The 71,931-nt window shown below is 39.4% G+C and overlaps 4 protein-coding genes and 1 long non-coding RNA gene across 18 annotated transcripts; 2 read left to right on the top strand and 3 right to left on the bottom strand.

Moving 5' to 3' along the window:
* Window positions 1-13,215: 13,215 nt before the first annotated feature.
* On the bottom strand, window positions 13,216-23,380 carry LOC103711161 (receptor-like serine/threonine-protein kinase ALE2). 14 transcript variants are annotated; one of them, XM_039125333.1, is made up of 25 exons: window positions 23,256-23,380; window positions 23,024-23,149; window positions 22,296-22,423; window positions 22,060-22,188; window positions 21,817-21,945; window positions 21,537-21,665; window positions 21,309-21,437; window positions 21,080-21,205; window positions 20,796-21,005; window positions 20,650-20,721; window positions 20,336-20,473; window positions 20,110-20,235; window positions 19,828-20,034; window positions 19,682-19,753; window positions 19,368-19,505; window positions 19,151-19,267; window positions 18,858-19,067; window positions 18,712-18,783; window positions 18,596-18,631; window positions 18,327-18,434; window positions 17,818-18,192; window positions 16,330-16,602; window positions 15,177-15,572; window positions 14,579-14,822; window positions 13,216-14,481 (listed from the first exon to the last, which is right to left on the bottom strand). In XM_039125333.1, the coding sequence occupies exons 4-25, from the start codon at window positions 22,127-22,129 to the stop codon at window positions 13,851-13,853; spliced, it is 4,008 nt and encodes a 1,335-aa protein (XP_038981261.1). In that variant the 5' UTR covers window positions 22,130-22,188; window positions 22,296-22,423; window positions 23,024-23,149; window positions 23,256-23,380; the 3' UTR covers window positions 13,216-13,850. The 14 variants fall into 14 exon arrangements, with proteins under 14 accessions (XP_038981261.1, XP_038981259.1, XP_038981260.1 ...); XM_039125331.1 differs by having other exon boundaries at window positions 15,177-15,566; window positions 21,537-21,704; XM_039125332.1 differs by having other exon boundaries at window positions 14,579-14,816; window positions 21,537-21,704.
* An 8,613-nt stretch (window positions 23,381-31,993) lies between these two features.
* On the top strand, window positions 31,994-38,691 carry LOC103711163 (zinc finger CCCH domain-containing protein 59). Its single transcript, XM_008797211.4, has 10 exons — window positions 31,994-32,139; window positions 32,247-32,520; window positions 32,715-32,844; window positions 32,965-33,084; window positions 33,628-33,745; window positions 34,960-35,390; window positions 35,658-35,958; window positions 36,734-36,830; window positions 37,712-37,857; window positions 38,041-38,691. Exons 1-10 carry the CDS (start codon window positions 32,056-32,058, stop codon window positions 38,167-38,169), a joined length of 1,830 nt encoding a protein of 609 aa, XP_008795433.1. The 5' UTR covers window positions 31,994-32,055; the 3' UTR covers window positions 38,170-38,691.
* A 4,839-nt stretch (window positions 38,692-43,530) lies between these two features.
* Window positions 43,531-46,469, bottom strand: LOC120110425. The gene is made up of 3 exons (XR_005511365.1): window positions 46,255-46,469; window positions 45,919-46,041; window positions 43,531-43,656 (listed from the first exon to the last, which is right to left on the bottom strand). It is a non-coding gene; the product is annotated as an uncharacterized LOC120110425 (long non-coding RNA).
* Window positions 46,470-49,517: 3,048 nt separating this feature from the next.
* On the top strand, window positions 49,518-50,656 carry LOC103699785 (type III polyketide synthase B). The gene has a single exon (XM_026801925.2). The coding sequence runs from the start codon at window positions 49,533-49,535 to the stop codon at window positions 50,496-50,498; it is 966 nt and encodes a 321-aa protein (XP_026657726.1). The 5' UTR covers window positions 49,518-49,532; the 3' UTR covers window positions 50,499-50,656.
* Window positions 50,657-51,181: 525 nt separating this feature from the next.
* Window positions 51,182-55,286, bottom strand: LOC103699284 (dolichol-phosphate mannose synthase subunit 3-like). Its single transcript, XM_008781321.4, has 4 exons — window positions 55,019-55,286; window positions 53,513-53,647; window positions 53,298-53,405; window positions 51,182-51,636 (listed from the first exon to the last, which is right to left on the bottom strand). Exons 2-4 carry the CDS (start codon window positions 53,612-53,614, stop codon window positions 51,577-51,579), a joined length of 270 nt encoding a protein of 89 aa, XP_008779543.1. The 5' UTR covers window positions 53,615-53,647; window positions 55,019-55,286; the 3' UTR covers window positions 51,182-51,576.
* Between the last annotated feature and the right edge of the window lie 16,645 nt (window positions 55,287-71,931).

Genomic DNA, 71,931 nt, shown 5'->3' on the forward strand with positions numbered 1-71,931 from the left:
TATTACAACTTTCAATTCCAACAATGTCAGCAACTATCTCCTTTGGAAGTCTCTCTTTGAACCAATTTTGTGGGGACACAAACTTATGCCCTTCATTGATGGCTCATTTTCACCTCCTTCTCCGATGCATCCAACCTATACTTCATGCTATGAACGTGATCAAATAGATGATGCTCTCTTGCATTAGCGCTACATTATCTGAATCAGCACTTTCTTATATACACTACAACAAAAATCCTAATTGCCGATGCTAGATAGAAGCATCGATAACTTTTTTTTCTATGATAAAGAATGCCAACGCTTTTAAAAAGCATCAGAAAAAATAGGTTCCGCTGACGTTTTATGTAGCATCGCCGTAAGCCACCCATTACCGACGCTTATAAGCGTCGGTGTAAGCCAAAAATCCGACGATGTTTATTAGCATCATCAAACTCCATTCCTCCCCAAACAAAACCCAACCCCCTCCATCAGCCCCAAATCCCTAACCCACGCCGACCGACCCCCTCCTTGGCCCTTTCCCCGATCTCGGCCCTTCTCCTCCGCCGACCGACACCAAATCGCTCTCTTCCGCCGCATCTCCTTGAATTCTCCTCCTCCTCCTCTCCGTTGGCCTCCTCTCCGTGACCAACTTCCTCCTCCTATTCTCCTCCTCCTCCTCCTAAACTTCTTACTCTGCACTCACACGACGTTTGAATTTTGGAGCCAGCAAGGACAAGGACAAGGCTAGGTTCGGGATCTTCTTCTCTTGCTTCAATCTTTAAATTCTGAATTTTTTGAATTTTCTTTTGTTTTTATAATCAAATTGTTTAGAAATTTTGTTCTAGTTTCTTTTGTTTTATGATTTTATAATCGGATCTTTAAATTCATTTTTATCAGTAATTTTTATCTGATTATGCAATCAAATGTTGTTTGTTTTCTCGCATATGCAATCGGAACTCTGCCCTTTATAAAGCACTGATATGATTTGTTAAGATCAAGCGCTACCATTACACCAAAATCCGCAGATGTTAGTAAAGGCGCAACTTTATTTTCTTAAACTAGCGCAGGGGCCCATTGCACTACGAGTCGACTCCGACAAAGTCTCGCCCGACTCTGAACTCCGACAGGGCATCGCCAGTGGGTTCAGGAATTCCCTAGTGGTATAACCCAGCCTACTCCTTCAGCGCATCCACGTTGGCAGGCGGCAAGACTGACTCGGCCCTTCATGCCTCCGCCAACGTTGACTCGGCCCTTCATGCCTCCGCCAACAATCCCCCCCCCCCAACGTGATGCCTGGGTTTCGAACTCGAGACCTATGGCTTTGATACTAATTATTAGGATCAAGTGCTACCATTACACCAAAACCCGCAGATGTTAGTGAAGGCGCAACTTTATTTCCTTAAACTAGCGCGGGGCCCATAGCGCCACGAGTCAACTCCGACCAAATCTCGCCCGACTCCGGACTCCGGACTCCGACAGGACCTCGCTAGTGGGTTCAGGGAACCCCTAGTGGTATAACCCACCCTACTCCTCCAGCACATGTACGTTGGCAGGCGGCAGGACTGACTCGGCCCTTCAGGCTTCCACCAACATTGACTCGGCCCCTCAGGCCTCCGCCAACATGATTATTGTTCTAGTAATACGAAATATGAGTTTTATCAATGAAATCGTGAGTATTGTTAACTGGCATTGTTTGTTGAGAAAGATCCATGCATTTCTCTCTTTCCAACAAGCCCAAATCATGGCCAAAAACAGCATATATAGGAATAATAAGCTGGAAAGCTTTAGGGAAGTTTCTGAATCTCCAATCCATATAGGATAATTAATCCTTTTCCAAAGAGTAGAGAAAAAAGGGGAAGTAGAAAATAAATGATCTACTGATTCCTAAGCATGCTGGAGGCCAACAGTCTTCTGAATCTTCTTTTCAAGAATGTTTCTGGTTTTAAATTTCTTCTTCCAACATAATCGGAGAAAACATTTGAATTTTAGAAGTACATTTAGGCTCCAGACGGACAAAGCAAATTGGCATGCATCTCAGGAATTTTTTTTTTTTTTTGGTCAAACAGGAGATCAAAGATCACCCAAGATTTATTAAAAAATGAAGATCTCACGAATTTCACTTACGGAAAGATGCAAGTCTAGAACGAAAACATATTTATGAGAGGTCTAAATAATCTTATTTTTGAAGTAAAATCATTAGTACTACCATGTGCTCACATTATCAGAACTCCTTTCTTCATGAACACCCCTAATCATAAATGTAGAGGGCCTCATACGGTCTACTGTGACAGGTCTATACCATGCACATGTCCAATTTAAGAAGCTTAAGCTGATAGAATAAGGTAGATTTATTTATATATTTTATATTTTCTTATACTCCCCCTCACATGTTGGCCAGATTTTTTTTTAATGGATGAGCCCAATATGTGAAATTTTTAATAATGGGGTTAAAGAATGCGGAGACAGGGTTCAAACTCAGGACCTCTACTCTGATATCATATTAAATTACCACTTTTTCTAAAAACTTAAGCTTATAGGATAAGATAGATTTATTTATATAGTTTATATTTTCTTACATGAAGGAAATCTGGTGTGTTAGATTTCTTTTTTCCCCATGTTAATCTAGTTTTCGTTAGGCTTTGAATGTTGTTTGGGTTGGAATTGCTTTTAGCTTGTCGACAGTTTGTAACTTTTTCATGTTATGCACATTTATGTTGTCATTTTTCTCTTTATTTAAACATTAGAGCCAGCATTTTCACTGTTGTTCAATTGGTCATGCTGGATTACCATTTTTGCATTTTTGATTGAAGTACCTGAAATCGTAGAGTGTGTTCTGGCAGCCATTTTGTTTGTCAATGGTCAAGGCCATTTTCTCCCTTCTTTGAACAGATGCTAACTAATAAGTTTAATGTAATCTTCAAGTACATTTCGCTTATACATCATGTAGATCTCCTTCTCATGAATATATGTCTTCGTATAATATGAACAGTTGTGGAACAAAATAAAAAAAAAATGAACGTTGTCTCCTGCATGATGGCTTGAGGATCAATATACAAAATAGCCAATTTCTTGCATGTAAAATATTCCAAGTACTATTGGTTTCTTTTGGGTCAATCTCACGCATTGTGAGATGCAGGTGCCATTCGATAAGGAATAAGAAAAATAATTCGGACTTGCGTAAGGAACTTAGTAGTTTAAGATGACCGCCAACCTTGGATTTAAAATATTAATATTGCGATTGGATATTTAGTTGGCTGTTCTTCAGACAAGCATAACTTCAAAAACACCTTCTTGGACCATATGTAGTTGACACTTTAATATTTAGATAGTAATAATATATTCTAATGTTTAAGCCCTAAGATACCCTGTGTAATCCCTTTTATGCCATCCATCTTCATATCCTAACTTTGTTTATCTTTTTTAGATAAGTTGCAGTTCAAGCAGTATTGTAATAGAATGGACAAAAGTTGGATAAATAAGCTAAGATCCAGTGCCGAATATTTGAATGTAATTCAGAATTTCATTAAATTTGCTTTTGAAAAATCTAATATGAATGGGAAGATTTTATGTCCATGTCGAATATGTGTAAATTCTTCTTCTTGTGCTCCAAAAACTGTTGAAGAACATTTGGCGTGGAATAGTTTTACAAGAGGTTATACTGAATAGGTATTTCATGAGAGTTCATATTGTCATCTCCATATAACCAACCCTTATATATAGAAGACACCATTAGGTAACAAAATGCTCCGAGGAAAACGATTCAGAAATGTGGAGTTCCACCAGTCTCAGGTGGGATTTTCTTCTACTCAGTCCCTGCGGTCCCAATAGCCCCAGCAGCACGAGTCCGAGTCTTAGAGCCTTCTGCTGATTACCCAGATGAGGAGATTATGGATGACTTGCAGATCTAGGATAATTTGATTTAAAGTTCATATATTAAGTTCTGTTACAATCTAATTATTTTAATTAATTTGTCTCTAATGCTTTAATGGATATTTTATCATATTTTTATCAAATGGACAGGGGAGAGTGAGGACAACACGGGAATCCTCTCGAGCAAGGGATGTGTGGCAGCTTCGTGAGGATGAGAAGATCGTCATCCGATGCAATGAACTAGGGCATCCCATCAAGAAAGCTAGAAGCATTTTATCAAGTTTTCTAGAATCAGTTACGCGTAGGAGTCAGTTGTGTCCGCTCAACTATTCGAAGTGGAATGATATGCTTCCTTCATATAAAGTTGAGTTTCTTAATGTTGTACAAGTAAAGAATTGAATTTAATATTGCTAATTTGATACCTACTGTATGTTAATTTGCTTAACATTCTTTACTTTGGTGTAGAAAAAGTTTGTGCTCCCTTCAGAGAGCCATAATTGGGTGCTAAAGTTCCTCAACCGCAAATGAAAAGAATATAAGTCGAAGTTGAAGGCCGACTGGAAGCATGATGGTATGATAGAGGAGGAGGTTGCTCGTGTTTGTCCTCCTGATATATACCCTCATCAGTGGAGGGAGCTTGTTTACTACTGATTTTTCGAGAGAGGATAGATTGTTTATACTCTCTCAATACCTTATATAATATTTAATATATTTAATATATTACATTATTTACTTTTTTTATAGACATATTCCGACATTGGTCGAGCTGCACGAGCATCTCAAACAGTTCCTCATACTTCAGGCTCGAAGAGTTATGCGAGGCGTAGAGCTGAATTCGTAAGTTTCTTTGAAACTCTTTCAAACTCTTGTATCATATAGTATGTATCATGATATATAGCTTGTCACTATACTTTTTGTTGTAGATAGAAGAGCATGGGAAGGAACCTGATGAGGTGAAGTTCTATAAGATGACTCACACGCACCAAGATGGCAACTTTGTCCGGAAGAAGTTGAGAGATATAGTTGTATGTATTCATTAATGATTTGTGGAATGATTTTTTATTGGTTTCAATTTTTCAAAAATTAATGTGACTTTTTTGAGAGATATAGGACAGGGCTACATCTCTTATTTTAGAGCGTATCGGAGAATTATCTTCAATCGGCAACACCAGTCGTATCAAAGCTCAGGTGTTTATTGAATTGATGGGCTCGGAGCATTATGGTCGAGTGAGGGGTTATGGCGTTAGAGTTACCCCCACTCAATTGTCTGCAGCTAATAGATATACTTAAGATGCCAAACAGAGTAGTAGCACTGCATAAATTAATATTTTGAAGGCAGAGATACAAGAAAAAAGCAGAGCCATCAGATAGAGATACAATCTTTGATAGCTCAGCTTGATCAAATTATATCTTTGTTGCATCAGTTTGTCCCTTCTCAGGTAAATAACTACATCTACTTAAACATTTTACATAAGTATCATGTTTTTTTTAATGAGCTTAATGATTTTCATATTCTTAATTTCTAAAATTTTTTTTTATAGGTTCCTGATACTTCATCTGTGTGTAGAGATGATGATGCCATCGACCCCTGATAGCTTTTATTTAGGAGTTTTATATGTATATTTTTTATATTTTTTGAAGTACATTACAAACGTAAATTGACAATATGAATGTAATTTGATAATATGAATATTTTAAAAATATGTTTGATTGTGACATGTGTATATCGCTTTTGTTATGTATGTGTTTGGATTTGTATACAAAGTTTTTAAAAAAATTTAAAATTTTTTTAAAAAAAATTACCCTAACAATGCTTTAAAGCATTGTTAAAATCACGATTACGATCCAATTAGCGACATTTTAAAGCGTCGCTACATTGTAATTAACGACGCTTTAAGCTGTTGCTAAATCGCCACAATTAGTGAGGCTTTAAGGCATCGCTACGTTGTCGCTAATTGGCGACGCAATAAAGCATTGCTAATTGCCGACGCTAATGTTCGTCGCTAATTTTCGATGCTTAAAGGCGTCACTAATTTCTGATGCTTAAAAATGTCGCTAATTTTCGATGCTTAAAAGCGTTGCTAATTTTCGATGCTTTTTAAAAGCGTCGGAAATTATTTTTTCACTCTTACATAGCGACGCTTTGCCGATGCTTTAGAAAGCGTAGGAAAGCTTTTTACCAATGCTTATAAGCGTCAGTAAAGATCTTAAAAAGCATTGTTAATGCCCCTTTTTCTTGTAGTAATAGTTGGCGTCACCTCAGCTAAGCAAGCTTGGGATGCTTTCTCTTGTCGCTTTGCCTCCTTTGGTCCTTCTCATATCATGACTATGAAACAACAGCTTCATCACATTAAAAAGGGATCATTCTCTATGCAAGATTATCTCCAGCAATTCAAAGTTCTTTCCGATAAGTTAGCTGCATGTGGATCACCAGTAAGTGATGATGATTTGCTCATGATCTACATCCTAGATGGACTTCCTCCTTCTTATCGCACATTCTCTTCTTCAATTCGAGTTTGTGCTCGCATCTATCCTCTTTCTCTTGAAGAATTCCAAACCTTATTAATTTGTGAGGAAATTAATCTTGTAGAAGAGGTCTCCATGCTACTGTATTTATTTCCTCAAGACCTACCAAAACATTCAATCTAGGTCATGGTTCTACTCACCATGGGAATAATCGGCATCATAACATTGGCCAATGTCCTAATCATTCTTCAAGTGATGGCATCCTCCCCTCTCCTAATGAGCCTTCTCATTTCTTTTGCTCACATAGTTGTTCTTCACAATCTACTCTCCCAACCTATCAAATCTGCAATAAGGTTGGGCATATTGTCATCAATTGCTATCATCATATAAACTATGCATATCAAGATCGCCATCCTTCAAAGAAACTTGCAGCTATGGTGATCGCTCGCTCGTTCACTAACGATAATACTTGGTATTCTGACACTAGTGCTACTCTCCATATCACTGCCGACCTCGACAAGTTATATGTCTCATCAAAATATAGTAGTTCTGACAGTGTCCAAGTTGGCAACGGACAAGTTTTGTCTATCTCTCATATTGGTTCATCTTCTATCACTAGCTATAAAACTAAATTTTACTTATCTAATGTTCTTCATTGTCTAAAAGCCTCAACAAATCTCTTACTGTAAACCATTTATCTCAGGACAATGACTGTTATTTCTTATTTGATGAATCTGGCTTTGTTGTCAAGAACAAGGATACAGGAGTGATATTGTACTGCAGGATGACTGAGAATGGACTTTATCCTTTCCATTTCCTAGCAAAAGATGCACATGATCACTCACCAACAGCCTATGTGAGTCGTCACATCTCCACAGATCTCTGCCATCGTCATCTCGGCTATCCATCTCATGATATTCATCCTATGTTTTATCCTCTCTTTCAATTTCAAATAAACTTGCCGTTACAAATCAGTTTTTTCTGATATTTTTGTCTCATTTAAATCACAAGCTGAAAACTTGTTTAATACTAAAATTAAAAATTTTCATTTCGATGGGGGTGGTGAATTCAAAAGCAATACTCTTAAATATTTTTTGTCTTTACATGGCATAATGCACCAATTTTTTTGCCCCCATACTCCAGAACAAAATTGTGTTATCAAAAGAAAACATCGTCACATTGTTAAAACCGGACTTATACTTGCTCATGCATCTCTTCCTCCAAAAGTTTGGTTAGAAGGATTTTCTACTACAATATATTTAATAAATTGAATGCCTATTGTTTCTCATCACAAAATTTCACCATATGAAAAACTTTTTCAAACATATCCAGACTATTCCCATTTACGAGCTTTCAATTGCTTATATTTTTCTTGTCTTCGACCATACAAGTCCAATAAACTAAAATATCGATCCACTAAGTGTTGTTTCTTAGAATATAGCATTGTTCACAAAGGGTATAGAAAAATATATATATCACGTTTTGTCACCTTTGATGAACATATCTTTCTCTATTTCAACCATATCACATCTCAATCAGCCTCTCATAATCCTACTTCTGCTCTTGACTCGCTTTCAATGTGGTTACCTCAGCTTCCTACTCCTACCGACACTACTACTCATAACTATACATTCTCAAATTATTTTACAGGTACAGTATGTCAATCTTAGGATTCTTTCATGGCAACAACATTCAATTCAACCACTACACCACATGACAACACAAGCATCCCAATTGAACCCTTTCTACCACCTCAACATAAGATCACCTCTCACCTTCCCTCCTCCGAATCTCCACCACTACCACTACCACCAGCCCCCATCACCAAACTTTTCTCCCATACCAACCAACCACCCAGCCCACTACAACGCACCCATCCCATGACCACTTAATCTTAATCGGGTATATCCAAGTGCAAAATACTATACTATACTCGCCACCCTCTCCTAACTGCTCTTACTATATTCTATTCTATTCTATTCTATTGAACCAACATGTTATATACAAGCCTCAAAAAGTCCAAAGTAGAGACATGATATGGATCTCAAATTTACATCTCTTTAGAATCAACAAACTTGGACTCTTCTTCCTTTTCGGCTTAACATGAACGTTGTTGGTTGCAAGTAGGTGATTCAAATTAAACGCAACCCAAATAGATCCATCAACAAATACAAAGCTCACTTGGTTGCCAAGGGCTTTCACCAACAACCTAGAGTTGATTTTTTTGAGACATTTAGTCCCATTGTTAAGCATGCTATAATTAGAATTATTCTCACAATAGCTTTGACTCATAATTGGCCACTCCATCAACTGGACATAGAATGTGCCTTTTTACATGGTAACTTTCAAGATATGGTATTTATGTCTCAACCTCCTGGTTATATTGATCCATCAAAATCCACTCATGTTTGTCATATATGCAAATCAATTTATGGACTCCGGCAAGCTCCTCATGCTTGGTATGAAAATTTTGGCTCAAAATTTTTGGAGTTGGAATTTGTTATTTCGCAATCAAATCCTTCAATATTTATATATCATCATGGTAGCATTACATTATATCTTCTCCTTTATATTGATGATATCATTCTCACTGACAATAATAACATTTCTCTTCGCAAGCTCATTATTGAACTTACTAATTCATTTAAGATGAAGGATATGGGCTCCTTGTCATATTCTTAGCATTCAAGTGGATCGGTCAACTGATGGAATTTTTCTACATCAATCCAAATACATCTTAGACTTGTTACAACACACCAACATGCTTGAATGCAAACCATGTTCAAGTCCTTGCTCTATTGAAAAGCTGGGCTACATGTGTGAGGACCCGTGCAGGCGTGTATTTAGTCCCATATCAGTTATTCGCTGGATGGATCTTGAGTACATATACAGGATCAAGGAACCTAAATAATACTTTCCGACTAACCTTTTTGGGTGAGGTACTAGGTTATTACAAATGGTATTAGAGCGAACCTATGTGGACTAGGAGACACTGCAGCACGGATCCATTGGGGCTGACCACGGACCGATCGTAGTGTTTATGATTAGATTTGAATAGATTTGAACCCTTAGCCAGACGAGGACGTCAGGACTTGAATGAGGGGAGTATGTGAGGATCTGTGCGGGCATGTGTTTAGTCCCACATCGGTTATTCGCTGGGTAGATCTTGGACACTTATACATGATCAAGAAATCCAAATAATATCTTCTGGTTAGTCATTTTTGGTGAGATCCTAAGTTGTTACAATATGGATAGCCCTCCTCTTGATGGTTCTTCATTTTATCGGAGTATTGTTAAAGCCCTCCAATATGTAACCTTAACATGACCAGATATTACTTTCTCAATCAATCAGGTTTGTCAGTTTTTACAACATCCAACAGAGGCTCATATGGTAGCAGTCAAACGCATTCTTCGATTTCTCAAAGGCACCATCACTTTGGGGATTTAACTATGACCAGGCTTATTAAATTTCGTTGCTTACTTGGATGCAGATTGGGCTAGCAGCCATATTGATAGACACTCTACAAGTAGTTTTTGTATTTTTCTCGGACCTAACCCTATTTCTTGGATTACTAAAAAGCAAACAACAGTTACTCGATCATCTACTAAAGCGAAGTATCGACACCTTGCCCAAACTGTTGCTGAACTACAATGGTTATACTCTCTCATTGTGAATTGCATATTCCTCTCCACTCTGTTCCTTTAATATGGTGTGACAACATTTCTGCCACCTCTCTCACCTTCAATCCAGTTTTCCATGCAAGAACTAAACACATCAAGATCGACTATCATTGTGTTCGAGAATTGGTGGTTGTAAGCTTTTGAATGTCAAATTCATCTCTTTTGTAGACCAAGTTGCCAACATCTTCACTAAAAGTCTTCATTCCAACCGTGTTCGGTTTTTACAGTCCAAGCTTCACATTCAACTGAATGCTCAGCTTGAGGGAGGATAATAACATACCTTAAATTTTCTCCATTCAAATTTAATTTTTGAATTCAAATTATTGTTGCAATCTTCTTATTATTTCTCTTTTATTTTCTCTCTATTCAATTTTGAATTTGAATTGCTGCGGTAATTTTTTTCCTAATTTTTTTTCTATAATCATTCTTGTATATCCTATATATATTCAATACAAACTCAAAGAAATTCCAACAAATCAAGTGGGATTTTAGCCATGTTTCTTTCATCCATGGCTGAATTCATTTTATTAACATAACATCTTTTAGCGAGTCCAGCTGCACTTTAGTCTCCTGTTTGACTTGTTGCTTATGGGGAAAAAAAATAAAAAACGTTGGAGTGTGGTTTCTCATACAAAATAGAGTGGTGGTTGTGTGGCCTCAATCTTTGGACCAGTGACGTAGCCAGTTACTATCAGGAAAGACTCTATGTTCCTCCACCATCACGCTCTTCCCTTGAATTCGAAAGCGAACGGAAATTGAATAGGATCATCAATTCGTCAGCTCTCATGGGAAACCTCTCTCTCTCTTTTAAGACTCTTCTGCCTCTTTTCTGTCGCAACGTACAATGCGTTAATAATATTGCACAGCCTCTGTTTGGCGAGGCAGGTGGCTGGCAGAAACATAACGAGCAATGACTGGCTGGGATTGAATAAGAATTTACAGTCCAGGTAAGGTCAGTAAGTTCAGATTGAACCATCCAATACGGGTGTAACATTATATACTCTATCCATCAAGTATATAATCTCAGGATTCCTCCAATATTGAGCATCGATACTGAGGTATCAGCATAGAGTCCGATACCATGATTACAAACTTATACAAACTTTAATCCAGATGTTTGTCATAGAAATAAATATATTCTAGATGATAGTTAAAACTTCCGTTAGAACTACTGCTTTTACTAGTGTTTTGAGGGAACTTTGTAGCTACTAGTATTAATGCGTGAAGTCGTTAGTGCCGATGTAGACTTCCAGCTGGGTAATAGAAGGCACCTCTTTGATTGCATTCCACCAAACTGTTAACTGCACCATGAACGAGTCCTCCCTCTGAAAGAAACCCTCGGGTGCATCTTTTCATATCCAACTCTTTATGAATGAAATATAAGGACACTATGAAGTTTAGAATGTTGTGAACGGCTACATTTTACACCACCCTATGCCGAAGTTTTTTTTCGTATAAAGCCATTTATCTTGAGTTGAGACAGCCTCTTGTGCATCATTTCATTGGCCTAATAATATTTCAGAATTTGGATTTCTTTATGCTTGTGCAGACTCCATTTCAAAAGAACATAGTTTAAATATCACTTTTTACTGCGCTCAGACAATTTTCTTCTGTTTGCTCATCTTTTATCTGTTTTCTTCAATCTCTATAAGAATTTATTGCATATTTACCCCTTTTTTGTAAGGATAGTTTAGAATTCAATTGCAATAAAGAATGCAATCAAGGTCCTACGTACTGCTTCCAAGTGTAGCATGCTCCCTTGAAGTAGCTGTCCCTACCATTAACAAGGTAAAAATAGGTTGGTCTTGCCTAATTGCAGACTGTGTACCTAACGAGTTGGGACAACATACAAGTATCCCCGTAGATATTTGTATCAGTAAGTGTGTATTAAAATCACACCAATGGAAGTCATTTGCCTGGCCCCGTGTATCACGATTGCACACTGGGTTGGGGTAAACCCATGCCCATGCGAACTGGGGCTTGCCATAGGAGCAAGTGGAGGTCCTGGTTAGGGTCTTGGATAACATCTCCAAATATTTGTATTTGGTAATTATATCATGGGTAGATTTATCTGCCTTGGTCTTTCAAAATAAATAAATAACTAGGTGCAACAAAAACATGAACAAAAGAAAGGAATACTGTCCTAAAACTTGATTTAGGGTGCAAATACAAGACATCATTTATGAGAGAAGATATCATTTCATAAAAACATTTGTTCAGAAAGAATACATATTCGAGTGCAGTATTTTTCGAAGACATTAAGGATCCTTCAAAAGGAATCAATTTGCTCTCAAAAAACAGCACAGCAATTTTTCTTTCTCCCTCATCACATTGTTTCCTTTGATTTTAAACAACATCTAGCGACACCTGAGTCTTAATGTTCCACGATGCTACAGAAAAACACTAATATATGTTTTTATCATTTTAAAATTAAAATCTGCCAAACACTTCATAAAAGATTAAAATGAAAACAAAAAAACACAAGAAGTTTGTTGTTCAAGTCAAAATCATGAGGCAATACCCACAAATCAAGAAACAAAAGCACAAGAGAAAATGATGCAGGTTTGCATGAAGTATGAACCATGACTTGATACAAAAACCCTTCAAATGTTTTAGACAACTTAACGCTAGCTTTGCCTAATGGACCCAGAGGTGCAGCCAGCCAAATCCAACGACTCGCATTAATATAATTCATTATTATCTCTTTGGTTTTTATTAGTTAGTTAAACATCTTATTCCACGTACGCAGCCTCTTGCAAATTGCTCTCTGCAGCAAATCTGTGCTTAATGTTGAACCAATCATCAAGCAATCAATGACCTATGGGCAAGCAGTTGAGCAAACGCATGACATCCATGTGGGAGCGTTTTAATCATTTAAAACAGTTATAAGTATTCTACAAAAATTGTGGTTGTGTCCCTCCAAGCTTTTGCACAACAAGAAGACCAATATAAGCATCGGAGATAATGGAGTTTTGGTCAGGCAGAGAGCCAAAAAGCTTGTCTAGAGCAACCCCAGCCAGAAGACTCAGGTCTGATCATGGAGGACAGGCTTACATGATAGCAGTCTTACACTCTGCAGAAACAAAAAAGGGGTAGAAAAAGAAAAGGTTTCTTGTGGGGATCATGGTTTAATACAAGCAGCCTCCATGTTGGCGAGTCTAATAATCAAATACTTTGTAGCCAATCAGTCTCTGCAACTAAAGAAAAAGATGAGAACGATTCACAGGAGCAGCAGCAGAGAGCATGGCATTAAGATTATTGGAAATCTGAACAGCATTATCGAGCAGAAATCCAAGGTTACAAGGATTGTATAGCAAGAATAAGAAATTACACATGGCAATAATGACAATTGAATGGATTAATCTGAAGAGAGCTAAACTTACAGAAGAGTCAAAAACAGTTCTTTGATTGGAGTAGCGGTTTCATTTCAATTCCAACTATGGAAGGATTCTCGTTAACCAAAAATTCAGAACTCCTATCAGGAGAAGCAAAACTGCAAAAATAATGTCATAGGCATTGGACAATCATTGGAATAACCAATGAAGCTTCTTTGAGAATAGCAACTTCATTAGTCAGAATTTCATTTATGCCCAAAAGAACAACCCTTCTTGCTTCAATCATGTTTTATTTCAAGAGGATGAGCTGCAAAATATCCCAATCTTCCATCCCCACTAAGAACTTTTTCAATTTCTTAGGGATTCCTGCTTCACTTTTGCTGTATAAGAGCCTTCTGAACCTTCTTGGACTCCTTGAACCTCACTTGCCTTACAGCATGGTGAGCTGCCATGCTGATTATGTTGATTGACAACGGATCTCTTCAGCAGATGAAAGGGGACCAAGTATTCCTGCAGCCACTAATCACCATTCTCCAAACCTGTGCCAACTTTCCTACGCTCGCTTGCACTTCCTGATGACAAGCCTCTCGCTCTATGCCAAGATTGCCAGCTTCTACTTGTTCTAAGAGGGCCCGACCTTGAATACCTCCGGAAAGATCCAGAAACATCCCTTGTAAACCTCGCTGAAGTACTGAATATATCGGATGCTGATATCACCCTCTCCAGCTCCAGATCCAACACTGTACTGATCCTTTCTTCTGTATCCTGTGTAGATATCTCCTCCTGGCTGAAGCTTCCTGATCCTCTATATTCATTGCCCTCATTGCAGACCAATTTTAAGGCTTGAACTACCTCGCCCATAAATGGACGCTGATCTACTTCAGGCTGAACGCACATTGAAGCAATGGCTGCTACCTTTGCGACTCTATCAAATGGAATGGTGCCAAGAGATGGATCTACGATAGTCTCCAATCCATCCTTACTAGTAAGAAGTGGACGAGCCCATGTCACTAAATTTTCTTGCCCTGGAGGTCGCAGCATGTCCACTGGCTTCCTTCCTGTTAGGAGCTCGAGGAGGACAACACCATAGCTGTAAACATCGCTCTTGACAAGGAGATGCCCCGTCATTGCATATTCTGGAGCTACATAACTTTAAAAAAAAAAAAAAGAGCACATTTTTTTATCATTTACAGCATCACATTGAGTTATAAGCAAAAAGATAATAATTATAGTTTAGAGTTATATACCCGAAAGTTCCCATGACGCGTGTTGAAATGTGCCCATTTCCCTCATCTAGAGCTGTTCTGGCCAGGCCAAAATCAGACACTTTGGGAGTGAGGTCGTCTTCCAACAAGATGTTGCTGGCTTTGAAATCACGATGTATGACACGAGGGCTTGAATCTTCATGCAGATATGCTAGACCTCGAGCAGCACCAAGCGCAATCTTCAGCCTGGCATTCCAATCAAGTGGAGCACTTTGCTTGTCTGCTCCTGTGTAGAAAACACAGTTCAAATCATTTCTTAAAAGCAGCTTGAAATTAATACAAGGAACATAATTAAAACAGCATGATGCAACTAATGTATAAATTTTCATCAACCTAAGCCTGAACTAGTAAACTCTGTACCGGCAAAAAGGCCGAAGATTAAGCCACAAAGCAAACTTTATGATGTTTAAACAACTCAAGAGACTGAGTAACTGGAAGCATTTAGACAGTGACGTAGTCAACAATGGAGTTGCTGGTCGAAATAAATGTGCATTATGGATGGTATTTCATGAATTGACTGAATTGTTAAGCAAAAATATGCAGAGCCAAGTAACGTTCAGGGACTAGTACCAGTACTTACCATAAAGATGAGATTCCACGCTACCATTTGGAACAAGTTCATAGACCAGACAGCGGATATGCTCCTCTGTGCATATACCAATCAACTTTACCAAGTTTCTGTGATGCAAGCGGCTCAGCATCTCAACCTCGGCCAAGAATTCTCGGCTACCCTGCTGATCATCTCTCTTGAGCACCTTGATGGCCACTCTTCTTGTATCTTCAAGAGTACCTTCATACACGCGTCCGAAACCACCTTCACCAATAATTCTTGAATCATTAAATTTGCTTGTAGCTCTTTCCATCTCAGCTAGGCTGAATGTTTTTGCTGATCCTGCACATGTTGCAATGCTAGAGTTGAAGGATGCTGAGGCAGAACCGGGCCTACTTCCAGGTCTTGTAGGTACACCCCCTGCAACTTTTTTGACACATCAAAAAGGAGATATTACACTATAAAAATTACACATTGGGGGGAAAAATCTTCTAATTCCTCAAAAAGGAGTTCTTAAAGGATCAAACCAAGGTTCACAATATCAGTTTCAGTACCCGTACTGGCACCATATTGGTATAGTGTTGGATGGGTTGGTTTGGTGGTCCTCTAGGTACACCACCCATATAGAGTACCATTTTGGTACAGGTATGGTACAGTTTGCCCCATACGGGATGGTAGACACTGGTATGGTGAACCTTAAAACAAGCAAAACAAGAGTTCCTCCCCCTACTTCAAATGTGAGCTATGCAAACTTCTCTCATATTATCAAACAACACATGAAAGGCTAAGTTTTATTGTTTGAAAGAAGAAAAAAAAGTGCACCTACAGATTTGTCCTTTCCAACGGCAACCATGGTCTATACTAGATGCTAAAAATGAATTTATGCTTTTCACATTAATCAAAGGTGCTTTTAGAAACTCCTTTTATTAACATGAGCGAGACCATTTTTCTGAATCTGGGGATACACCAGGAGCCGTATAAATATTCCATGTTGAACTTTTTATTCTATTATTACCAGTTATCAAGTTGCTAAAGTTTGTACATACAAAATAAACTGGATTAGTAAGTGGAACATAATAATGACTAGAACAATGTTATTTAGATTTGAAGATGTGTCAGTTTATTATGGTCCTTCCTAATAAATTCTGAAAAAATCACAATCAGACAAATATAATAGGAATACCTGATGCCTTTGAAAATGGAGGTAGTGACATCTGTGGGGTTATTATTGGCAAATGAGAAAGTTCTCTATGTTTCAACAAGAAAACCCATGCCGCTCCAGCACATAATACCAATGCTATAACAGCTGAAAGAACTATGATAGCTATCACAGTGCCATTTTGTTTTTGCTTTTGCTTTCTGACATCAGCTGCAAGAGGATGTATCGTCCTATTATTGTCATTACCATAAGCCCCATTATCACTTCCAGGTGCCATAGGTGGTGATGGAGGAAGCCCTGCATATATAATATTTTTAAAAAAAATCAAGACAAATCGAGCAAGACAGGAGTCAAAGTGTGCACTACCAGAAACAAACTTTCAACAGAATATCAATATGATTTCTCTCCATGCATCATGTAAGTAATGGATGCTTTGAACTCTTAAACTTCCATTTAACTGGCCATGTCCATGACATTTCATTAGCCAAAACATCATATCAATGAGAGATCCTAAACCTCCATGCTTTTCCAATTCATCAACAAAACAGCATGTTACCTTTTCTGTATTCTAAATAAAAGGGTACCATAGCAAGGGATCCACACCTAATCACAGTACGGATCAGCAATATATCTGTTCAAGACTTCTTCTATCAAATGCAAACTCCGAAATGCCTCAGTTTGTGAGGCTCTAGGTCAAGGTTTGCCATCTCAATACTGGACCATGCCGGTACAATGTTGGTATACTTGGTATATAGGGGTTGGTTCAGCGTACTAGACTAGTTGGTTCAGCGTACTAGACTAGTTGGTTCAGCGTACACGCCGGTATGAGGCCATACGTGCCGGTATGAGGACATATGGCGTATCAATAAAACAAACCTTGCTCCAGGTCATTCTTCTTAACATCTCTCACTCTCAATACTGTAACTGATCCCATCATAAATAAAAAAAACTCCACCTAGTTTAGTTCATGTTTTGAGAGAGAGAAGCAAACCTTTTCAATGGTGGGAGTTTATTTTTCAAAATAACATTAATAAATTCGGGAATCATAACCATCCATACTACCTCTGACATCCATCACACATGCCACACTCCAAAGTGCCTCATTGTCTGAAAGACACCAATTCATGAGGCTCCACCACCCCATAGCTATTACTATATCAGACATATAAACCTTGTGTAGTTCGATTCTTGCCCTTACAAGAGAAGCGTGCCTTGCAAAACTAGGAGTTTATATATCGAAATATATGATAATAACATATGCTTAATCATGCCTCTTACATGCATCACACATGCCAAGGATGTTATAAGAATAACACATTCTTAGATCCTATCTTTTTTTAAGATGCTAACAGTCAGTATTTTGGGCCAGTTAGTGGATGGTTCAAATCACCCATCAAAAACAATAATGGAAGAAATAAGGGGCTACTCCATCTTACACTATGCACTTTGCATGGGCAACATAAAAAATGCATTGACTAACATGAGGAATATCACTGAAACAATTATTCTAACCTGGATAGATAACATATAATACATCATAATCCCCAAAAAATGAGGGGTTTATGAAAACCTGCTTGTCCCAGAACTTCTCATAGACTGAAAATGCTGTAGTGCTATCGAATTTGCCTCCGAGAGGCACCAGGTCAATGAGCACAATAGTTTTGTCATATTCCTCAGTCGTAGCATTTGCTCCCATGATGCGGACCTGACTTTGTTTCATGAAAACCCCAGATGCAATTTCTTGGGCAAGCTCAGAGACTAAAGGGAAGAATGTGAATAGTGCAATGCTTAGACGAAGTCCAACTCTTATCGGCATCACACAAGCACATGATGATCCTGGAGGGCTACTTGTAAAAGGCTCTGGGCAAGATAACGGGGTTGTACAGTCTGCAGACAAACCAAATAAATAGTGATTGTAATTGTATATTCAGCTAGACTTGGAGAATCTTAGAACAATGCAATGGGAATATCACAGAATTTGACAACAACATATTGATAAAATAATGATACTCCATACCTACCTTGATTAGGTGGTGGAGGTGGTAATGAATGGAAAGGTTGAAGTTGTGATGCCCTTGGCTTTCCAGAGGCAGACGCAGAAGGAGAAAGTACAGGAGATTGAATAGGCCCTGTAGGAATGAGCACAATCAAAAACCAATGACGACTAGTATTATGAAAAAGGAGAAACATGTGTCAGAACAAGAGTGACAATTAAAAGCACTTAAATACACGTTTATTTTGGGTAGATGGGAACATTAGTGATGGGGAAGGCGTAGGGTTCCTTCATTACCTGCTGAATGAAAAGGAACTTGGGAAACTGAAGGGCCTGAAGAAAAAGAAAGCGGGTCAAGAGTTAAAGAAATAATATACCTGTATAATCTATATGTTATTTAATAAGGTTCCAACCTTGAAGATAAGGTGGTGGAGCATGATGCTCTCGACTATGCTTTGGGAGTACTGTTGGAGAATGTGAAGGAGCTGGAGAAAACACCTGCCTCTTATTAAAACTCAATGAGGGGTCAATGTAACATTTTCAGGTATATTATTCCAACCTGGATTACGGGATTGTGGAGAAGGAGCAGATGCAGGGCTTCCAGTTCTTTGCCTAGCCGTTGGCTGGTGAAATGAAACTACAGGTGCTGGTGCAGGGCTGTGAAATATTCTTTGTACTGGAGGTTGGGGATGTGAAGCGAAAGGAGAATGTACTGGATATGAGGGTCTACCAGACTCATGTGGAGCAGGGCTTATAACAGGAAAAGAGCCTGTAGAATAGATTAGACATTGGATTAGTATTTCTAATTTCTCATTCAAGCATTCGAACATTTTTCATGGAGGATATAAGTACCTTTTGTGTGCGAATAATTTTTGGGGGATAAAGGACTGGATATATCTTTTGGTGGTGCAGGAACTGGCATGCTATATCTCCCATAGTTGGCAGGAGGTGTGGCGGGTGCTGGAGAAACTGCACATCATATGTTGCCATAAATGCACGATAAGCACATAAAGATCAGTCACGGAATTAGTATGTTTATCATTTCAACATTCTTCACTAAGAAGAGTACTTTTTGGATGTGCATGCTTTATAGGGGATGAATGTCTAGGCGGTGGAGGTGGTAATGAATGGAAAGGTTGAAGCTGTGGTGCTCGTGGCTTTCCTGAGGCAGATGTCGAAGGAGAAAGTACAGGAGATTGAACAGGCCCTGTAGGAATGAGCATGATCAAAAACCAATAACAAGTAGTATTATAAGGAAGGAGAAACATGTATTAGAATAAGAGTAGCAATTAGATGCACTTTAGTGGAAATTTATTTTGAGTAGATGGTAACATTATTGATGGGGAAGGTGTAAGTCTATATGTTATTTAGTAAGGTTACAACCTTGAATATAGGGTAGTGGAGCATGATGCTCTCGATTATGCTTTGGGAGTACTGCTGGAGGATTTGAAGAAGCTGGAAAAAACACCTGCCTGTTATTAAAACTCAATGAGGGGTCAATATAATATTTTCAAGTATATTATTCCTACCTGGATTACGGGATTGTGGAGGAGCAGATGAAGGGCTTCCGGTTCTTTGCCTACCTATCGGCTGGCGAAATGAAACTACAGGTGCTGGTGCAGGGCTGCGAAATATTCTTTGTATTGGAGGTTGGGGATGTGAAGCGAAAGGAGAATGTACTGAATATGAGGGTCTACCAGCCTCATGTGGAGCAGGGCTTATAACAGGAAAAGAGCCTGTAGAAAAGAATAGACATTGGATTAGTGTTTATAATTTCCCATTCAAACATTTTTCATGGAGAATATAAGTACCTTTTGTGTGCGAATAATTTTTGGGGATTAAAGGACTGGATATATCTTTTGGTGGTGCAGGAACTGGCATGCCATATCTCCCATAGTTGGCAGGAGGTGTCGCGGGTGCTGGAGAAACAGCAGGCTCTGCACATCATATGTTGCCATAAATGCACTATAAGCACATAAAGATCAGTCACGGAATTGGTATGTTTATCATTTCAACATTTGTCACTAAGAAGAATACTTTTTGGATGTGCATGGTTTTTAGGGGATGAATGTCTAGGCGGTGGAGGTGGTAATGAATGGAAAGGTTGAAGTTGTGGTGCCCGTGGCTTTCCTGAGGTAGATGCCAAAGGAGAAAGTACAGGAGATTGGACAGGCCCTGTAGGAATGAGCATGATCAAAAACCAATAACAAGTAGTATTATAAGAAAGGAGAAACATGTATTAGAATAAGAGTAGCAATCAGATGCACTTAAGTATAAATTTATTTTGAGTAGATGGGTACATTATTGACAGGAAAGGTGTTAGTCTATATGTTATTTAATAAGGTTACAACCTTGGATATAGGGTAGTGGAGCATGATGCTCTCTATTATGCTTTGGGAGTACTGCTGGAGGATTTGAAGAAGCTGGAAAAAACACCTGTCTCTTATTAAAACTCAATGAGGGATCAATATAACATTTTCAGGTATATTATTCCAACCTGGATTACGGGATTGTGGAGAAGGAGCAGATGCAGGGCTTCCGGTTCTTTGCCTAGTTGTCAGCTGGCGAAATGAAACTACAGGTGCTGGTGCAGTGCTGTGAAATATTCTTTGCACTGGAGGTTGGGGATGTGAAGCGAAAGGAGAATCTATTGAATATGAGGGTCTACCAGCCTCATGTGGAGCAGGGCTTATAACAGGAAAAGAGCCTGTAGAAAAGATTAGACATTGGATTAGTATTTATAACTTCTCATTCAAACATTTTCATGGAGGATATAAGTACCATTTTTGTGCGAATAATTTTGGGGGGATAAAGGGCTGGATATATCTTTTGGCGGTACAGGAACTGGCATGCCATATCTCCCATAGTTAGCAGGAGGTGTGGTGGGTGCTGGAGAAACAGCAGGCCCTGCACATCATATGTTGCCATAAATGCACTATCAGCGTGTAAAGATCAATCACAGAATCAGTATGTTTATCATTTCAACATTCTTCACTAAGGAGAAAAGTACTTTTTGGATGTGAATAGTTTACAGGGGACAAATGTCTAGAAAATTCCTTTGGAGGTGCAGCAACCGGCATGCCATGCCCATTCTGAGGGGTTCCAGGAGAAGTAATTGATGTAGGAGAAATAGTAGACACTGAACATCATAGAATGTGCACGATCAATACATAAAAGATCCATCATGACAGTGGTCCTCTTCTTCTGACATCTTGTTTTTCACTGAGAAGAAGAATACCTTTGGGGAGTGAATGATTTACAGGGGACAAATGGCTGGATGATTCTGTTGACGGTGCAGCAACTGGCCTGTCATACCTATTCCCACGGTTGGCTGGAGAAGTGATTGATGTTGGAGAAATAGTAGGCCCTGCACGAGAAGTGATTGATGTTGGAGAAATAGTAGGCCCTGCACATCATATTTTGCCATAAGTGCAAAATGAATCTAAAGAACATCAGTCATGGACTTTGTCTGTTTCACTCTCATTCCAATATCTTTCACTAAAGGGAAGAATGAATACCTTTTGGATGTGAATAATTTACGGGAGATAAATGGCTGGATGATTCTGTTGGAGTTGCAGCAACTGGCATGCCATGCCTGTTCTCATGGTTGGCCGGAGAAGTGATTGAAGTCGGAGAAATGGCAGGCCCTGTACATCATAAATCGCCACAAATGCGCAATGAATGTAAGGAAGATAAGTCATGGGCCTAGTCTGTTTAATTTTCTCATTCCAATATGTTTCACTAAAAAGAAGAAGGAATACCTTTTGGATGTGAATAGTTTACAGGGTATAAATTGCTGGATGAATCTGTTGGAGGTACAGCAACCGGCATGCGATACCTATTTCCATGATTAGCAGGAGAAGTGATTGATGTTGGAGAAACAGCAGGCACTGGACATCATATATTGCCGCAAATGAATATAGAGAAGATCAGTCATGGATTTAGTCTGTTTAGCTATCTCATTCCAGTATCTTTCGCTAAAAAGAAGAATGGATACCTTTTGTATGTGAATAAGTTAGAGGGGATAAATGCCTAGTTGATTCCTTTGGGGTGTAGCAACTGGCATGCTGTATCCATGCCCATGGATGGTAGGAAAAGTAATTGATGTTGGAGAAACAGCAGGTCCTACACAAAATATATTGCCACAAATGCATGATCAACTTCAAAAAGACCAGACTTGGAATTAGTCACTTATATTTCAGATCCAGTATTTTTCTGCTAAGGAGAAAAATACCTTCAGGGAATGGATATGGCACATCATTTGCTGGTGTCAAATGATTGGATAATTCCTTTGGTGGTGCAGCAGTAGGTGTGCCATATCCATTCCCATGAATGACAGGAAAAGAAATTGATTTGGGAGGAACATCTTGCCCTGCACATCATTCGTCACCATAAATGCATGATCAACTAAACTTAAAAGAACTATAAGCCACGTAACAGTCCAAGTTAACATGATACATTAAGCAAGAAATCCTGAAGGACCACTGAGATGCCAACAGAACATAGGTCATCTGGCTGGCTGGTTGGCTGGGAGGAGGAGGAGGAAGAAGAGAGTGTAAAACAGCTAAAATGCTTACACTTGAAATTTGTAGTAGGAGGATAGTAGGTGATTCAAGTGGAAATTTTCTTGGAGATAGTGAAACTTGTGCAGTAACATATATATCAGATTCATAAAAAATTGTCATTCATTGGCAACCAAGTGAATGTGTTATTAATTAGCCTTACCTTGTGTATGTGGTACTGGAACTGGAGAATTACTATTGGTTGCTTTTTCATGAACCCCAGCCTCAGGCACTCCCATTCCAGCATGTGATAGTGGAGGGCTCATATAGGATGGAGAAGGATCATGATCTGTAGAATGTAATTAAAAATCTGAATTCACTAATTCCGAGAACATTGTGGGAATAATTTATTGATGGAAATTTACCTTCCCAAACCGAAAAAGTTGGTGATATACCTTGTATAGATGGAGATATTATTACTGGTCCGTGTTTCGTAGTTACATGTTCAGGTGGAGCACTAGGCTGCATGAATGGTATCACTGCTGGGGTGGAAGGTGGTAAAACCTCAGGCGAAGGTGGCAAAACCTCAGGCTTAGGTGGCATTATCACTGGGGGATGCAAGACAGCTCCTAGTATATAAGATTAACAGTTTAGCAAATTGTTTCAAGGAGAAACTCAATACATGATGAGTACAACAAGGCTACCTTCAGGGACCATTATTTGACTATGTGCATATTCACTTTGTGATTTTGGAAGATATGCAGGAGTAGGTCCTTTCTCTTTGACATGTACAAGTGCAGGCGATATGTCTGAAGGGAATAGATGAAACCCAGCATGAGAACAAAAGCACTTATATCCAATGTTATTATGTGGGAACTCAAATCAACTCAATCATAAATTTTAACCTGTACTTGGTGGTTCAAGCTGTGAAGGAATGGATGGAGCCAGCATGCTTGAGAGCTGAAGCTTCGTGTCCATGTCATTGGGTGGAGGCCCAGATGTTGCTGATAGCAGTGTTCTGTGAGCCCATGGATGTACATGTGATGGTTTTGGTAGTTGCTGTACAAAATTTGAAATTGGACCTATAAAAGAAGTGTTAGTGTAAGCTCATAGCCATGCCGTGAAGGTAGACTAAAGTGTACTTCTAAACAATACAAATCAGACATATAGAGCCAACCATTTCCCATAATGTCACATGAAGTTGTTGTTAGAGCACTCACAGGGGAAACAGATCATATGCTACTCAAATATGCATGTCATTGTAATTCTGAACAATGTTCGGAATACAATAAATGGTTAATCCACATTAGATGCAACTGCTACTAATTTAAGAAAAATTTGGTATTCATCTATATGATAAATTTTAAGTATCCAAAGATAGGATCACTGACCAGAACCACTTTAGATTTCTTTTATTTTTCTTCACCCTGGTTTTTGTTTTCTTTTTCTTTGTTTTTGGTGGGGGGACAGGTGGGAGCTTCAGTAGCTCTAATTATTGAAGCAGCAACTTAGCGAAGATGAAAGATAAACATATGCAGACTAAGAGCTTTCGTTTCCATATTAAATCAAAAGACCAAGAATTTCTAAAATATAGCTCCTAGTTCTCCATAGTCTTTTTTCTCTATCTTTATCTTTCATCTTTTTTTAAAATTTATTTTCGATATGTGGTTTCACTTATTTATCTCATCATCTCATCACCTCGAAATGTGCATTTAGCATAACAGTAAGTAAGTTGGTGTGATTTAAAATATCAACTTAATTTTAGCATATTCATGCTGTAGTCATAAATTTCAATGAATAATAACTAAAAGTGATGCTATCCACTCTAGGAAGGAAAATAATAAATAAAAAGGTCTCATAGTATCAAAGAAATTAAAGGTCTATGCTTTGAAGTTTTAAATTCCATCGCTTGCTGCTTGCTTCTATTTGCCCTCACATAGGCATCTCTCTCTAAGGGATATATGTGTATTAAAGGATGCAGAGATATGAAAGCATTAGAAAAGTCACATACACAGCCAATTGAAAAAGGCCACTATTAGCACGATGTTAGCTTCTTCTCCAGATACAGACATATCTCCATAAAAACTTGTTGTCTATTGTCAGAATTAACAACTAAAAAGAAATCCTTGATAAAGCAGAGCATAACACAAACTGCAGGACATTCTGTTAAAATAACTGACATTATATAGCAAAATTTGCAGCATGTTCTCAATACATCTAGTCATTAAAGTTCTGCATTAAGCCTATTAATTAAAGTGACAGAAAATTGAAAGACAGCGAAGATATTTTGCTTCCAATTTAAAGTGTAATGAGATAACTGTGTGATGTGGTGAGGAATGCTAGATCTACTAGATCTACATTTTCTTGTGAAGTTGGAAGCCTAGACAAGGTGTGTACGCAACTAATTCACTTTGTAAGGGGACCTTGCATAATAGCTCATATAACTTGCCAACACTTGGTGCATGCAACATATAGTAATGGGCTATATGTTTTTTAACATCCCATGTAGAATATATTTATCTGCACAACCACGTAGATATAGTGAACCAGGTAATCCAATTGACTGTGGAACAATGATTTCATTTCTTTTCATATAGTCTGGAGATTAACCGTTGCATAGCATATAAGAGCATTCTTCTTTTAATGGTAATAGAGGAGTTGGATTTATCTAGTGAAACCAAGAACATTAATCATATCCATGAAGAAAGGGTTGGTATGTAAATGAAACATTCGTAAGATCTTTGCTGGTCAAAGACCTCATACAACATCTTATCTGTCATAAAGATCGTTTCTCTACCCATTTGACCTTTGCAACTCCTCTGCTGCCTTCCCCAAACACCATGACAAACGATCAACCAAGTCATATATTTTTTCTGGATATATCAGATTATAACTTTCGATGATAAAAGCATCATCTAAGCATAGTTTTCTTGATGGAAAGGATGGGCCATCTAGAGCAAGTCTGGATAAAGTGAATGCAGTTCAATGAGGTTTAGGATTAAATCTAGAAAATTTGAAACAGTTTCTTCCAAAAACAAAGCTTGCAGATGAATTGTCTTAAAATCGTGTAGATGTCTTGACAATTTTAATAACATGTTCTCTAAGAGTCTAAGAACTATCTAAAGAAAAATGTTTTCTGCTCTTTCAAACTATATGAGAAACTCAAATCACATAACTACCTCCTTTCTTTGCCTATATAAATTCGAATAAAAAATCATCAAGAAAAGTTCCCTTAGCTCTAACCTGAGTTTTACAATCCATCACTTCCTCAACTCCAAATTAGAAAGGGAGGTAGCAGCAAGAAAAAGAAGAGTGAAAAACCCTCACAATTAAGTTATATCACATTCGCGCAATGTTTTTTTTCCCAAAAAGAAAAACATGACCCTGTCCAGTATTTCATCTAGAGTGAGCAAAGAAAGATATTATCACATATGCCATTCTTGATATTAAGAATTTCACTTTGTTTACCAAAAACAATTTTAGTATCATTTTTTTATGGTCAGAGAAGGAGCTTTCACGCAAAAGAACAAAATGGAGCTTGCAAACACCAAGAAGAACAAAATCTAAAATGGTAATAAGAGACCATTTGCCACGAAGTTTTTCACTTGAAATGGTTAATGATCAACCTATTCTAACTCAGGTACCTATCTTACCTTCCTCGAAGAATCAATGCTGGAAAAAAAAAACAACAAAAAGTGACCTATATAGGGAATATTTTTGCACCATACCACATGAAAAACGTCATGGAATATAAGAAATGTATGAAAGTATAGAAGAAAGATCAGATGGCAAAAGCATCATTAAGCATACTTCTCTTGATGGAAAAAATGGGCCCTTTAGAGCAAGTCTGGATACTAGGTGAATGCAATTCAATGAAATTTAGGATTAAATCTAGAAAATTTGAACCATTTTCTTCTGAAAACAAAGCTTTCAGAATAATTGTCTCAAATTTCTGTAGATGTCTTGATGACTTTAATAACATGTTCTCTTCGAATAAAAGAACATTCTAAAGCAAATAGTTTTTTGTTGCTTCTTCTAATTTTTTTTTGCCCGCATAGATTCGAATCAAAAATCATCAAGAAACTCTCTCTAAGCCGTAACCTGAACTTTACAAAACATCTGTCCCTTTCCCGGATTCAAATGAGAAAGGGAGATGGCAGCAAGACAAAAGAAGGAGGAAATCCTCCCAAGTTTTGCTTGTTTTCATAAATAATATCACAGGTAAAGCATTCAAAACATATAATTTTCAAACACTTCTGCTATGAATTGTTTTACCTATCGATCCATGGATGACCAGAAGAACAACCACGACGCAGAGAACCCATGGGCGAGGAGTCTTTCGCCATCGCCCCATCCTACCGCTTCCCTCTCACTCATAACACAAACCCTAGATCGAATCGCTCAACAAAAGCTCCTCGTACCCACCTCTACGCCTTCCTCCACTCCAAAAAACCCATATCAGATGAAACACAGAACCCGGAGAACCTAGAAAAGGACAGAGCCGAAGTACCCACCAGGAGTAAGATATGGGCAACGCCAAAGACGACAGATTTAAGCAAAACCATGTCGGAAAGTAGCGATCTTGATATAAAAGAACAGCACGAGACAGCAGAGAAAACGATCAAACGTTTTTCAGAGGAAATCCCCATGCCAAGAAAGGATGGCTTCCGTTGCCATGATGAACAAAAACCTAAAAAGATATCTCTTTAGAGAGAGAGAGAGAGAGAGATGCGCAGAGGACAGTATGGTATAGCTCCACCGCCAGTCTTTGGTGAATTGGAGGAAAAGGTTCTGAAGAGGAATAAAGAAAAACAAGCGCAAGGCCTTTAGACTTTGGCTGAGGGTTCCAAGCTGGCTTTCTTTAGTGGGGAGAGGCCAAATCCTACACCCTTCTCTCACACTAGATTCTTCATATCTATCTCAGTCTTCAACCAATAAAGGTGGATGTTTGGGTGGAGGAAAGGTCTTAAATCAAGATTCAAGGCTATCAGGTGGGCTTTATTAAATGGTGAGGGACCAACCTTTGCACCCTTTGGCTTCCATTAGATTCTCAATTCCTTGCTCCCACTTCCCATCTTAAACTGTCATTATGGAGTGTGGGACTAAACTGGGGCTAGGGGAGATGGTTTGGGGTGGTCAGAAGAGGCAATGGTTTGTGGAATCATTAGCTGTTTGACAGGCTGATCTTGGAAGTTTAAGCTGTGGACTGCTCTTGGCTTTGTTTAATGAGGGCTTCTTGGTTGCTTGTGGTGGGGTGCAGTAGAAATTGCATTAGTTTAAGTGGATTCTCAGCTGATGTGCCAGTTTGCACCGTCTCTTGGGTAGATCATTGATGGACAGGCTGAAACAGATGGTTTGCAAGGACAAATTGTTCTTTTGTTTCATTTTATTTTGTTTTTTTTGGCAGCAAGGCAATTTGGCTCGATTAGGTCATGATGCACCTAATTTAACCATTGCACTTCTTTTGTATTTATCTCCTGACTCAAGTCACAAGTGGAATCAGGTAGAAGGCTTCATTTGTCATTCTTTTGAATACCTCGAAATAATCAGATGATACTGTGCTTATGGATGTTGTTATCTATTGGCATCAAGATGTTCTAAAGTATGGCATTAGTTCTCTCTTTTTCAGCCTCTGAAAATCAGAATTTTCTGTTAGAAATTAGGGAAACAAACATATACAAGTGCATACAAAGATGAATATCAAGGCAATGAAGATGGTAGCAAAATGAATAAGTTGGTGATTGCTCATGAATTCTTCATCATTTTGTGGACTAATAACCAGATCATTCTGCTGATCAAACTTTTGATGGTAAGTAGAGAATATTATGTTAGTACTTGGAGTACATGATGCAGGCTTTGACAGTCCCGCTACAGGACATCATTCAAGATCCTCCTTCCTCTCTCTAATAACACCCAACATTTTATGAAGAGGTTGTGTAGTCCCCATCGCATTTGACTAGCACCCAGAAAACTTCCACATTGGGACCACCACTCCAAGGAAAGATGAGCCAGAGAATCCAATGGCTAAAGCTAAAGCATGGCAAATGCCGGTAGAGAAATTATACCCTGCACCATGCGCACGACATCAGCAGTGCACCACATCAATGGTGCACCAGACGCATGATGCATGGGGTTCACATAAACCAAACACGTGATTAACATGGTGCACCGCCATATGGTTATAATTTCTCGAATCCAATCAATAGGCACTTTCTGTTTGTTTGGCTGGTCAGAGAGGTGAAGCTAATTCAAAGCCATAGATACAGAGTCCAGCAAGCAATTGAAAGCTTCTGCAAGTGGGCTCGGCACTTAAAGTTTTGCCGGGCCCCGCACCAAGGCTAGTGGCCGGGGATGTGGTCTGAGTCAATTCAAACATCAGAGATCTCAATGGCATCCATGGTGGCATTGCGTGGATCCTTCAGATTGTGACTAGTACGACACACTTGTCACAAAATTTATCCATTAGCTTTGATCTTATCTTAGAAGTAGCACCACTAAATCTCATGCTCTACACGTAACTCCTTAATCTGCCATCAAGTATCAGTGTAGTTAGATTTCCTTGGCAATGTTACCAAGAATTAGATGATATATGCTATCTATATATTAATTTGGATGCGGGTACTTTGATTTACTAGAAATTATTGTCTACACTAGCATGCATGGCCACATAGTGCATGCGGCATAGGCAATGATTTCTATAGATTTATAGTTGGGTCTTGAGATTGACATTTGATACTTGATGTCCTCCGAGTCAAGTTAGCATGTAAAAAATTGCTATCAATACTCCAATCTCTCTTTGGTGTCACTTTAGATGGATACATGAAACTTTTCATTGTGGGGTATTACCCTGAGCTCCTTCATTGAGAGGAAAATGATGGATGGATAGGCCAGTCTTGCTGATCTATCAATGGTGAACTATTCTGGTTTTGTCTGAAGCGTGCAGAAGCCATCCAGTGTTATTTATATGTAAACATCAAGAAGGCCCCACACTGCATGTGATCCATGTTTCCTGCCAGGTACCACAGAACTAAGCATCCCTTTCGCACTTCATTCAATTGTCCAATAGTCACAGGGCACTGCCTCTTGACCCCACTGTGACTTTTTTTTATTATTATTTTTTTGGTTCATCATACAATGCGTATACGAATATACTCAATAAAATCGGAGAATACAAACTCACAAAGTGTCCGAGACAGTTCCTCCTCTTTTAACTAGAAGGTATATTCTGAATAATTAGCCATGAAAGTAGTCACTCAGTCAATAATTCTGTTGGCCTCTCTAAATACACTGGACCTTCTTGATGAGGTTCTTTAAGCTGGCAAACAAAGACAAACGTGCCTCTCAAGCAATGAAGTCGGGGAGCCGGTGGGCCACCATAAGGGACTTCTTTGGCCTCTGCTTTTGCCCGAGGCTGGAAAAACGTTTAAGAAGAGCTTGCCTTTTGAGGAACTTCTCAGTAAATCGATTGCATTCTTGTGTGTATGTTGGGATGAAATGCATACATGTCACGATGTGTTAATGTGGTTACAAAAATGAATTATGTAATCATATAATTTTTCTAATAACAGTTATGGGAGCACCATTTTTTTTTTTTTTTTGGTTGGTTTGACCGAAGGGAGCACCGTTTTTTTTTTTAATCAACCAAAATTGAGGAAAGGATGGGATCGAACCCAAATGATACCGACTATACCAACTCAATTAGTTGGCACCTTCATGACCACACAGTTGTCTTTGCTCATCTTTATGGGAAGAGGGTGGGATTGAACCCAAATGCTACTACTGTCTATACCAACTCAATTAGTTGGCACCGTCGCGACCAAACAGTTGTCTTTGCTCATCTTTGCTATTATTACGTAACTAAGATACACATGCATCTCACTTAGCAACTTCAAATCATGGATTGCAACTTCAAATCATCATGTGAATATTATTATATCATCACATGTGGCATAAAAATATATCTACTTATGTAACAATATCATAAAAATATAACCTAGAAACAACAAATCATAGTATGTGCACAACTACACCACACACACATACACACACACACATACACATACATACATATATACATATATATATATATATATATATGTTTCTGAATTGATATTTTATTTTTTTTATATAATCACATGGATAAATATTTTGTTTTTCCACCACAATAACCAATAGAACTTATTGTTGTTCTTGAACTTTCTTTATTTTTTTCTTTTATTGGTAAAAAAAAGGAGACCCCACCATACACAAATTAACTAAGGTTTTTCAAATATATGGGATTCACTGCCTAAAGTTTCTTTTTTTGTTGTTGGATAGTTTCTTTTATTCTTTCCAAGAGTGTCATTCTTCTTATACTTTATTAAATTAAATTTCAATCTCGGGGACATTAATAATTATTTTCTTAGAGCTTTAAGCTGTATTTCAGATTGTTTATATAGCAACTGCCTTGCAACTAATTAGCTATGGTTACATTTGTTTGAATTCACTGTTTTGAATTAAAAGGAGAGTTAAATAGGGATCAATTATTTATATAGGGTTTCTATGTTGAAGGTGATATAATGCACTTCGTATCTTGGTTTTTTTTAAAATAGATATCATGGGAATGAATTTCAAGTCTTCCTTCACTATTTCACATAAATGCAAGTCATGGATGAAGGGGCCATAACTGATATCGCATTACAAAGGCAACGTCAAGATAATTTTGTTAAGTATCTAAATGAGGATATCGAAGTAATTAGCCGAATATGAATCCTGGAAGATAACTACTTTAAAAATATTGCATTTTAATTTAAGTCAAGACCTTACTTTCCTCTCGCATCAAAGCTGTAACACTAGATGTGTATCTTAAACAACGAATTAAAAAAATGAACCATATTATTTAAACAATAAATAATTGATACTAAAAAATTATTATTGCTATTGATTTTACAAGAAAAGTTAGACCTCACTTTTATATTTTTGTATAATGATATTCATTCATACACCTCTCTGCAATTTTATCTATGAATCTAAATTTGAAAAGCGAAAAACTAAACTTGATATATGTATTAAATGGTCAATCAATATATTATATATTTTAAAGCTCTTCTTTCTGAATATGGGACGGTTGGCTTGAATAAAGCAGCAAAGTCGGCAAACTGTAAAGTCGGGCAGCGGCACGATTTGCCGACTTTGTTTGCAAGATAGGTCCCGTCGCTTCTCTCGAATTGCATCCATCTCATCAGCTCCTCTCTTCCCCGCTCTCACATCCCCTCCATGGCGACGATTTCAACTCCAAGAATCCTTTTCTGCGGCGACGTCCTCGGCCACCTACACCAGCTCTTCAAGCGAGTTCAGACGGTCTCTTCCTCCCCCTCCGATCCATCCTGTTACTAGGTTTCCTTCTCCCTTCGCTCCGGCCAAGATCGAAACCTAAAACCCTAAATTTTTTCGAATCTCTTGTTCAGGTGAACAAATCGAGCGGGCCCTTCGACGCCCTCTTCTGCGTCGGTCAGTTCTTCCCGGACTCCGCTGACCGCCCCGACGAGCTCTCCGACTACCTCGACGGCCGCGCTGCCGTCCCCATCCCCACCTACTTCACCGGCGACTACGGCGTTGGCGCCGCGCGGTTCCTCTCTGCCGCCTCCAAGCTCCCCTCCAACCTCGGCTTCAAGACCGACGGCGTCCAGCTCTGCTCCAACCTCTACTGGCTCAAGGGCAGCGGCAAGTTCTCCCTCCACGGTCAGGGTCGCCTATCTCTCTGTCTCCCCGATGCCCTAGTTTTCTTGAATACATTGGACTGACTTACTTCTTCTTGTAACTCTAATCTCTCGCAATCTTGGATCATTAGATTATTTCTAACTTTAATCTCCTGTTTCTTTACTTGAATTATTAGGGTATTGCGCTTGATCATTAAAGTATCTGTAAGATTACAGGGTTATCGGTGGCTTATTTATCTGGTAGGCGTTCACAAGACGCTGGGGGCTATGGAGTGTACACCGAGGATGATGTTGATGCATTGAGAGCCCTGGCAGAAGAGCCGGGGATAGTTGATATGTTTTTGACATATCCTTAATTCACTTTTTTTTTTTGTCAAGAAAAGGAGTAAATTTTACATGGATTTTTTTCTACCCACACTGATTCTTAAGGAATTCTGCTTGGCCTTTTTCCTTAATCATGTTTTACTAATGAATGGCCAAGTGGGGTCTCTAATGGAGCTGATACTTCCAATACTCCACCGGGTGTTTCAGATCCTTCAGGATATGATCCCATTGTATCGGAATTAGTTGCAGAGATCAAGCCGAGGTAGGTCCCTTTTGAATATTAGCATTTATTTAATAGCACATTATGCATCTGTAGTCAGACAAATTATTCCCGTAATTCAGACCTGTTAGGAGTAGTGGTATGCAATCTGCATGAGGTTTATCTGCGTCCCTCTGTTGGATGTCTTAAATCAATGTCCCCTTTCTCTTTTCTTTTCATATTGTTGTCTTATTTGGAGAATCAAGAATTGTGTACTTTAGGCACTTTTAGTATGTCAAGAATAAGATGTCAGTAGGCATTGTAGGATCTAGTTATGCATAATATAGCTATGAGGACAATTACCTCTTCTACTTGACTATGCTTGATTTGCTGTTATGTTCATTTGGTTCAAGCTTCATGAACGAGATTCTTTTTATTCTTGGAGGTGGGCATTAATTCCAAGTTTGAACACTGGTTTATAGTTTAGAGGCTTATGAATGCTGTGTTGAATAAATTGTGGAACTAACTGTTTGACAAGCATTGGAGTTTTATCTGACTTCGTATAGGATGATGCTGATGCTGGGGCCTGCTATCTATTTTCTGTAGGTATCATATTGCAGGTACTAAAGGTGTATACTATGCACGTGAGCCCTATTGTAACAAAGAAGCTGAACACATTACCCGTTTTATTGGACTCGCGGCTGTAGGGAATAAAGAGAAACAGGTCTAGTTGTTTTCTTAGCACAAGAACTGTACCTAAGCATTTAGTTTTTTATGATTTATGTTCCATGCTACATCTTTATTTTCTTTGCACTTTTTTATTTTCGTATTTTGTACCTTTTTTAGGTAAATGTTACTTTGCTGTTTTTCAGAGTCAAATATTTATCTGAATTAATTATGTTCTACATCAAACAGAGGTGTCGCATTTTCTACATCAAACAGAGGTGTCATATCTCTGTCTGTGTTATCCGTCTCTCCATCTAAATTTATGCACACATACGCATATTCACATGCATGTATCATATTTGATTGTAGACACACATTGCAAAAAATGATGTTTTGGCTCTTCATGCTGTTAGCTTATATGCTTTTTTGTGGAATGAGGATATCTCCTTTATAGAAAATAACTTCTCTTCCATTACTATTCTTTTCTGTTCCATGTTCTTTTGTAGAAATCCTTCTTTTTTGGCACTAACAAGTACTTACCCATCTTACACGAATTTTTTTTAAGTACACATTTTCAGGTTCAATTCATTTGCTTAATGTTTGTTATGGCAGTATGGCACTAGTCTCCAAAATTTTACCATGTATTTTTTTTTTTAAATTTGGAATACTGTATTGAAAGTTCAATTTTCAACAATGTTACAATATTGTCTTAACATTCATGTTATTCTGATGCTGTTTTTACTAACTAGAAAAGAAAAGAAAGGCTGTATAAGTTGTTGTATTTTGCTTTATGCTGCATTTTCTTAAATCAGTATTTGGTAGAGTTAGATTGTTCATCTTTATGTGATTATCAAATGGTAAAGCTAAGATTTTTTTTTTCATTTGACTTTTTTCTATTATTCTATGTTTTTTGTAATTCAATACTCCTATCAGCCATGCTTGTAGTTTTAAATTTAAATATTAGCTAATTTTATAGAACTGAATTATGTGAATTTCATTGGTCCCAACTGTCTTTAAGAAATGACATCTTGTGTGAAAGTTCTTGAAATCAGTGGTTCGTACTCATTAAATGGGATACTATATTTCTGACTTTCACAGTTCTACATGTTACATAATATGACAATAATGCAAATGCAGGTGTTGAAATAGTCAAATTTTGCTGATAGTTCCTATTAAGAAGTAAAATTTTTGTTCATGTTAATCTTATTGCATTGATCTGACTATAGCTTTTAGGCATTATATAACTGTTTGTATGCCATACATGCTTCCCAGAAGTTTATTCATGCGATTTCTCCTACTCCAGCATCTACGATGTCAACTGCTGAGATTCGCACAAGACCACCAAACACCACCTTATCACCATATATCATTGCAGAGATAACCAGTCCTGCAAGAGAAGCTACTAAACGTCCTGCCAATAGTGATATTGATACGCAATACTGGCGATTTGATGTTTCAAAGAGGCAAAAACGGGGAGGGGCAGGTGGGGATAAATTGTGCTTCAAGTTTACATCTTCAGGATCCTGTTCTCGAGGGGAGAAATGTAATTATCGACACGATGCGGATGCGAGGGACCAATATCTAAAAAATGTATGCTTTGATTTTCTTAACAAAGGAAAATGTGAACGAGGTTCTGATTGCAATTTTAACCACAGCCTCTCTGACGATGGGGCTAGTTTCTCTCAGAATGCAAAATCTCATAGGTAAGTTAAGTACTTTGTGAAATATGTTTTATATTTTTTCCTCAATAAAGTACTGTTGGCTTCTCAACACGTACAATGGGTCAATCTCCTTACAAGCCAGTGTTTGATGATTTAGACCATATCTCACATATACCAGATGGAGAACCATGACTTCCATAGTTTCAGTGTTCTTTTATGTAATTTTTTGTATGAGTTCTGGATGCGTCCATTTTGCTGATGCTCCCTTTGGATATTAACCTTCAATGTCGTGATTTTGTCAACTTTTAGTGATCGGAAGAGCTCAGGGAAAAATTGTTGGTTCTGCTTGTCAAGCCCAAATGTTGAGTCACACCTCGTAATAAGCATAGGAGAAAGTTACTACTGCACACTTGCTAAGGGCGCGCTTGTGCAGAACCATGTACTGCTGGTACCAATTGAGCACTGCCCTAATACTCTTATGATGCCTTCAGATACAGACATGGAGCTTGAAAAATATAAAAATGCTCTCAATGTGTATTACAAAAACCAGGCAAAGGAAGTTGTCTTTTTTGAGTGGATATTTCAACACAGTCCTCATGCTAACCTTCAGGTAGGAAGGATTTCTCCTCGAGGATTTAATAATTACGTATTATATAGCCATAAATTAACAGAGTTAGAGCTTGTCTCTTTTATAAGATCTATTTGATTTTTTTTTTCTTCTAATTCATTAACTTGCATTGCTATCTTATCTTTAATATGTCTCGATTGCATAAAAAATGAACCGACAAGAATTCCAGAGTAGCTTCTTAAAAGGCACGCATCAACAAAGAATCGGGCTCTTTTTTGCTTTGACTAAAAGCTGTAGCTGCAGCTAGCCTATTAATTGTAGCTAATACCAACTTTTCTTGATGTTTCCCGAGTTTTAGAATGCAAATCTCTCTCTCTCTTGTAACTTATGGTCTTGATGAATACATCTGCTTTATGATTTTTGTATGTTACTGCAACAATATATTTTTCTAATAAATGTTTTCCTAATAAAGAATTTCATTACCAATGTGGAAACTGTGAATGCTGTGTTAGTTTGATCTATGATTATTTCATAATCAGTATTGTATGTCCTGAAAGCTGGCTGGGTCCAATATGCATTAGGCCTTTGGATCGTCAAACAGATAGCCACACATCTTGCATCGCACCTTGAGATGTGGCCTCAAGTAGAGCCGATGAGAGGCGCTGCATATGTGCAGTGCTTTCTTAGCATGCAAGAGCACCATGTACGCCAATGCTGCGGTTGATGATCAAAAGGTCCAATGCATGACGATCCTACTAGTTGCATGTTGTGAGTTACTTTGTTTGTTGATTAATATTCTTGCAAATGTTCTGAACAGGCTGTTCCCATTCCATTATCTAAAGCATCCAATGTTCAGCGGATTTTCAATTTAGCTGCCAAGAAATTAGGATTTGAATTTGCAGTGGTGAACCCAGGTATGTTGTTCGTGAAATGTCCTTATGTTTATCTGTGCATAGATGCTATAGTAGACATGGGTAGAATGATAATACCATCGAACAAAGGGAAGTATTGGAATTTCAGTGATACATATTCATGATAAACGGTTTAAATTATTTGCTTAGGATTTGAAGTAGATCGTTTTTTGCATTGTTGATGATACCCTGTTTTCACTATTAGAAAATGGTGTTAACTTTCATGTCAGACAGTCAGTGTCAAAATTTAGGTTTCCTTTTCCCATGCTGGTGTGGAATTGTTAGTTTAGGCACATGTCATATATGTAACTTTGACTCTCATTTGTAAATTTCCTCTAACATCTTCAGATTTTTAATCATCCTGGTTCTGCATCAATTCTGTTTGATATGCCTTTAACCATGTGGTTTGGATGGTTTGACAAACTTTGAATGGCACATTATATTTTCCTAGGTCTGATAAATAGTCATTGGAAGAGAAACCATGGCAAATGTGGGATTTATATAGCTTACAAGACAGAAGCTGAATGATGATTTCAAATTTGTTTAAGCTCACACCTCCATTAAAATGTATTTTTTAAAAAAGAACTGATGAGCACGAGCAAACTATTGCTATCTGCAAATGCATCAGATTATAGCTTGAATGCCATAATTTAGTTATGATCTTTCTGACATACCTTCTCTGAATATCTCTGCTATCTGTCCCCCTGTTATGAATTGGTGGGGGAGAGGTCCTTGAGCAACTTTCTGAACTCTGTTTTCTCAGTTGAAATGCACAGATGTTTTATATAAAATGGACCAAAAGGGCTTCTCTAATTTGCAAGTTTTGTCAAAATCTTTAGCATTCTTCGACATGCAACATTGATAATCTCTTGATCCTTTTGCAGACAATGATTCTAGTGAAGGTAGAAAATTATTGAGGTCTCAATTTGATGGCAAATCAAGTTTATTTTATGTAGAACTCCCTGAAGGTACAATACTGTTGCATCTTGTTGATGACAAAGAGAAGTTCCCAGTCCAGTTTGGGCGTGAGGTAATTTCTGAACAGTTCATTCTTGATCCTTGAGTTATTTGTTTCTTGTCTCTTGGAATGACATAGGCTGGACCCCTAAACCTAAAAGCTTATCATGTTAGATCTGATTGTAGCTTCCAATACTCTGCCAGCCATGATCATTGTCGTTTCATTGAGATGTTAAAATTGTTCGAAATTTTACAGGTGCTAGCAGGCCTGTTAAGTGTTCCAGAACGAGCTGATTGGAGGAATTGCAAGCTCAACAAGGATGAGGAATTGCAGATGGTAGAAGGTTTCAAGAAGGGATTTGGTGACTACGATCCAGCCAAATGATTCAATCATGAAATTCATTTTGTTCTTACTGAGTATTCTCATGCTCTCCTGCATAATGAGAAAAGCATCAATCTTTTATGTTACAAAGAGGCAAATTTCATATGGAGACGCAACTTGGGGACGTTGTGAAGGCTTCAGCGGCAATTTCAAATACGCAACGGTTCAAAGAGTCGCATTTTACTAATGGTGGTTATAGGCATATTGGGAGATATTTTGTACTATTTTTGGTGATGAAAAGGATGTTGCACCTATAAGACCAAAGCTGGGTGCAGTTGCTATTTCAACTAGTATAATAGTCACAGCTAATTGATGGTGTTGAACATGAATCCTAATTTTTAGCACTCGCAAAATTTCAAAACTTAAAACTACCACAATTTCTGTAACCTATCAGGTTCTTGGCAATCGCAGGGTACTTTTTGGATATGGTGGCAGTAGTTAGCCAATGTTGTGCATTGTGGCTGGAATCTTGCTGACAACTGATGCTTTGATGTAATATTAATGTGGCATGGTGGTTTCCTAAAATTCTTTCAAAAGTTTGACTCTCTCTCTCTCTCTCTCTCGTGTAAAGTGTTTAATTGTATTAAGATTAGAAATTTTGTTAGTGTTGGAAACTCATGTAGTTGGTGCCAAAACAGGAGACAAGAATGGGAAGCATGGATTTCTGGCGTAAGAACTTATGTACAGCAAATCTCCTTCCGAATTTGCTTATTGGATGCATGTGTGTGCAGTTAATTACCTATTTTAAAACAAACTGTCACATGAAAATCAGAAACTTGTTTAATTGTGATGCAGTCTTGTAAGCTTATTACTTGATGTAATTTCCTCTGCAATGCGTTACTTGGAAGTATTGGAATGCTTTCATATAAGCTTGGAAAAAGATGAAAAAGATGTGCTAGCATGATATGAGCACCATTTTTGTCATATGGACTTCAATCACAGATCGTATCTCTGATTTCAAACCTCAGCATATATCTATTGCAAGGGATTCTTTAATTTGACTTGTTAAAGTTGTATTATGTTAGATCTAGATCAATTCTGCTTGGTTGCTGGAAGTTAACGTTGCAAGCTAAAACTCTATTTAGAGTTGGTCATGAAAGATATCCACCGAAGTGTAGCTTGAAGCTTTTGATCACAAGCCAAAGAGCCACCCTGCCTCCCTGACAGCATCAAAATATGGCATCAGCAAGTAGGAACTTTTGAAAGCTAATCTTGCAAGAGAACTCTTGCTGATGAAACGAAATTCATTTACGTATATTTTCAAGGCAATCGAGGTGAGTGATATCCACCATTAACGAAGCGAGAAGGCTCGAACTCGACAAATTGAAATCTTGTAATTTCGAATTTTTCAGTATTCGCAGCCATGGCTATCATCACAATGACAGTCTTCCCGCGCATGGAGAGACACCGTGACTCGGTAAATTTTCTTTGGAATGGTGTTTATCTTGTATGGTTGGCTCTCGGAGCTACCGACGACCGTTCTGAAGCTTCCTGGATCTTCTTCAAACAAAGAGATCTGCTCTGTTATCCCGCATGGACGTATACGCTTCCAACATGGATTTTGAAGATTCCCATTTCATTTATACAAGTTGGTGTCTGGGTGTTCATAACGTACTATGTCATCGGATTTGATCCGAACGTAGGAAGGTAATTAAGATGGTTGACTTTGTTTCTGTCTCATTACAGCTCGATCCTTTTGTTGGGGGAAAAATGGAACACTCGAAGCACATGGTCAAATCACCGTAGCCTGGTGACGTACATGACGATAGCAAGCATGCTCTAAGCAGTCACGACCTCAGCGCCCGACCTCAGAGCGTTCAACCATGGCACCGACGACCTCAGAGCGCTCGATCTCGGCACCGACGACCCCAGAGCTCACGACCTCGATCTCGGCATGACCTTGACAGGCATGGTCTCAGCTGAGTTAAGCCTGATCGATCTCAAGGCCAAGAAAGACTCAATCAAAGGGAGAAACCGACCCCCACTCCACCGAAAATCAAGTCCTCCATATCTGGGATCAAATCCCGCGATCTCCACCCCAACGGCTGTCAACGTTTGAATTCACACAATCTCAACGAATCGCCAGCTAGCCTAAAATCTCGGGCCATTTACAGTAACTCATTGATTTACACAATCACGCTCGATTGCAAGTAACCTCCCCAATAAAAAGGAGGGGAAGCTCTAGGTGGGGAACCTCTTTTTTCTTCTCCTCCGGCTCAAAAATATCTCTCCATTATTTCTCTATAAAAAATCCCTCTCTGACTTAAGCATCGGAGGGCCTACACCGGAACCCCCGACTACAGGCTTCTTGCAGGTCTGCCGGAGAAAATCGTCCGCCACCACATCACCAGCTGGAGCTCCTCCTCGGTCCGCTGTCGCCCTCGGGTCCAATTTTCAGCAAACCTTCCATTTCGGGTTCTTCAAAATAAGTGCGTACTTGTCTCCTTAACAGGCTGTTCCGGCAGTATGTGCAGCTCTTAGCGGTCAATCAGATGGCATCGGCACTCCTCCGATTCATTGGTGGCCATCGCGAATACCTTTGGATCCTTTGCGTTGCCTATTGTTTTCATGCTGGGCGGGTACGTCTTATCGAGATGTGCGCTCCAATCACTTGCTTTCCTCTTGATCTTACCATAAGCTGTTGGAGATCACGCTCTTCGTCTCAACCACATGCAATAATGGTTTGCAAAATACACCACTATCTCTATTCTATTGACAGAGAATGTGAAGAAATGGTGGGTATGGGGTTACTAGACCCTCAAACTTGGGGCTTGTTTGGTTCGCCAAAAGTATTTTTCTTTCTAAAAATATTATTTCTAAAAAGTAGATTTTTAAGAAGAGGATTCCTGAGAAAGTACTTTTGGCATATTTGGTTGACCATGGAAATGTGACAGATTTACAGAGTACTTATATTTGGTTGACCATCCACTTTCTTGGGAAAGTTATGTGTAATTTCTATTATACCCTTAATAAAAATTAGGTATTTAATGCCTCTTTAATACTGAAGGGCTTTTTTGGAAAAAAAATAAAAATAGAGTGATTTTTGGCTTATGGGAAAGTAACTTTCCCATGTTTCTTATGGGAAAGATTTTTCCATGAAATATAGGAATCATATTTCCATAGGAATATAACTTTTCCGTCTTTCTTCTTTGAAAAACTCTAACCAAACAAAAGGCATCTCATTACTTTTCCATTGACCATACTTTTCCGCTTTTTTCCGCAAACCAAACGAGCCCTTGATGTATGGACTCACAGAATGCAAGCTCAACAAACAAATTTCTAGGCAAAAGTTGGAGCCAAGTAAGGGCATCTCTAACTTGATAGGAGAAGAAAATGCATGATTTGAGGAAAGAATAGCTGATATCTGTGCTCAATATGGTCTTGTAGATTCTTCACGGATCAACAGAGCCAACTAGGAGTGGTCGTCCTGAAGCCTCGTGGTGTCTTTCCTGAGGCAAAATGTTGCTGGATTGGTTTTGGTGCCTTGGTTGGATACATATTGCTATTCAATTCTCTTTTCACGGTGGCTCTCACCTATCTCAATCCTGAGTATAAATCCTAGCTACGACAGCATCTTGTGGAAAAAAATGCAAAATATTACAAATTATGGCTTAAAACTCTCAGATTGAGAACTTTATTCTGAGCATCGCCTCCCGTTTGCAGCATTTGGGAAAGCTCGCCCACCTATGTCTGAAGAAACATTAAAGGAAAGACATGCAAATTTAGACGGGGAAGTATTAGAATCATCATCCGGAGGAAGCAGCTCCGGAAATCATTTCACGTCTGGAAGCAAGTCTAGCCAGCATAGTTAAGGTAAGTTGACTTCCTCTCGACAGGTTTCATCTTATTGCCATTTTCATGCATGCATATAGTCCTGATGGGTGTTAGTAGAGCCGGTAAGACAACATTGATTGGCGTATTGGCTGGGAGAAAAATAGGTGGATACATAGAGTGAAGCATCACCATATCTGGCTATCCAAAGAAGCAAGAAACTTTTGCTCGGGTATCAGGATATTGTGAACAAAATGATATCCACTCTCCGTATGTGACAGTCCACGAGTCTCTTGTATACGCTGCATGGCTTCGATTGTCCTCTGAGATTGATTCTGCTACAAGAAATGTTGACAAGCGGCTGACGATTGCTGTGGAGCTTGTTGCTAACCCATCTCTAATATTCATGGATGAGCCAACCTCCGGACTTGATGCACGGGCTGCAGCAAAATCGTCGTGAGGACCGTAAGGAGCACCGTGGACACCGGGAGGACGGTTGTGTGCACCATTCACCAGCCTAGCGTCGCATATTTGAAGCTTTTGATGAGGTAAGGGAATGTCAGGATTAATTGGCTTATTTGTATTGATAAACTGAAGTACAATGAGGCGGAACTTTCATACATTTTATATTTGATTGCAGCTCTTCCTGATGAAGCGAGGAGGAGAAGAGACATATGGAGGTCCGCTAGGGCGCCATGCTTGCCATCTAATCAATTATTTTGAGGCGACACACACACACACACACACACACAATACAAGATTCAGCTCGACAAAACAACTAGCAATGTCTTTTGGTTTATTTTATCAAAGGAATTGAAGGTGTCGGCAAGAAGAGAAACTAGGTGTTAATTTCAGCAAAGGATACAAAAAATCTGAACTGTATCTGAGAGTAACTTTTTTAATTCAGCCTTTTTTCCTAATAGATGTAGCTAGCATATCTTTACTCTTGTATCTGCATATTCCAACTCAGGAGGAACATGAATTTGATAAAGGAATTAAGTACACCGCATCCTGGTTCAAGCGATCGACACTTCCCAACTGAGTACTCGCAGTCCTCCTCCGCACAATGCAAGGCTTGTGAGGCCTGATCCACTAACCGGCCCACACTTGATTTGGGCTTGCGGGCCGGCCCGAAGAGGCCCGCCCGGCCCTTCACTTGCCTCGTACATGATGAATCGAGAGTGGAGGATTGAGGCCAATGGGCAAATTTAATAGGTGAAGTAACAGCCAGTGTAATACCTCTGCCATGATTGAAAATTGGAGCTTCATCATTATATCTGTTGTCCTGCTGGTGGTCAGTCCAGCCACCATAGCCTCTGCCACGGCCTCGGAAGCCATTACCTCTACCACGGCCCCAACCACCTATGCCATTATCCGCATCCCCTGTTGTCCCTTCCTCCATCGCTGTAATCCACAGCCAGAGTATCATTTCCTACATATAAATCCTAAACCGTCATGCCTTAGGTTACAAAAGATGAGTGAAGATTTAGGTCTGACAAGACAGGTTGAAGCATAATGACACACCTCTAGCCCTCTTCCCCTGCCATGATCCCCACGACCTCTGCCCCGACCACCAGGCGAGCCCTCTAGAGTGCAAATAAATTGTCAACAAAGATAAGCATATAAAGCAGCTAAACAGATAAAATGAAGAAATGTACCTCCACCATAATCAAATTCAGAAAGTGGTTTCACCTGATGCTTGGGCAAGGAGGTTGATACCTGGGGAAAGGAATAGACTATTAAGTAAAACATGGCATGATTGCAAAAGCAAATCAAAATTGTGGGATCATCAAACTTCAATAAGATAAACAAGCTTTACAGGCAACTAAACAAAAATGAACAAAAGGTCAAGTAAGAGTAGCAAGACCTTTAAAGTTTACATCAGTAATACTTCTAAATTTTAAATCAATATTTATGAATTTATTTGTATATATTTACAAGTTTTCAGACTTGGGTTCATGTTGCGAAGTATAGACCATATTAACACATCCAACATGGTCAGTGGATTGTTTGAGCACCCTTGCTTTGGATAACTTATGTAATTTGGATTAGAGATCCAACAATAGATGGTGTAGGTAAACTGTAAACATGATTAACACATCCACAGGAATCTAGAATAACAAATCATCTTAGATATCAATTATATCTGCTGTTTAGCATCAGATTTATAGGACCAGGATTCTTCTATAAATTAGACTAGTATGCATTTTCAATGACAAAAACTAGTTTGATGTGGGCAGCAATGCAGGTGTTGTAGATATTCTGTCAATATTGTGGGAACTTCATATATCGGTGGTAAATGACAACTTGTTGTCACTGTGAGAGAGAAGGAGAGGGATTTTTTATTTTTTTGGAAGAGCGGTGGTGCTACAAATTGGTACAAATTGTTGTGAAGTAATAGAAGTTGGAACGAATGGTATATACGCACACACCCCTGTCCTGTTGTGATAACTTCATTGCACAGTATGCATTGCATGTATAGTATAGTATGAATGAGCATTTTGGTCCTTAACACTGCCACTCTTCCCTTCTACATTGCCTAAAATGCAAACAATACAACTTTGGAGGCCTTATTACTAACTTAAATATTCTTCCTAGTCTTTAGGGCATGTGACATTCACTAGCAAATAATAAAAACACCATATAGAGAATGACAAGATGAATGAAGACACATTATAGAATCAGAAAGCTCACCAGAGCTATCTATACCACTAGTCAATTTTCATACCACATGCTTTTTCCAAGTTTATAAAATCATGTGTTTGATTTGTTTCTTCGCTCTAAATCTTCATAACATATTACGCGAGCAAGAATAAAGCATCCAATATTCGCTTTTCTTGACCAAAAATAAGAAGTTCTTTGATATTGATGTGATTTTCCTCTATTTTCACAAGATAAATGCTATTTGCCCTGGTCTTTCTATTTGAAATTATTGATTAGCAACAAAAAATGAAATTTACCTATTCATTGCATCCTAATAAAATCACACCATCTAGAATCATGCCATTTGACCTCATAATAAATTAAGTAAACTATCAAGAACAAAGAGTCGCATCCGATAATCATGCATTGCATCCATTTAACTTCATAATGCTTGGGTGCTTAATAATAATTAACTTAGTCTAATTGATGCATCCAAACGCTCCAAAACTATTGCAGAATTATAAATCAATTCTTTGTTGGAATTATAAATCAACCAAGCATAGTGAATAGTATTATTAAGCACAACAAGTACAACATAAAACGACATGGGCATCATAAAACCAATATCGAATTAGAATGTGACTAACAAGTTAAGTACAACAAAAAACGACATGGGCATCATGAATAGTATAAAAGGTTCCCATGACCACTAGTGATTCAGGCAAACAAATATTCAAGTGAACCACTCTTTGCCATGATTGTAGCACAAGAATAGACCGTCCACCTCAACATAAACGGGATTCATGACCTACCACTGCAGCATAGTTCAAAGAGTGATGTCGAATATCTTCATCACAATAAAAAGCCATCAAGAAGATTTTTTTTAAAAAAGACAAAGTTTGGTGGGAATAATCAATGCTTTGGCAAGATCAATCAATGAAAAGGATGGAAAAAAAGAAGATAACAACATAGAAACAAAACACACCTTCAAAAACTTCCTTTTGATTCATGTGTGAATTTTAAGCTTGTTTCTCTCTTCTACTACAAGTTCTAACTATAAGGTAGTCAAATCATCACAAAACTCATAATTTTGTCCATTGCATGCTTACAGTTCTAAACACCCAACACAGTTAATAAAATACACAATTCAAACAATGTGAAGCACCATGAGTCAGATACTCTGCACACATGAAATACAAGAAGCAAAGCTCATATTTTGACCTCCCTATCAAAGTCATTATGATCATAAATAGTAACCTCTACCAGGAGAAACCGAAAGAGCGATGGAAACAAACATTCCGATGCGTTATTTTGTCGTAGGATACATATATAGTATACCTGAAGCAGGCTGGTGGCGTAAGTGATGTAGCTGCGCATCCTACCCTGAGCCGTAATACGAATCTCATTCTCATTGACAGAGGTTGCCTCCTTCGGCTTCTGCACCCTCTGGTACCGATCCATCTTCTCCCCCACGAAAAGAATATATAAAGAATTAAACCTTTACGCCATTAAAAACAAAAACTTTCACAGAGAAACAAATCCACTGCTCTCAGCAATTACAGAAACAAACAGAAAAACAGATCAAATCCACGCCAGACGATCTTCCAAGAACTTTGAAAACAGAAAAAGAGGGTCCAAAAATCTACAGAAACAAACCCTAAAGACAAGACATACTCGAGATTGGAGCCCGAAGAAGGGACAAGAAGAAGAGGAAAGAGAGAGAAGGAGACCCCTTCAACTGCAGACAACTGCTAGGGTTTGTCGCAAAGCGAGTGGGATCAAACTAAAAATCTAGAACTAGAAAAGATCAAAAGAAAAAGAATCTTGGAGAGTCGTCGTTCTTGTTTGTTTGGTTCTCTCCACCCTTCTCTATGACCCGTATTCTTCCTTTCCGCCCTCGAGTGGAAACCTCTCGGGGCTCGTTTGGTTCGCAGGAAAACGAGGGGGGAAAGTGTGGTCAACGGGAAAGTAATGAAATGCCTCTTGTTTGGTTGGAGTTTTCAAAGGAGAGAGATGGGAAAGTTGTATTCCCATGGGAATATGATTCCCACATTTCATGGGAAAGTCTTTCCCATGAGAAACATGGGAAAGTTACTTTCCCATGAGGTGGGAATCACTCTTTTTTTATTTTTTCCCAAAAAGACCCTTCAGCATTAAAGAAGCATTAAAGAGGCATTAAAGATCTAATTTTTATTAAGGGCATAATAGGAATTATACATAACTTTCCTAGGAAAGTGGATGGTCAACCAAACATAAGCACTTTGGAAATTAGTCACTTTCCCATGGTTAACCAAACATGTCAAAAGTACTTTCCTAGGTATCCTCTTCCTAGGAATCTGATTCCCAGGAATCATATTTCTAGGAGGGAAAATACTTCCCGCGAACCAAACGAGCCCTCGATGCAACGGGGCTCTCCTCCCTACTAATGTAAAATTACCATCATGACACGGCTGATTACAACGGCTTGATGGAGATCCAAGGGTGCACAATGTATGAAAGTTTTGGGAGGAGAGTGATCCTCGGCGTGAGGTACACCGTTTCGAAAATTCAAACTCAAATGGTAAAAGGTGGCCATTTTTGAAATGTTATATAGATATCTATTATTCCTTAATAAAAGTACTAAAAAAAAAAATCACATGCACGAAAATATTTTTAAAAAATAATAACAACAATTTCTAGCTTGCAGAAAAATAGCTTTCTAATACCGGTTCATATAATTTTTTTTTTATAAAATATAGAAAACTTATTTCTATGAAAAAGTTGTTTTTCTTTTTTTTGTCTTTGAAATCTCCAACCAAATACATACTTTTTCTTTTTTTTCCATTGATCATACTTTCTCTACTCCTTTTCTCGCCAACAAATTATTTATGGCACATGAAACTTAGTGCACAACAACTTAATTGGAGTTTCTTATTGTAAATCCAAATTTATTTTCTGATTCTATGACCACTGCCATATTTCACAAGATGTGTTTAACTTGTGGTGTTAATAAAGATCAGAAAAGGCAAAAATACTACAACAATTACAATTGTTTTATCTCATACAAATATTGCAAAAGCTGTAACGAGATAGAAATTTGTTGGCTAATCTCATAAAATTGCTTGTGATGGGAATATCAAAATTGAGGAGAAGATGGAAAAGTCGAGCAAAATTTTTATAGACCGATATACTGAATGAATGAAGTAAAAAGAGGAATGGCGAATGTTGATTTCTGCCCTCTTCCACAAAATTAATATGTAATCAATGTCCAGATATTTAATCAAGATAAAAAATCAATATTTAATGTTAGTTATCCACAAAATTATGACATATAATGCAAAGTAGTGATCGTTCTTGGCATGGTAGGATTTTTTTTGTGAAAGGCTTTTCAAGCATGGATCATTCCTTTGTCATGACGGTCGCATATTTGTTTAGATTTGTATTTTTCCTTATTTCTTAATCAATCGAGCTGTGAAATCACAGTTACATTCGCAATGAATATATATTTTTTAGAAGAAAAGTTGAATATATTCTCGTGTCTAAAAATTTGAATTTAGGCAAATAATTAAGTTAGGATATTGGTGGATATAGATGAAAATTATGATAACAAATGATAATTAAATTTTATGCATGTCTAGATTTGAGGTCGACATGTAGAATAAAGACATGAATATTTATAAATAAATAAATAATAAATTAATTAGCATAAAGGAGAAACAATTATAGATGAGAAAGTTTTCTAGATGATATCTTAAAAATTCTATCATAGTCGTGCCTTCATACCAATTTCAATTTGTACAAGCAATATATGGACTTTTCTTTTCTACAAACCACATCAACTCTTTTAGTTATGTGTGAAAAACAATCTCTATATGAATTCAATTCATACATTGACTCCTTTTTTTTTTTTCACAAACCATATCAGTCGTCGTAAATAATATGTATGAAAACAATAATAATTGCAATAGTAAAACTTTTTGCATATGAATTGAAGTTGCAGATGGACTCTCTTTTTCCACGATATGTATCACTTACAGTAAATGATGTGTAGAAATAATAATTGTAAGAGCATTAGCTAATTTGAATTTGACCTAGGATAAAATGGACTGCGAGGTGTTGATTTCATGCGACATGATACGAAATTAGAGTAAAAAATTGGAAATGCTTGTGATCAATAACTAATAATTGAAAAATCACATCTGCTGCTCATCAAGATCTACACCATACATGGATCTCTATGTAGTCCTGATGGCTATCTGCTTTCCACCAAAAGCAGGGAACTAAAAACTAGAGGAAAAAAAAAACACCACCACAATAACTTGTGAGGTGATCGTCACTTCCAACACCAGTCCTACTTCTCAACTGCAACGTCCTCTTCATGCACTTACTGCTTTTCAACTAGACCGGGATGGCGGAAGTAAAAAAAATAGTTTCAATCTTTACCCCATCTTTTGGTGTGCAAGTCTTTTAAACTCTTGATTGAAATGTACATAAACTCCATCTACTGCATTTCTCCACACAACCGCAGGAAACCTCCCAGATTCTCAGAGTCCTACAGCATTCCTCGTTTGGCCATTGGCATCACTAGCTAGTATTCATTCTCTACCCTCATGGCAAGCACTGGAGAGAACAAATCACGAAACCCCACACAAGGAAAAGCTAAAATCCTGGCGCTTGGCAAAGCCTTCCCTCACCAACTAGTCATGCAGGATTTCCTCGTAGATGGCTATTTCAAGAACACAAAATGCGATGACCCTGAGCTCAAGCAGAGGCTGACTCGACTTTGTAATCCAAGATTCATGGCTCCTCAGCTTCTTCTTCTCTATTTTATTACTGCTAATAATATATATGTTGTTTCTCCTAACTCAAGTTGATGCGAGTTATTTCTATAGCAAAGTACGTAGGAACTAAGAGTTGCATGCCTTCTTTGGATCGTAGGCAAGACAACCACAGTCAAAACAAGATACGTGGTCATGTCCGAGGAGATCTTGAGGAACTACCCGGAACTGGCAGCGGAAGGCCTCCCCACGGTGAAGCAACGCTTGGAGATATCCAACAAGGCGGTCACGCAAATGGCCGTGGAAGCCTCACTGTCGTGCATCAAGGCACTTGGGAGGCCCCTCTCCGCCGTCACCCACCTGGTCTACGTCTCGTCCAGCGAGGCCCGCTTCCCCGGAGGTGACCTCCACCTCGCCCTCGGCCTCGGGCTCAGCCCCGACGTCCGTCGCATCATGCTCTCCTTCACCGGTTGCTCGGGAGGTGTCGCCGGCCTCCGCGTCGCCAAGGACTTAGCCGAGAACAACCCCGGCAGCCGCGTGCTGCTAGCCACATCCGAGACCACCATCGTGGGGTTTCGACCCCCGAGCGCCAGCCGGCCCTACGACCTGGTCGGCGCCGCGCTTTTTGGTGACGGAGCAGGGGCTGCGATCCTCGGCGTCGATCCGATACCGGGCGTCGAGACTGCCTTGTTCGAATTGCATTCTGCGGCCCAGCAGTACCTCCCGGGCACCGAGAAGACCATCGACGGGCGGCTCACCGAGGAGGGGATAAATTTTCGTCTAGGAAGGGAGCTCCCACAGGTCATTGAGGACCACGTTGAGGCGTTCTGCAAGAAGTTGATGAGAGAAGGTAGGGAAGGAGGTGAGGATGCCGAGAACAATGAGATGTTTTGGGCGGTTCATCCCGGTGGGCCGGCGATATTGAGCAAGGTGGAGAGTAGGCTGGAGTTGTGGCCTGATAAGTTGAATGCCAGCAGGAAGGCATTGAGGGATTATGGAAATGCCAGCAGCAACACTATCGTGTATGTCTTGAACTACATGGTGGAGGAGAGCAGGAAGAGAAGGGAGAAGGGAGAGAAGGATTGCGAGTGGGGTCTTATACTTGCCTTTGGGCCTGGTGTTACCTTCGAGGGGATTCTGGCAAGGAACTTGGTGGCTTGAAACTTGACAGAGAAGAACAATTTTTATTCAACTCTTTTATAAAATATATATGCATGCATATCGGTCTGTTTACCGAAAGAATAATTTAGCATGATGACATAACAATGTCATATGCAAAGTCCTGTTCTTTATATACATCTATTTGAATGCGAAAAAAGACTTAATACATTCGCTCTTTGCCTTTGTTTGCTGTTCTTCCTTTAACTCTAATCTTTTTATTTTTTTTTTCCCTCAAAAAAACAAACAGGTGCGATAAAATTTTCATGATAATACAGGTAGCAATAAAAGACTCGACTCGCCTCTAAAACATTTGCATGAAATCAAACAATCTATTTCCATCTTTGGTGTATTTAAAGGATTTAACCTGCACCTAACTTACCATCTAGTTAGAAATATGAAAATCAAACTATCCGAAAATTAAGTTTCACTCTTCAGGAGCTCACCTCTCGAATTAAGTTTTTCAGACAAAAACCTGTCAAGAATAAGTTAGATGTCACATATTGCTCATTTCAAGGCAATTTAAACCTTCCATTGCAATGGTGTTCGGATCTTGCATATATTTTGGTACGTGGATTTATTTCTGTAGACCTGATGCATGCATACGAATTGATATATGGCACATGTAAGCTATGTAGATCTCAAGTGCCAAACGTCAGCATCTGCATATATTTTCTACTGCCAGATTCAAGTTACACCAGGTGTAACTCTTATAAAGTTACACCGTTTTTGAATTCAACCATAGAAGAACTACATCAATGATCCAAATTGTTGCATGTGATCTATTATCTTCAAACTACTTATGCACACAAAATATGAAAAAATATTTATAAAGATGTGGAAAAATCATTTACAATTGAAACCTAATTGCAAAATGTATACATAGTCAACGGAGAAGTTGACAGAGACGGGGAGAAAAATGCCCATCTAGGGGACACTGCTTCATGTATTCTATATTCTTGTGAGAGTTCATAAATTCTGATAGTCAAGGAACTGTCAGCTGAAAAATTACAAGAGGCCTAGCCAGCTTTGGAATGCGTCCGATCAACTTTAACCAGAGCCAGGCTTTTATCAAAAAACTTTAATTGGAGCCCACATCAATCCCCTTATTCTTCAAGAATTCCTTGGCCTCTGCAATATCCTGCTTGACAAAGATACGTTCGTATCAGATACAAGATGCCATAATAATACAAAGAATTACCCTAGCATTCCTAAGGTGCAATACATGCATATGCATGGGTGCTTGTCAGAGAAAAAATCATTAAATTTGAGAAAATATTATGGAAGACTGAAAGATGCATGTTTTTCTAATATGCAGAAGCATCTCTGTCGAGATTCCATCACACACTTGTTTTTTCTTTTTCCTTTTTTTGGGCCCATTGCAAGCTAAAGTAGAGGACTCCTCTAGAATCCGCAACAGCAAGACGCAACAGGTCTCGGCAAAAGTCAGATGTTGATTGAGAAGAACCAGCACCCCAGATGGCTAACAGGTCAACAGGCCGGTTAGCTGATCCATCAGGCACTTGACAATCCTCCATTACATGTGAAGATGGAAAAGAAAGTGCAAGGAAGATCAGATTTGTGGTGGTCTTATATCCTTCCCAGAAGAGTGGCTTAAAACTAAACAAAGCAATGGACTAGACCGACCATCCTTACGTCTAAACTGCCCATCTAGTTTAACGGCTCCAGCAATGGTTCAGGATAAAATTGAAAAGCTACAATGACATTTTATTTCCCTGGTCCGGGATATACAGATATTGCATTTATTAAAATTGTACCAGATGAGTATCAGGTTCTGTGCCCCCAGGTCTGCATGCTTGATTCAGACTCTATGAGTGGAAGATTTTAATTATATAAATGTTAAAACTTTAGTACAAGGAGTTTGAAAGAAAGATGATGGAAAAATCTATAAGGAAATTGAGAAAAATGGCAGGATATCAACACAGTATTACAGACCTCTTGAAATAAAAAACATGTTCACTCATTAGAAAAATTAGAATTGGAGAGTATAAGACGTCATTTTAAAAGCACAAGTAATTCTCATTTTCTAGCATAACATAGGCTATCATCAAATTAAAAGTCCATTGTCGATTTAAGTCCACATTTAGGAAAATAGGTGCTAATCTTTTGCAGAGGTCAATTTTAGAGCTTTCTGATGGTACTTGGCATAATCATAACTGCCTATGCTCGTTGCTTCTGCTAATGGACTATGCTACCAATGCCTTAATTACCACATGGAGATTCTACATAAACAGATAAAAGCTCTCATCAAAGAGTTGCTAAAATAGTTCATCTTCTTGCATTTTTTTATATCCTTACATTTTTTTATATCCTTGAAATTTTTATATGAATAAGCCTGATCACTTTCCCTACAAATGGGGCATAAATAATGAAAGTCCAACACGTATAATTCCAACTATATTGCAAATGAAAATTTCAATTCTTAAAACAACTAACATCAAAATTAAAGATCACTGAAGTACTAAAGCACATATGATGATACAAGGATGATAAAAATGGAAATATTCCTCTGAACCTTGGGGAAGGATTTTTTTTTTTGCTCTCTTTTTTGGTAGAGAAGCAAAACCAATTAGACCAAAGTTCGCAGTCTCAGTTCCGGACCCCTTACCGGTACCATCATATTACAATATCGGTATACGGTATGGTATGGTACCGACCAATACGGTAAACCTTGAGTTAGACCTTTTTTTTTGGCTTAAGAAACTAAGCTGCAAGAATATTATGTACAGAATTATAAACTAAGACATAACATGCGCTGAAACAAGTTATGAACCAAAGAACCTTTTGCAGTAGTACAGCTTCTTGAGGGCATGTTGGAAAGAGCATTAAACCACTTCCAACCATGAGAAGACCATAGCATCCTAGCGAAACAATTAAGTAGATTGGAAGCTGGGAGAAAATGGTAACCATAAGGCATATTTACTTGAAGAAAGGTAAGAGAACATAAAAGGCTATCTTATACCAGATAATTCAAGAATTTTTTATATGAAACTAACCAGCCAAGTATAGCTTCGTGGGACCACTGATGTTTCCAACAGGCCTATCCAAAATGCAGAGATAGCCACCAGCAATGCCATTATCTTTAGAACATGCTTCATTCTCACACGAGTCAGCTGGTTCAAAACTACTACCTGAATGTGACAAAAAGTAGATATTTACATGAAGAACTCAACAAATATACAACAAAAGAAGTGTCCAGTTAGAGAGATCAAGGAAAATGAACTTCATGACTACTCCCCACTGATCAGTAATGCGAAATGGATGCCCGATTACAATAATAAACTGATCATAGTATTCCTTTTCTAATGACAATTTGTTCAAATAGTTCCTTTTAGTTATTACTAGACATCCACTTCTGCCTGAATCCTATACCACTCTGGTTAAGGTTTTAGATTAAATTTAACTAATTGAATTACTTAATTAGTGCTCAAAGAGTTTGATATATGAAAATAATTTAAAGTTTAACCATCATTTTCTTTTTCCTTCTTTCTTTCTTTAGGTACTTAAACCTTAAAACTATAATCTTCATACATTATCCCCTTTGAAGACTACTTAGGTCAAGGGCTTGGCTAAATGCCAAAGAATCATAGTGTGATATTCTTCGCAAGGGATGGGAAGGTTAGAAGAGACGAGACAAACCAAAAAAACATTCGTAGTACGCATAGATCTTACCATCAGAATCAGATAAAAAATCACTAAGAAAATATTTCATGGGGCATGCAATCCTTGAAAAAATGAAACTTAGATGCTCAGAAATCCACCACATTCTACGCAGGCTGCCCAAATAATAATGAAAGGAGTCACAAAGGCTCTTCTCCTACCCATTCTCTATCCCCTGCCTGAGTTTGGCTCTTGCCAGCCAACTAGTATAAGTAGTAACATTGCTTCTGAAATTAACCAGCTCTCATTAGTACTATTTTTTTATCCTGAGATGGTCACAATGCAAGACTTTGGGGCAGGGCGGTCTGGAGTCCGAACAATCTCTGGCCAACTCAGCTGTGAATGCGTCACAGGGACCTAACCTACTCTCATGACAGTACCAAGTATTATAGATAGCTGCTCAAATAAGCATAGCAAATATTTCTGTGATCGCTAAAGACTTGTACTATAATATTGTTGACCGACTCGAGTCTTTCGTAACAATCTATTAATTGTCACCATCATTCCGGAGAAATCAATGTCAAGATTCATCTTGATGACAGTGTTATTAGCGTTGTACAAAAGAAATCACTAGCCAAACAATAACATCCACAAAAAATCCAGTCACTTGCACCAATTATTACCGTAAAAACAGCGAAGGATTTGAAAGATCATATATCCCATGTATTAAATTAAACTAAACTACAAAGAAAGATAATATGGAAGCCCTATTGCTGAAGTTTGTTCACAAATCCAAACCTTTGATCTTAGAAACATAAAACTAGGGGGAAATGGAACTTTGTCGGATATAAAAATGGAAACAAAGAAGACATGAGAGGGAAGGATCAACGAGAAGCGCTTACGGTCGCGGAACTTGGTGGATGGCTCGAGATCAAAAGAGGGAAAGAGGTTGATGGAGACCTCGGAGGCTTCAAGCCACACAAAGACCCTGACGTCGATGAAACAATGGCTACGGCAGAAGGCCGATGACGGTCCGGCGGCGATCGGCGGCGGCGGCTAGAAGAGAGGAGAACAGAAGAGATCGAGACCTAGGGTTAAGGCTCCAGGAGAACAGGGGGTGGAAGTAATCGTGGCCATGGGCCACCGAGCGCGCCATGACCCTGGTTAGGTCGGGTTTCTAGCCTGGATATTTAGCCCAACCCCAGCTCGATCTAAATAATAAAACGGGCCGAATCATAAACATAAAACCAAATCGGTTCGGATCCAACAAATCACGCCCGTTCATAGTACTTATTAAAGCAAAGGTAGGACTTTCGATTGTCCTTACATAAATTATTTCAAAAATATTGTCCTTATATAAATGACTAAAATGTTTAATAACTAAAATATATTGCATTAACTCAAGTAAAAGTCTGACCTTTTTTTTTTTTTTTATCAATTTAGCATTGCTACTAAAATAAAACTGATGCTATTAAAATAGATTTAAAAGCTATCCAAAATTGGGAAAAAAAAATAAACCGCTCTAGAATTAGCATAACCCTTCTTCTCTCTATTTAAATTACCATTTATATTAATATTTTGGAATATCAATGTGTAAATTAAATGTCATTTAGTTATTCAAGCACATTAAAAAGTAGAAGAATTTTCGTGTTGGAACGTCGTCGTACCATGCAAGATGTTCGGAAGGCAATTACCGAAAACTATCTTTGAAGGTCCATCTAGATAAAAATAAGGCACCCGCATCTAGAGGTGGCAATGCTTAGCCCATTTAAGTTGTTTAACTTGATTAAACCTATTGTAGGTTGGCTTGGATTTATTTAATAGAATGATCGTGTTTATGTCTGAATTTTTGACCTGTTTGATAACATAATCTATATCCGACCTTATTTATATCTTGTCCGATCAAATCCGATTGCCAGCCTTACCCGCATTGAGAAAGCCTATAAGGCGGTCCCTAAAGTTTAAGAGTAGGAAAAGGTATGACTTTGTTGGGTCCAAGGGGGCTGTTACAATAGGGTTCGATCAATTTTATTTGCCTTACCATGGTCCTTGTAGATCAACTGGCTGCAGAGTACAGCCCTGGGTATATGGCAAAGCCTGCTAAAGTCTGAGCCGACTCTATGGGATTAATATGCATCTTGGCCAACCAATCCCAAAAGCATACCTCATGATGGCATTGTCTATGCAACGTATCCTATGTACACTCAAAAGAAAATAATTGATTCAAATGGCACGATGACAAAATCTGCCATTGTGACTTGAGTTGTTATCCTCCAGTCCAAATTGTGATGTCTCATTGAGTCATTAATAAAGGAGTTGATGGTGCCACTTTTTGTTGGCAACTTCGTTGGTTCATAAGCCCTATAGTCCTCTAATAATGTGCTAGACTCCAATTACATCACGTGAGTGCATGGTCCACGGTTATCCTTCTTCTTTTCTCTGCATGCATGCATGTATGAAGGTGAAGGATGGATCTTGATGGCTGCAAGTCGATTAGTGTCTCCTGGCTCCGCAAGACACTTCAGTCAGGTGAGAAAGACACTTTCAGAACATTAAAAGGTTGATCTACTGTGATGCAAAAGTAGCAAATTTCATGCAAACAAAAGCTCAATGGACGTACATGAGATATCCAACTTGGGTTCCTACTTGAAGGGCCGACTATCAACATCTCAAAGTATAGTATTGATTTGACTTAAGAGGACACGAAGTGTGACACTCGACAATGTATTGAAGCATGCATGCATGCATGGCATGGCACATATTACATATATAAGCTTTAGCCCCTGTGATGCACAATTTGCCGAGAAGAGATAATAATACATCTTATTAAAAATCTGTGGTTTTATAATCTATGAAGCGATTCCAAGATACTCAGGGCTTTTCCCATCCAAAAATATGTGTTAGCCCTTCCCCGTTATCGATCACATATTGGCCGGAAGGGGGGAAAGGAAATATGATTATTTTTAGGTCCGGTTTGGTTCAAACTTTACATGCATTATTTCTATCCAGTTCATTTCTGTTTTTGTATTTGAGGTCAAAGATGATGCCCGAGCTATATAAGTTTATGATTGAACTTACTTAAAAGAAAAGGAAATGATTTGAACGCCATTACCACCGACGCTCCCTTTCTAAAAGCTTTGTATACTGCATTCCAAAAATAATCCCATCCAATTAATGACAGACCTTGTACCTTAGTAAGTGTTCTAACTATTACCTCATAATTGCATGCCTCTTTACGTTTGATTTCACTCCAACTAATTTAAAGATAAAGTACCATCAATCATAACATATGGTACAAAAAATCCAGCTGGAATCGTTGGTACAAAACTTGCAACCTTAACCTCTTCTATCTTTTTCATCTCCATGAGTACCTTATAGGCTTCAGAGAAAAGAAAGATGCTTTACGTGCACCAAGGTAGATCTACTCTCAACTCTCCAAAAGACCATCACCATGTGCAATAATACGCCCATGCAAAGACTTCTCTTTAACGTAAATCCAAGCAATGTCAGCAAAATTTTGGGTTGGCGATTGTTGCATGGAATGATGGAAACCTCATGATCTCTTGGCTTGATTGTCACTTTACGTGCACCCATAATTCGCATGGTTCCAGAGTGGAGTGCAACTTCATTGAAGCTGCAGTACTCCGTTTTCTCTCAATGATAGCCATCAAATAATTCGCTCCTCCATTAATTAAGTTCCTTAAATGAAAGGACTTGGTACATGAACTGGATCCAACTCTTTATCCTTTTCCACTACACTGGATCAGGGAATGGCAGTGGACTTGGTGGTGATGCTGAAGCTAAAGCTTCTGGCTGCCAGTGGTGGTGGTGGTCACTACCATCTCCATGTAGCCCTCCTGTGGTTCTTCTTGCTTAAGCTTCCACTCGCAGTGCGGATGAGGGGATCCTATACCGACATGGTCTTCGCATTGAGGCTCTTCTTCTTTCGACTAAACCGTGTGCTCTTCTCTGAAGCTCCAGCACGAAATGGCCATAGATGGCAGAGAGCACTGCGGCTGTTCCAAGAGAGGGTTGCCGAGGAAGGGCGGTTAAACACGCAATCCAATGAGGATAGCCTGCATACCTTCTCCATGCTTGCACTCTAATCCACACTTCAGCTTGCAAGAACTGCAAGGATTAGTTGCTAAGATGATTAGTGTTTACTACTGCATCAGCGAAGCAGGTTCATGGTTTGCTTAGTTATATAGAATGGTGAGGTTCTGTCAATTGGAGAAGTGAGAACAACGACTGTAACATTTTCTTGTTCTTTCTTTCTTTCTTTCTTCTCCTGGTTCTCTGTTTCTTTTCTTTACTCCCCTCCACCCTACATCCCCCCTCGCACATATATTTGTGGGACTGAGGTCGCTAAGTTCTGTTTCTGGGATGGTGTTCATTTTAAAGAAAAAATTTGTCTTTAACCTCTTGAGAAAGTGCCCTGCTGTATCCAAAAAAAAACTTCATTAGGAGCCACGTCTTTTACTAGAATTTGGAGACTGTTCTTTCCAGCATCCCATAATTTATTTACATCAGCACTACGATTGTTATCGATCTTTCGTGGAAGTTCATCCACTCTCTTTACCTCTTTTGTTCTAATTTTTGGCTAACAGCATCATGGTATTAGATGTATGTGATGCTTGTCTCTAGGATCTAAGAATGGATTTAGGAAACATAAATTTCTTTTGTTCATGTGAAGAATGGGCATTTATATTCGCATAAGGTCTTCTGGTTAGTCCCAGCACTTCTCCATGTCGTGATCAATATATATATATATATATATATATATATATATATATATATATATATATATATATATATATATATATATATATAAAGAAATTAAGAAAGAAAGTAAACTTTACTCGTCTCCAACGTTTAAGGACACAAGAAACGAAACAAAATAAGGGCAGCGTTATGAAACTTTTTATTGGGCAGAGTGTATCTTTTGATGGGAGGGCAAAGTGCATTTAGTAACGGAAAATTATATAGAGAGGATAGCATTAAAAAAATTCTTGTTTTAGAAGATGCTTCGCTATGTGTTTACTAACTTCATGACCGACCTTCCATACCACGGTAATGTAGGTATAAGATGATAATTTCTATCAGTGCAGCTCATTACTTGCTTAGCCATAAGAATATTTATAATATGCTAATAATTTTGTCAAAATGATGCTTAATTTTATTCAAAAAGCAGGAATTCGTTATACTATCATGTATGCGATGTACATGCTCTATCATATTTTTTTTTATTCTCACTATTTGTTTAGCTCTGCTCGAAGCTACCAAATTAACCTGTAATGGGCCTCTTGAATTGATAGCATAATCCAGGATCAAGGACAAAAGCTATCCATCCAATTAAGCACTACGAATCAATGTATTAAAATACAAAAAGCTTACGTAAATTACATATGTGTAAGAAATTCTCTATCTATCTTTATGATTGATGTTTATGTAAGTAGGACTCATCTAGGACAATGAAATAAAAGAGTTATTTATGAGAAACTTATGTTCAGCTTGAATTTTGGCTTGACATGAGATTAAAAGACTGGCAAAAAAATTATAGGCTCGCAAAATAAATGAGACTTATAAGATGGCGGAATAAATTCATGCAACTCCACAAGTAAAAAATGAAATGAATTAATCATCTATTCTTCAATCCTTCTTTTGCACAAGATTCACCATTGGATCATCCACTAGTCGCTTTGAAAACAATAAATATAATTTCTAGCAAAAAACAAAAAACAATAAATATGACCCCCTTTTATTTTATTTATTTATTCATTTGGAAAACAATAAATATGGCCGATCAGTATAAAGAACGTCAAGTGAAGTGAAACTAAACACACACACACACAGAGAGTGACTAACCGGAGATGCCGACGCTGCAGTAGATGAGGATGAAGATCATGCTGCCGAAGGACCAAGTGATGTCGAGGATGCTGACGTCGCCGCACTAGTCGTTCTGGGGTTGGACCTTGTAGCCGATGATGGTGGCGATGGTGACGTAGAGGAAGAGGGTGGCCACGAACTCGGCAATCAAAGCGCGCGCGCGCGCACACACACATATATATATATAATATTTGCTTGACTGATTTTATGTAGAAAAAGAAAAGATTATTTTTGCATGATATATACGTACCTGTTGCTGGAAATTGGACCCGGGGGCAATCTTCGGTCGAGGGAGAGGGAGCGGCGAGTCACCACGGCGGGGCGGCGACCGGTCGGCGGGCGGCGTCCTCCGTCTGGTGTGGTCGGAGAGAAGGAGCAGCTGGTCCTCGTGGTGAGGCGGCGATCCGTCAGCTGGTGGCGTCCTCCGTCTGGGTGCCTGCACACGAACCGGTGGCCGGGTTTTTCGGCGCCGGCCCTCCGACGCTCAAGTCAGGGAGGGGGCAAATAGTGTGAAAAGAGAGATAAACAGTGTCTGCAGAGTGTATCCACCTTCCAACCCCCTCCTGAGAGGCCAAGGCTCCCTTTTATAGGCGGGGGTCGGTTTACCTGCGATGTAACAGGGCGAAGCCGTAGTACGGTTCGGCATGTCGTTCAGGTCGGCGCACGGTCAGGCGAATCATTGCACTGATGTCGGCGGTGAGGGCGTCGTACAACCCGAACTAGCACGCTACCAGGCGAATTATTGCATTGATGTCGGCGGTGAGGGCGTCGTACAACCCGAACTAGCACGCTACCAGGCGAATTATTGCATTGGTGTCGGAGGTATGGCCGAGATCAGAGACTTATCATAGTCGACTAGACTCTGCTGGGCTAATTTGCCGTGGAGAGCTGAGGGTCCGTAGATGACAGGAGCCATGCGCATTAATTGTGGAGTAAGCCGGAGATCCGTATTTATTGTGGAGTAAGCCGGAGATCCGCATTTATTGTGGAGTAAGCCGGAAATCCGCATTAATTGTGGAGCAAGCCGAAGATCCGCATTAATTGTGGAGTAAGCCGGAGATCCGCATTAATTGTGGAGTAAGCCGGAGATCCGCATTTATTGTGGAGTAAGCCGGAGATCCGCATTTATTGTTGAGTGAGCCGGAGGGTTATAGCGGCCATGCGCAATAAATGCCAGAGGGGCGTCAGGATATGGTCCTCGGCCGGACCTCGAGGGAGTCTGGTTCTCTACGGTCGACCCTCGGGGCATCCCGACCTTAGTCGAGGAATTCTTGCGTCAAGCCGATGTTTCATCGTCCTGCGATGCTTCTCGAGATCGAGGGAGTTTGGGACTCTACGGTCGAGCCTCGAGGCATCCCGATTTTGGCCGGAGAATCTGAGGATCACAGACGACCCAACGTTAGAAGAGAGTTACAGCCACCAAGATGAGAGAATTATTTGCAAAAAAGGAACTGAGTCCATTGTCCTGATTGTTTTGAACCCCTAGGGGTTTCACTGGTAGTACGTTCGTAGATTCTCAGAGTTCCAGCTGTTGGGAACCCGCCCATGCCGCTGATATTTCAATAATTTTTCAGATGGCAGCGGAATCGGCATGCACGGGTTCGACGTTCATCACATGAACATTGTTTCGAGACCTTTCGTAATTAGGTAGGAATTAAAACTTTTAAAATTATTAGGAAGATCAAATCTTCACCTTGCGCGGGTAGATGATCACCGCAAATCTGAATTCGTGGTTTTGGAAGAGGGTTCGCTTGAAGCCGTTCAAACGTCCGGCCTCTACGGGTATCCACACGAAGCAGGATCCGATCCAAGCTCTCTATCTCACCGGGGTGCTAGCTCCCTTGCAGAGATAGCTTTGATGGCTGATGTCCTCTCTTTCAATCAACTCTTGATTGCACTTGAGAGGAGGAAGAAGAAGGATGAAGAAGAGGAAGAAGATCAAATCCCTTCGCAGCTTTCTTCTCTTCACACGCGCTGAAGCCAAGGAAGAAGACCAAGAGGAGGGAGACGCCTCCTCTTCTTTTCCCCTTGCTGATGGCGGCTGAACCAAGGAGAGATGGAGAGGGGGTGGCCACGTGATGAAGAGGAGAAAGGGTCATCTAGGGCGCCGGCCCTAGTCCTCCTTTAATAAGGATGAAGGGCTCCTACAAGTTAGGAGCCTTGACAACTTTCCAAGAGGGGGCGCCGGCCCCCTCTCTCTTCATGTCGCACCTAATCAAGTGGAGAGGGGCTGATGCCCCTCTTACTTGGTTAGCCTAATCCTCTTCCAAAGAGGATTAGGTCCCTCTTTCATGGTTTAATCCTAATCTAATTAGGATTGGCCAAATTGGGTTTAATCTATGCTAGTCCTAATCCAATTAGGACTTGAATGAACCATGACTCAATTGAACTCTTCAATCCTAATCCAATTAGGAGTCATGTTGATTCATTAGATTAATAATTAATTTAGACTTAAGGAATCCTAATCTAATTAGGATGTATTTAATTTTAGTCCTAATCCAATTAGGACTCTATTTGAATCCGAAGTCCTAATCTAATTAGGATTTCTAGGAATCCTACTCCAAGTAGGAATCCTATTTTAATTCAAAATTCCTAATCTCATTAGGATTGTAGGAATCCTATTCCAAGTAGGAATTCCAATCCTACTCCAACTAGGATTCCCAGCCCTAATCCAATTAGGACTCTAGGAATCCTACCCGAAGTAGGATTTGTGTTTAAGTCTAATTAATTAATTCCCTTTGTTCCTTCTTCAACTTTTATCAATCAAATTGATTTCTTGTGATTCCTAATCACGATTTCAACCATCGGATCGGTCAATACTTCTAGTGTGTGTGACCCCATAGGTTCTATTCTGACTGGTAGTGAGATATATTGTGATCTCTATCACTATATCATTGAAAACTCCTTTCAATGGGTTGGAACGATTCCAACTCAACTCATTAGGGTTTATCGATCATCAAGATAATCTCTATGAGTCCCACCATCCACCAGTGACACCTAGCAGCATGTAGTGGCTACCCAGCAGAATGGAATGATGAACCTCTAGGTGCAGTTAACATGTGATACAGTCCTACTATCGTGGATCCCTACAGGACGGAGGTCATGGACAACTCGTCAAACCCCATCGTCTGTCATATGTCAAGATTTATTCGACTTGAGTTCGATAGTGGAAAACTCTTTCTCCACTTTACTGCCCTGGCCAAGGTCTTAGAACTCAGTCTAACAAATCACATAGGATCACTCCTCTTCTATCAAGGTCGATAGATTCCTTATAGGTGCATACCCTACTCCTACAGTGAACCTACTGCAGCCAATCTACACTGCATGGACCCATATGGCTAGAGACCATGTATGTGTGCAGTCAAACTACAATAACCTCACTGTGAGTAGCCGAAGCACCGCAGGTCAAAGGACCAGTCACACTACTGCAACATCAAGCAAGTCACTGACGAGTGGATAGACATCCAAGTGACTTCTTGTCTTGGTCACGCTCAGTACCCTTGTTCTCTAACAAGCACCTGCACTATCACTTCAGTGTCCCTACACTGTGGACTCAAGTCTCGTCCATCCAAAAGGAAAGTGATCTGTGCACTGATCGGATCAATCACCGTCCTCGTGATGATCCATTGATCAGGAGCATTTAGAAATTAATCACCAATGATACATGGCTTAAATTCTCAACTCTTGAGAATATGTATCATCATCTTATTAATTTCTTGGACGATTCATAGACACATAAACAATATGAATGAAAAGACGCCTTTTATTTATTCAATAATAAATAGTCAAGTACAAAATTATGTCCCTAGAATCAACAATGTGTCAGCCAATTTGGCTTCTAGGGCATACATCTAACAATCTCCCACTTGCACTAAAGCCAATTGGTCATATATCTTAGGCCCATCTTCTCAAGGTGGGCTTCAGTCTTTTGCTGACTCAGTTGCTTAGTGAACGGGTCTGCCACGTTATCCGCGGAGTCTACTCTCTGCACCTGTACATCATAGTCGCGTATGAAATGGAAGCGCCGCTCTATGTGCTTGGACTTCTAATGAGACCATGGCTCCATAGCTAGTGCTATGGTGCCAATATTTATCGCAGTAAAGTGTTATGGCATCTAATGACATTACACCTAACTCTGCAATTAACTTTTAATCAGAAGGTTTCCACTGCACCCTTAGATACGGCTTAACATTTAGCTTCTAAGGTAGAATCTATAATGATCGGTTGTTTGGAACTCTTCCAATTTACTGAACCACAATTGCACATATTCTGATGTAGACTTTCTATCATCAATATGTGTGCATCCTTCTACCTTCAACTCTGATCTTCTCCCAAAGACCAAGAACATGTCCTTAGTTCTTCTCAAGTACTTAAGACTGTTCTTTCACAGCTATCCAGTGCTTCTTGCCTGGATCCGACTGATATCTGCTTGTGACACTCACAGCAAGAGCTATATCAGGTTGTGTACACAGCATGGCATACATGAGGCTTCCCATTGCCGATGCATAGGGAATCTTGCTCATGTGTTGAATCTCTTCAGCACCTCCTCTATGTACATCTTCTGTGAAAGGCCAAGCATTCTTTTAGATCTATCTCTATAGACCTTTATTTCCAAAATATAGGATGCTTTCCAAAGGTCTTTCATGGAGAATTCTTTTGACAACCAGACCTTGACCGAGGTTAGCATGGGAATATCATTCCCAATCAGGAGAATGTCATCTACGTACAGTACGAGAAAAACGACAGCACTCCCACTAACCCTTTTTGTAAACACACGGTTCCTCTTCGTTTTTGATGAAATCAAATGTTTTGATTGCGTCATCGAAACGAGTGTTCCAACTCCGAGATGCTTGCTTTAGTCCATAGATGGACCTTTGCAGCTTGCAGACCTTGTGATCTCCATCACTGGAAGTGAAACCCAAAGGCTGTTCCATATAGATATCTTCATCAAGATATCCATTCAGGAAAGCAGTTTTCACATCCATCTGCCAGATTTCATAATCATGAAATGCTGCAATGGCAAGCAATGTTCGGATGGATTTTAGCATGGCTACAGGTGAAAAGGTCTCCTGATAGTCAATGCCTTCGCGCTGACTATACCCTTTCGCCACAAGCCTTGCCTTATAGGTCTCTACCTCTCCATCCGAACCTATTTTCCTTTTGTAGATCCATTTGCATCCAATAGGTACAATACCTTCTGGTGGATCTACTAAGGTCCAGACTTGGTTGGAATGCATGGAGTCTATCTCTGACTTCATAGCTTTCAGCCATTTCTCGGAATCGATATCAGATATCGCCTCGTTGTAGGTTTTGGGATCCTGTATGTGATCCCTATCTCCCACTAGGAACATTTCCTCGGTATCCTCTTCTACTATACCTAAGTATCTATCGGGAGGATGGGAGACCCTACTAGATCTACGAGGTGGTCGAGGGACATCGTGTACTGGCTCTGTATGAATGGGTTCAATAGGATCCATGACTCGTTGCTTTTCAGAGACTTTCTCTTCAAGCTCAATTTTCCTCCCACTGCCTCTATCAAGGATAAACTGATTTTCCAAGAAGATGGCATGACGGCTCACAAACACATTGTGATCCTCTGAGACGTAAAAATTGTATCCTAATGACTCTTTAGGATATCCTATAAAACGAGCACTTATGGTCCTAGCCTCTAACTTGTCCGCCTGTAGTCGCTTGACGTGGGCCGGACACCCCCAAATCTTGAGATGACCCAGACTTGGTTTCTTACCATGCCATATCTCATACGGTGTGGTAGGAACGGATTTAGAGGGAACTCTATTCAATAAATAAATCGCTGTGAGTAAGGCATCTCCCCAAAGGAACATAGGTAAATCAGTGAAGCTCATCATGGACCTGACCATATCCAATAGGGTCCGATTCCTCCTCTCTGACACCCCGTTGAGTTGAGGTGTACCCGGAGGTGTCCATTGTGAGACTATGCCGTTTTCTTTGAGATAGTCCCGGAATTCCCCACTAAGGTATTCTCCTTCTCGATCTGATCGAAGGGCTTTAAGAGGTTTTCCAGTTTGTTTTTCTACTTCATTCTTGAACTCTTTGAACTTTTCAAAGGATTCAGACTTGTGTCTCATAAGATACACATACCCATACCGTGAATAATCATCGATAAAGGTAATGAAGTATGAATAACGTCCCCTGGCTAGCACATCGAATGGGCCACATACATCTGTATGTACTAGGGTAAGTATTTCGGTGGTCCTCTCCCCATGTCCTACAAAGGGCAGTCTAGCCATCTTTCCTTGAAGACAGGACTCGCAAACTGGATATGACTCGGAAGTCAATGAGCCTAAAAGCCCATCTTTATCCATTTTGTTCATTCTGTCCTCTCCAATATGGCCAAGCCTGAGGTGCCACAAATACCTTTGGTTTATCTCATCTCTGGATCTTTTGGATCCTTTGGCACTCACTTCTTGCTCGGTAACATTCACAGATACATCCATATGTAAATGATAGAGACTGTTAATCATGAAACCACGTGCGACTATTTTATTTCTTAAATAAATAGAACAGCAGTCTTTGTCAAATGTAAAAACATGACCTTCCTGTGCTAGACATGAAACAGAAATCAAATTTCTGCTAGCAGCAGGTACATAATAGCAGTCTCTAAGTGATAAACTAAATCCAGACGGTAGTCGCAGATGGTAGGTGCCCACAGCCACAGCAGCAACTTTTGCCCCGTTGCCAACCCGAAGGGTTACCGCACCTTCCGCCAGCCTTCTACTTTCCTTTAGACCCTGCATGGTAGTGCACAAATGAGCACTAGAACCAGAATCTATAACCCAACTAGAAGTAGAAGAAACCGTTAGATTAGTTTCAATAATGAGCAAGTCTATACCTTCTGAAGGTGTGTCACCTTTCTTGTTCTTCAGGCTCTCGAGGTATGAAGGACAGTTTCTCTTCCAGTGGCCTTCGACATTGCAGTGGAAACATTTTCCTTTGTCGTTAGCCTTTTTCTTTTGAACTTCCTTCTTTGGCTTCTTGTCTTTCTTCTGCTTCTTTGCAGGCTTCTTTTTCTTCCAAGTAGACTTTCTCTTGGAACCAGAAGTCAACTCAGCAGCGAGGACATTGCCCCTTGAACCTTTCAAGGCTCCCTCAGCAGTTACCAACATGTTGATTAGTTCAGTCTTAGTGCATTCAATCTTATTCATGTGGTAGTTTACTATAAACTGACCAAATGAATCAGGAAGTGACTGTAGGATCAAATCCACTTGCAATTCCTTGTGCATGTCCATACCGAGCTTCTCAAGCTCCTCTAGGTCCTTGATCATGGTCAGACCGTGATCATGGACAGACTGCCCCTCGCGCATCTTCGCTTTGAAAAGCCTCTTGGACACTTCAAAACGAGCTGTGCGACTTTGCTCACCATACAACTCTTGCAGGTGTGCCAGTATGTCCCTAGCAGTCTTTATATTTTCATGCTGGCATTGGAGTTCATTAGACATAGATGCCATCATATAGCATTTTACTCTAATGTCATCATCCAACCACTTTTTATGCATCTCACGCTGAACATCAGTGGGACGTGCTGGTAATGTGGGGATATCTGAATCGAGTATGTAGCCTATCTTCTCACAGTCCAAAACTATTTTGAGATTTCTAAGCCAGTCCTTGTAATTGGTTCCGGTCAGTCGGTTGGTCTCAAGAATACGGGTCAAAGGGTTTGAAGCCAACATTGTATCTGCAGAGAGTAAAGATTCTAGTTAGACTTTTGTACTTGATCCTAATCTGTCCTAAGGTCTTTTAGAACAAATTGTGACTCCCACTATTTTCTCGAATTCCTCACACTCCCCTGGTAGGAAAACGGAAATCCCACACGACTAGGGTTTCTAGTGGGTACTGCGGTCCCACCAATTTACATGCCACCTCACCTAACAGTTATTGGTGACACATAGATGGATGAGTGTACAACTCTTGTACAATGCTTCTCAAGCATGTTGCAGTGCAACTTGGTCTCTAAGCCATGAAGACCTCACCTAACAGTTATTGGTCTCATTTCTTAGTTAAGTCAGACCCACTGTATAACCGTAGGAATAAAGTCGTCATTGGGTCCTCACCTAACAGTTATTGGTGCCCAACCCCACCTTTACCCTACAACATCTCATGTCTATAGAGAGGTCCAGCCCCCCAATGCAACTTGACCACTGTATCCAGCCGAGACAAGTCAACATCAGAAAGGCCTTAGCAGCTCTACTACAGTGGAAGACCTATTGACTTAATATTGGTTAATCAGGTCTTAGTGTTTGCAACTTGAGCCTTTCATAAGAGGTAATCGAACAATTGGCCAGGTAAGCAGGTGGGAGGCTCCCCTTACTCAGAGAGTAAGGTCCTAATTAAGTAACCACCTTTCATGCTTTCCTAGACACCAATTAGATCAATTAATCTAATATGACTTGCTCATGTCGGTTCACTCTCGACTTGATTGAGGAGGTTTTGATTTAGGTCTCAATTGGGTTTGCTACATCACATGTAGACCTATCTACCCGACTCTCATTCACATCACATGCAAACGGCGCATTGCAGGCAGTTATAATCGCAGCAATAATTAAAGCTAAACTTTAACTAGGTGATGATCATGGATTCTAATTAGGTCGTATTACAAGCACATGCACATCAATTGATCAAGTGGTCTTCAACTCTTGAATTGGTTCCAAGCCTCCTTGATTCGATCCTTGATCAACCCTTGATCCCATCGCCATCAACCGCTTGGATCACCTTTCATCTCATGCCTTTGCTTCAACTTGATCGTTGATGTACATCACATCACAGAAATACAACCAGATGTAAAATAAAAATAAAAATAAATTACATCTTCTTTTAGGAGGCACGCAGGCCTCTCAAAATATCAAATAAGATGCATGCAAGCATCTGAAAAATTACATGACATCGCAGATCACATCGCAGGTCATTACATTTGATACCAAAAGGGTTTGAATCCTATGATCATCACCGTATGCAACAATTATAATTTCAGATCTGAAAACTAACTGATTATATCATTACATAGGTCGCTGATCATGCTAATCATGATTCTAAACTTTGTAATCCCATTAACAATGCAATTAGAATCATCTTTTTATCACATAAAAATCAGCATGTAAAAAATCAGCACCCCTGAAAAATCTGCATGCAGAATTTTTCAGCATGCATGATCATTTAATTTTCAGATCTAATATGCCTTTAAATATTTAATTCTTACCTTAATCTACGAAGCCTAGGCTCTGATACCACTGTTGGGAACCCGCCCATGCCGCTGATATTTCAATAATTTTTCAGATGGCAGCGGAATCGGCATGCACGGGTTCGACGTTCATCACATGAACATTGTTTCGAGACCTTTCGTAATTAGGTAGGAATTAAAACTTTTAAAATTATTAGGAAGATCAAATCTTCACCTTGCGCGGGTAGATGATCACCGCAAATCTGAATTCGTGGTTTTGGAAGAGGGTTCGCTTGAAGCCGTTCAAACGTCCGGCCTCTACGGGTATCCACACGAAGCAGGATCCGATCCAAGCTCTCTATCTCACCGGGGTGCTAGCTCCCTTGCAGAGATAGCTTTGATGGCTGATGTCCTCTCTTTCAATCAACTCTTGATTGCACTTGAGAGGAGGAAGAAGAAGGATGAAGAAGAGGAAGAAGATCAAATCCCTTCGCAGCTTTCTTCTCTTCACACGCGCTGAAGCCAAGGAAGAAGACCAAGAGGAGGGAGACGCCTCCTCTTCTTTTCCCCTTGCTGATGGCGGCTGAACCAAGGAGAGATGGAGAGGGGGTGGCCACGTGATGAAGAGGAGAAAGGGTCATCTAGGGCGCCGGCCCTAGTCCTCCTTTAATAAGGATGAAGGGCTCCTACAAGTTAGGAGCCTTGACAACTTTCCAAGAGGGGGCGCCGGCCCCCTCTCTCTTCATGTCGCACCTAATCAAGTGGAGAGGGGCTGATGCCCCTCTTACTTGGTTAGCCTAATCCTCTTCCAAAGAGGATTAGGTCCCTCTTTCATGGTTTAATCCTAATCTAATTAGGATTGGCCAAATTGGGTTTAATCTATGCTAGTCCTAATCCAATTAGGACTTGAATGAACCATGACTCAATTGAACTCTTCAATCCTAATCCAATTAGGAGTCATGTTGATTCATTAGATTAATAATTAATTTAGACTTAAGGAATCCTAATCTAATTAGGATGTATTTAATTTTAGTCCTAATCCAATTAGGACTCTATTTGAATCCGAAGTCCTAATCTAATTAGGATTTCTAGGAATCCTACTCCAAGTAGGAATCCTATTTTAATTCAAAATTCCTAATCTCATTAGGATTGTAGGAATCCTATTCCAAGTAGGAATTCCAATCCTACTCCAACTAGGATTCCCAGCCCTAATCCAATTAGGACTCTAGGAATCCTACCCGAAGTAGGATTTGTGTTTAAGTCTAATTAATTAATTCCCTTTGTTCCTTCTTCAACTTTTATCAATCAAATTGATTTCTTGTGATTCCTAATCACGATTTCAACCATCGGATCGGTCAATACTTCTAGTGTGTGTGACCCCATAGGTTCTATTCTGACTGGTAGTGAGATATATTGTGATCTCTATCACTATATCATTGAAAACTCCTTTCAATGGGTTGGAACGATTCCAACTCAACTCATTAGGGTTTATCGATCATCAAGATAATCTCTATGAGTCCCACCATCCACCAGTGACACCTAGCAGCATGTAGTGGCTACCCAGCAGAATGGAATGATGAACCTCTAGGTGCAGTTAACATGTGATACAGTCCTACTATCGTGGATCCCTACAGGACGGAGGTCATGGACAACTCGTCAAACCCCATCGTCTGTCATATGTCAAGATTTATTCGACTTGAGTTCGATAGTGGAAAACTCTTTCTCCACTTTACTGCCCTGGCCAAGGTCTTAGAACTCAGTCTAACAAATCACATAGGATCACTCCTCTTCTATCAAGGTCGATAGATTCCTTATAGGTGCATACCCTACTCCTACAGTGAACCTACTGCAGCCAATCTACACTGCATGGACCCATATGGCTAGAGACCATGTATGTGTGCAGTCAAACTACAATAACCTCACTGTGAGTAGCCGAAGCACCGCAGGTCAAAGGACCAGTCACACTACTGCAACATCAAGCAAGTCACTGACGAGTGGATAGACATCCAAGTGACTTCTTGTCTTGGTCACGCTCAGTACCCTTGTTCTCTAACAAGCACCTGCACTATCACTTCAGTGTCCCTACACTGTGGACTCAAGTCTCGTCCATCCAAAAGGAAAGTGATCTGTGCACTGATCGGATCAATCACCGTCCTCGTGATGATCCATTGATCAGGAGCATTTAGAAATTAATCACCAATGATACATGGCTTAAATTCTCAACTCTTGAGAATATGTATCATCATCTTATTAATTTCTTGGACGATTCATAGACACATAAACAATATGAATGAAAAGACGCCTTTTATTTATTCAATAATAAATAGTCAAGTACAAAATTATGTTCCTAGAATCAACAATGTGTCAGCCAATTTGGCTTCTAGGGCATACATCTAACACCAGCTTCGCGGGATCAGGGTCCCCTCTAGGGACTTCAATTTGTACGCCCCTGGTCGTTGCACCCGGGCGATCTGATATGGCCCTTCCCAATTTGGGGCGAGCTTTTCTTGCTCGGTCGGTCGAGAAGCCTCGGCTCTCCTGAGGACGAGGTCCCCCACTTTGAAGAGCTTGGGCTTGACTCTGGAGTTGTAGTATTGGGATGTTCGCTGTTGGTACCTCGCCATGCGGACCCGGGCGACCTCTCTTGTCTCTTCGACGAGGTCCAAGTTACTCCTGAGCTGGGAAGAATTGGTGTCGGGGTCGTAATACTCCACCCTTGGAGAAGGCAGGCCGATC

Source organism: Phoenix dactylifera, chromosome 4, assembly GCF_009389715.1.
Source record: "Phoenix dactylifera cultivar Barhee BC4 chromosome 4, palm_55x_up_171113_PBpolish2nd_filt_p, whole genome shotgun sequence".
Classification (NCBI taxonomy): Eukaryota; Viridiplantae; Streptophyta; class Magnoliopsida; order Arecales; family Arecaceae; genus Phoenix; species Phoenix dactylifera.

Excerpts from the sequence above, each read along its gene's own strand:
- LOC103711161 (XM_008797202.4), bottom strand. The coding sequence starts at position 22,129 with ATGCCGGTTGCTGTACCTCCAACAGATTCATCCAGCAATTTATACCCT. Across the intron at positions 18,632-18,711 it reads TCCACCACCTTATCTTCAAG|GCCCTTCAGTTTCCCAAGTT; the intron begins GTTGGAACCTTA and ends CTTTTTCTTCAG. Across the intron at positions 18,193-18,326 it reads ACCTCCACCACCTAATCAAG|ACTGTACAACCCCGTTATCT; the intron begins GTAGGTATGGAG and ends GTTTGTCTGCAG.
- LOC103699785 (XM_026801925.2), top strand. The coding sequence starts at position 49,533 with ATGTCCGAGGAGATCTTGAGGAACTACCCGGAACTGGCAGCGGAAGGC.
- LOC103699284 (XM_008781321.4), bottom strand. The coding sequence starts at position 53,614 with ATGAAGCATGTTCTAAAGATAATGGCATTGCTGGTGGCTATCTCTGCA. Across the intron at positions 53,406-53,512 it reads CACGAAGCTATACTTGGCTG|CTTCCAATCTACTTAATTGT; the intron begins GTTAGTTTCATA and ends ATTTTCTCCCAG. Across the intron at positions 51,637-53,297 it reads AAGCTGTACTACTGCAAAAG|GATATTGCAGAGGCCAAGGA; the intron begins GTTCTTTGGTTC and ends TTTGTCAAGCAG.
- LOC103711163 (XM_008797211.4), top strand. The coding sequence starts at position 32,056 with ATGGCGACGATTTCAACTCCAAGAATCCTTTTCTGCGGCGACGTCCTC. Across the intron at positions 32,140-32,246 it reads TCTTCAAGCGAGTTCAGACG|GTGAACAAATCGAGCGGGCC; the intron begins GTCTCTTCCTCC and ends TCTCTTGTTCAG. Across the intron at positions 32,845-32,964 it reads ATAGTTGATATGTTTTTGAC|TAATGAATGGCCAAGTGGGG; the intron begins ATATCCTTAATT and ends ATCATGTTTTAC.